Genomic DNA, 72089 nt, shown 5'->3' with positions numbered 1-72089 from the left:
TCGTCAATACGAACTGTTCTGTTTTGACAGATTCTGCCTTTTATTTCGCATTGCCTCTTTCGCTATGTTGGATGAATTTCTTTGATCCACTAATGTCCAGTAGCATTATGCAATGTCCAGAAGTGTTAAGAATGATTGTGTCACCTCTGAATATGTCAATTTATAATGTGCACTAACCCTCTAATGAGTTGTTTCGAGTTTGGTGTGGAGGAAGTTTTCAAGGATCAAGAGAGGAGTATGATGCAACATGATCAAGGAGAGTGAAAGCTCTAAGCTTGGGGATGCACCCGGTGGTTCACCCCTGCATATATCAAGAAGACTCAAGCGTCTAAGCTTGGGGATGCCCAAGGCATCCCCTTCTTCATCGACAACATTATCAGGTTCCTCCCCTGAAACTATATTTTTATTCCATCACATCTTATGTGCTTTTTCTTGGAGCGTCGGTTTGTTTTTGTTTTTTTGTTTTGTTTGAATAAAATGGATCCTAGCATTCACTTTATGGGAGAGAGACATGCTCCGCTGTAGCATATGGACAAGTATGTCCTTGGTTTCTACTCATAGTATTCATGGCGAAGTTTCTCCTTCGTTAAATTGTTATATGGTTGGAATTGGAAAATGATACATGTAGTAATTGCTATAAATGTCTTGGGTAATGTGATACTTGGCAATTGTTGTGCTCATGATTAAGCTCTTGCATCATATGCTTTGCACCCATTAATGAAGAAATACATAGAGCATGCTAAAATTTGGTTTGCATATTTGGTTTCTCTAAGGTCTAGATAATTTCTAGTATTGAGTTTGAACAACAAGGAAGACGGTGTAGAGTCTTATAATGTTTTCAATATGTCTTTTATGTGAGTTTTGCTGCACCGGTTCATCCTTGTGTTTGTTTCAAATAAGCCTTGCTAGCCTAAACCTTGTATCGAGAGGGAATACTTCTCATGCATCCAAAATACTTGAGCCAACCACTATGCCATTTGTGTCCACCATACCTACCTACTACATGGTATTTTCCGCCATTCCAAAGTAAATTGCTTGAGTGCTACCTTTAAAATTCCATCATTCACCTTTGCAATATATAGCTCATGGGACAGATAGCTTTAAACTATTGTGGTATTGAATATGTAATTATGCACTTTATCTCTTATTAAGTTGCTTGTTGTGCGATAACCATGTTTACTGGGGACGCCATCAACTACTCTTTGTTGAATTTCATGTGAGTTGCTATGCATGTTCGTCTTGTCTGAAGTAAGAGAGATCTACCACCATAGGGTTAAGCATGCATATGTTAGAGAAGAACATTGGGCCGCTAACTAAAGCCATGTTCCATGGTGGAAGTTTCAGTTTTGGACAACAATCCTCAAATCTCAAATGAGAAAATTATTAATTATTGTTATATGCTTATGCATAAAAGAGGAGTCCATTATCTGTTGTCTATGTTGTCCCGGTATGGATGTCTAAGTTGAAGAATAATCAATAGCGAGAAATCCAATGCGAGCTTTCTCCTTAGACCTTTGTACAGGCGGCATAGAGGTACCCCTTTGTGACACTTGGTAAAAACAATGCATTGTGATGATCCGGTAGTCCAAGCTAATTAGGACAAGGTGCGGGCACTATTAGTATACTATGCATGAGGCTTGCAACTTGTAAGATATAATTTACATGATACATAAGCTTTATTACTACCGTTGACAAAATTGTTTCATGTTTTCAAAATCAAAGCTCTAGCACAAATATAGCAATCGATGCTTTTCCTCTATGGAGGACCATTCTTTTACTTTCAATGTTGAGTCAGTTCACCTATTTCTCTCCACCTCAAGAAGCAAACACTTGTGTGAACTATGCATTGATTCCTACATACTTGCTTATTGCACTTATTATATTACTCTATGTTGACAATATCCATGAGATATACATGTTACAAGTTGAAAGCAACCGCTGAAACTTAATCTTCTTTTGTGTTGCTTCAATGCCTTTACTTTGAATTATTGCTTTATGAGTTAACTCTTATGCAAGACTTAATTGATGCTTGTCTTGAAGTGCTATTCATGAAAAGTCTTTGCTTTATGATTCACTTGTTTACTCATGTCATATACATTGTTTTGATCGCTGCATTCACTACATATGCTTTACAAATAGTATGATCAAGATTATGATGGCATGTCACTCCAGAAATTATCTGTGTTATCGTTTTACCTGCTCGGGACGAGCAGAACTAAGCTTGGGGATGCTGATACGTCTCCGACGTATCGATAATTTCTTATGTTCCATGCCACATTATTGATGTTATCTACATGTTTTATGCACACTTTATGTCATATTCGTGCATTTTCCGGAACTAACCTATTAACAAGATGCCGAAGTGCCGATTCTTTGTTTTCTGCTGTTTTTGGTTTTAGAAATCCTAGTAAGGAAATATTCTCGGAATTGGACGAAATCAAAGCCCAGGGGCCTATTTTCTCACGAAGCTTCCAGAAGTCCGAAGGAGAGACGAAGAGGGGCCACGGAGGGCCACACCCTAGGCGGCGCGGCCCCCCCCCTTGGCCGCGCGGCCCCGTGGTGTGGGGCCCCGTGCCGCCTCTTGACCTGCCCTTTCGCCTATAAAAAGTCTCCGTGACGAAACCCCCACACACGAGAACCACGATACGGAAAACCTTCCAGAGACGCCGCCGCCGCCGATCCCATCTCGGGGGATCCAGGAGATCGCCTCCGGCACCCTGCCGGAGAGGGGAATCATCTCCCGGAGGACTCTACGCCGCCATGGTCGCCTCCGGTGTGATGTGTGAGTAGTCTACCCCTGGACTATGGGTCCATAGCAGTAGCTAGATGGTTGTCTTCTCCCCATTGTGCTATCATTGTCGGATCTTGTGAGCTGCCTAACATGATCAAGATCATCTATCTGTAATTCTATATGTTGCATTTGTTGGGATCCGATGAATAGAGAATACTTGTTATGTTGATTATCAAAGCTATGCTTATGTGTTGTTTATGATCTTGCATGCTCTCCGTTATTAGTAGATGCTCTGGCCAAGTTGATGCTAGTAACTCCAAGAGGGAGTATTTATGCTCGATAGTGGGTTCATGCCTCTGTGAATCTGGAGGAGTGACAAGAACCACTAAGGTTATGGATGTGCTGTTGCCACTAGGGATAAAACATTAGTGCTATGTTCAAGGATGTAGTCACTAGTTACATTACGCGCAATACTTAATGCAATTGTCTGTTGTTAGCAACTTAATACTGGAGGGGGTTCGGATGATAACCTGAAGGTGGACTTTTTAGGCATAGATGCAGTTGGATGACGGTCTATGTACTTTGTCGTAATGCCCAATTAAATCTCACTATACTCATCATGATATGTATGTGCATGGTCATGCTCTCTTTATTTGTCAATTGCCCAACTGTAATTTGTTCACCCAACATGCTGTTCGTCTTATGGGAGAGACACCTCTAGTGAACTGTGGACCCCGGTCCAATTCTCTTTACTGAAATACAATCTACTGCAATACTGTTCTACTGTTTTCTGCAAACAATCATCTTCCACACAATACGGTTAATCCTTTGTTACAGCAAGCCGGTGAGATTGACAACCTCACTGTTTCGTTGGGGCAAAGTACTTTGGTTGTGTTGTGCAGGTTCCACGTTGGCGCCGGAATCTCTGGTGTTGCGCCGCACTACATCCCGCCGCCATCAACCTTCAACGTGCTTCTTGGCTCCTCCTGGTTCGATAAACCTTGGTTTCTTTCTGAGGGAAAACTTGCTGCTGTGCGCATCATACCTTCCTCTTGGGGTTCCCAACGAACGTGTGAGTTACACGCCATCAGCCGGCCACCACAAAGCCATAGCTTGGCCGCACCCCTCAAGTGGTCGGCCACCCCCTCTCCCAAACCCTAGCCGCCCCACCTCCTCCCTCTCTCCCGCAACGCTTGGCGAAGCTCCGCCGGAGATCTCCATCGCCACCGCCACCACGCCGTCGTGCTGCCGGATTCAAGGAGGAGCTACTACTTCCACTGCCCGCTGGAACGGGGAGAAGGACGTCATCTTCATCAACACCGAGCGTGTGACCGAGTACGGAGGTGCTGCCCGATCGTGGCACCGTGATCAAGATCTTCTACGCGCTTTTGCAAGCGGCAAGTGATCGTCTACCGCAGCAACAAGAGCCTCATCTTTTAGTCTTTGGAAATCTTCAAGGGTGAGTCTCGATCATTGATACGTCCAAAACGTATCTACTTTCCCGAACACTTTTGCTATTGTTTTGCCTCTAATTTGTGTATTTTGGATACAACTAACGCGGACTAACGCTGTTTTCAGTAGAACTGTTCTGGTGTCTCGTTTTTGTGCAGAAATCCAACTTTCGGGAAAATCCTCGGAATTTATGCAGAAGGCCCTATTTTCCCAGAATACTGACGGAGCCAGAAGGACAAGTCAGGTGGAGGCCCGAGGGCCCCACACCATAAGGCGGCGCGGCCTAGGGGGGGCCCGCGCGGCCCTGTGGTGTGGCCCCCTCGGCCAGCCTCCGACGCCCTCCTTCGGACTACTTATTGCCTTCGACCTAAAAACGCACGGGGAGAACTCGAAGTCGCCAGAAAGCCTCCATAACGCCGCCACATCGCGAAACTCCGTCTCGGGAGCCAGAAGTCTCCGTTCTGGCACTCCGCCGGGACGGGGAATTGGAGGAGATCATCGCCGCCATCACCACCGACGCCTCTCCATCAACCAGCAATGTTTCCCCCATCCATGTGTGAGTAATTCCCCCGCTGTAGGCTGAAGGGGATGGTAGGGATTGGATGAGATTGGTCATGTAATAGCATTAGATTGTTAGGGCATAGTGCCTAGTGTCCGTAATTGGTACTTTGATGATATTGTTGCAACTTGTTATGCTTAATGCTTGTCACTAGGGCCCGAGTGCCATGATCTCAGATCTGAACATGTTATTATTTCATCATGATATTCATTGTTTATGGTCTTACCTGCAAGTTGTATACACATGTCGCTGTCCGGAACCAATGGCCCCGAAGTGACAGAAATCGGGACAACCGGAGGGGATGGTAGTGACGTGAGGATCACATGTGTTCACGGAGTGTTAATGCTTTGCTCCGGTACTCTATTAAAAGGAGTACCTTAATATCCAGTAGATTCCCTTGAGGCCCGGCTGCCACCGGCTGGTAGGACAAAAGATGTTGTGCAAGTTTCTCATTGCGAGCACGTACGACTATAATTGGAACACATGCCTATTGATTGCTTTGTACTTCGACACCGTTTTATTATTATCTGCAAATGCCCTGCTATGATTGTTACATGAGTTTCTCTCATCCATGCAACGCCTGTCATCCATCCCTGTGCCTACAGTATTTTAATCCTGCTGTTTACTATAATTACTACTGCTGTCTTTGTTACTCTGCTGCTGTTATTCTATTACTGCTACTGTTATAAAACTGTTACTACTGATAAACTCTTGCGAGCAAGTCTGTTTCCAGGTGCAGCTGAATTGACAACTCCGCTGTTAAGGCTTCCAAGTATTCTTTGTCTCCCCTTGTGTCGAATCAATAAATTGGGTTTTACTACCCGCGAAGACTGCTGCGATCCCCTATACTTGTGGGTTATCAAGACTGTTTTCTGGCACCGTTGCCGGGGAGCATAGCTTTATTTGGAAGTTCACTTGGATTGATATTGTTCGCTGCAAATTCTCCATCATGGGTAAAACTCGCGATCCTAAAGTCGCCATATTACCATCCACTACAAGAAAAGGTACAACTCTGAGTACCTCTGCTACACTTGATTCACCATCTGTGATAAGTCAACTTGTTTCACCGCCGCAAGCTTCACTTTCTGGCACTTCTGCTGAATCTGAAAATTCTCATAATATTGATAATGTTTCTGCTGTGCTTGATGATAGTGGTTCATTGGGATCCTTTCTAGATGCTACAATTGCTAGGTCTAGACAAATTGAAAATACTGAAACTCCTGATGTTACTACACCTGTTAATTCACCTGAACTTGATTATTCTAGTGATGATCCTGATGAGGATTATGTGGAGCTTAATGATGATTTTATTAATAGATGCAATGCTACTGCTGATGCAAGAAAAATTAAAAAGTTTCTCGCACAATATACTGTTAGACATAAGTTATCTCCTGATCCTGAATTTGCCACATCTCCTATATGCATTAAGGATAAAGATTATGATTTTTCTCTTGATCTATCTCATATAGCTATTGTAGAGAAAATACCCTTTTGTGGTACTGAAAAAGAAAGTGCTGTAGAACACATGATTGAACTTTCTTCTATGAGTAGCTTGTTTTCTGATGATGACAAGATGCGTACCTACTTTGTCGCTAAATTTTTTCCTTTCTCATTAAAGGATGATGCTAAAACTTGGTATAATAATTTGCCTCCTGGTTCTATTAAAAGTCCAACTGATTTGCGTGATGTTTTCTTTCGAAAATACTTTCCTGCTAGTGCTCAACATATTGCTTTACAGAAAATTTATAGGTTTGACCAGGGAGATGAAGAGAAATTGCCTGAGGCTTGGAGAAGATTTTGTTCTCTTATCAGAGCTCGACCTGGACATGATTTAGAAAAGAATGATCTACTTGATATATTTTATAGTGGACTAACCGTTGCATCTAGAGCATATTTGGATAGTTGTGCTGGTTGTGTTTTCAGGAAAAGAACTCCAAACGAAGCTGAAGAATTATTGGCTAGAATAAGCCGGAATTATGATGATTGGACTACACCTGAACCAACTCCAACGTCAATATTGAAGAAGAGGGGTTTAATTGAATTGAATGATGAAGATATGAGGGAAGCTAAGAAGTCTCTCAAGGAAAAAGGTATTAAATCCGAAGATGTGAAGAATCTACCCCCAATAGAAGATATATGTGAGATAATTCCCCCTTCATCCATGATCGAGGTAAACTCCCTTCAACACTTTACTAGATAAGATATTCCGTATTCAAAACCTCCTGCTCAATGCTTAGATGAGTTTGATAATTATATTGTTAAGCAAGAAAATTTTAATATGAGAGTAGAGAATCATCTAATGGAAAATTCTCAAGCTATTAGTGAACTACATGATATTGTGGAGAGAACCTCCAATGATGTTAAGATGCTTGTTAGACATTTTCAAATGGTTCAAACTCAAATTGATCAACTCACTAAAGTTCAAAATGACTTGTTAAAAAATAATTCTAAAGAGAAACATGCTTATGAAGTAACAACTAGAGGTGGTGTCTCTACCCAGGATCCTCTATATCCTGAAGGGCATCCCAAAAGAATTGAACAAGATTCTCAACGAATTGAACCTAGTGCTCCTTCTAAGAAAAAGAAGAAGAAACATAAAAATGTTGTAGAATCCTCTGAACCTGTTAATGATCCTAATAGTATTTCTATTTCTGATGCTGAAACTGAAAGTGGTAATGAACATGATAATAATAATGGTAATGATAAGAATGATGTTTCTGATAAAGAAGAAGTTGAAGATGAACCTGAAAAGCATGCTAAAGATAAAAAGTATACTAAAGAAGATTTTATTGCTAAGAAACATGGTAATGAAAGAGAACCTTGGGTGCAAAAGCAAATGCCTTTTCCTGCTAAGAAACTAAAATCAAAGGAAGAAGAACACTATAATAAATTCTGTGATTGGATGAAACCTTTATTCTTGCAAATCCCTTTGACTGATGCTATTAAATTGCCTCCTTATTCAAAGTATATGAAAGATATTGTTACTAATAAAAGGAAAATCCCCAATGAGGAAATTTCCACCATGCTTGCTAATTACTCTTTCAATGGCAAAGTTCCAAAGAAGTTGGGCGACCCAGGTATACCTACTATTCCTTGTTCTATTAAGAATAATTATGTTAAAACTGCTCTATGTGACTTGGGAGCCGGTGTTAGTGTTATGCCTTTTTCTCTTTATAAGAGACTTTATTTAGATAAGTTGATACTTACTGATATATCTTTGCAAATGGCTGATAAATCTACTGCTATTCCTGTTGGTATATGTGAGGATGTTCCTGTTCAAGTTACTACTAACTGCTTGATATTAACTGATTTTGTTGTGTTGGAAATGCCTGAAGATGATAATATGTCTATTATTCTTGGGAGACCTTTTCTTAACACCGCAGGGGCTGTTATTGATTGCAACAAAGGGAAGGTTACTTTCAATGTTGATGATAAGGAACATACCGTTTATTTTCCCAAGAGGATTGAGAAAGCATGTGGAGTTAATACTATCTCTAATGTGAGAACTATCAAAGTTGGAACTATTGATTGTCCAATATATGAGCCTAAAGAAGAATATCAAACTCTTATGATTGGGTCCATATCAATACAATTCAAGATAACATGATTGATTTGAGGTTTATTTCTTCTTATGCTATGTAAAATTTATTTGGTGGCAAGACTTGATCAACCTTGTTAACAAATACTTTTTATATGCATAGAGGGGGTAAACAACATCTCTTTCTTCCTCTACTTGTTTTATTTGCTGTAGCACTTTTGATTTGAAAAGTTCCTTAGTTAATTAGAGATTTCAAAAAATTTCCTAGCCAGTAATAATAAACTTAATACCCAGAAATGTGCATTTTTCAAAGTTTTCAAAAATTCACAAAAATTATACTGTTGGTCCTATTTTTTGAAGAGGCACCTGGGAGCACCTGGGGATGACCAGTGGGGCACTCCAGGGGCCACCCCACCAGCCGGCGCGGCCAAGGAGGGGGGCGCACCACCCTGTGGTGTGGGCCCCTCCTTGCCCCACTTTGCCATCTCTTTCTCCCAGAATCTTCTCTCTCCCGAAAAACTCGAACCAGCTTTCTCTCACTCGCGTTTTTGCTCAAGAGCTCAGGATTTTTCGATCTCTTTGCTCAGCCCAGATTTCTGTCTGAAATTTGGCACATTTGCTCCTTGGTATGTTACTCCTCCAATGATCCAAGTAGAATTTTGTTTGGTTAAGTATATCTTGAATATTTTGCTGCTGTAGGTAACATGTTTAGTGAGCTTGCATGCTTGTTCTATGATGTAAAAACTAATTTTGATGCATGATTAGTACTCTAGCAAGTTCCTATAGTAGTTCCCCTTGATTATATGTCACCAAATCAAATTTTATAATGATTATTGAAAAATTTCAGAAAATGGAGTGGAATAGATATCAACTGAACCAACAAGAATTGGAGGTGCAACAAGTCATGAGAGTGAACCGCGAAGAGGGAGTATACCCCTCTTACTACCCGTGCGCAGATTTCATGAGAAGCGCAGGAATATTGGAAGATGTTTAGAGTCTAATTTCTCGTGCAGGGTTGAGTGATTTTGTTGATGGAGAACCAAGCCAATATGCAAAATTAACTATGTCTGTTGTGCATGACTTTAAGTTCAATTGGTCGCGATCTAACCCCACGGTTCAGTATAAGATTTATAATAAAGCTGTCAACTTGCCATTCAGTGATTTTTGTGCAGCAATTAGAGTACCGCAATGGGGATCGTGCGAAAAGATGAGGGGATCGCCGCAAGAGTTCTTGAATCTCTACAAGATGATTTGTCATGAAAGGAGCTTCTCAGAGGATAGTGGTAAAATCAGTAGTATTCAACTCCCAGCCATTCGTTACTTTGCTTATTTCATCACCAAGTGCGTTCTTGCTAGAAAGAATGGGAGTAAGTTATCTATCCCGGATTTAGCCTTCTTAGCTGCTGCATTACAAGGTGATAGGACTTATAACTTGGGTGCTTTGATAGCCTATAGACTTGCTACTAACCGTGAGAAGGGAGGAATTTGTGGAGGTCTCATCGCCTCTCGTTTATTAGCTATGCATGGGGTAGAACCTCACCATCTTGATATTCCGTTCTCCGTAGAGAAACTTGACATAGCCTCCATGATTAAACATGAATTTGTTTCTAATTCATCTAACTTGGGTAACCTGTTGTACAAGATGACTTTTTATAAGAAAACTTGGAGATTAACTAAGAAAACTGAAAAACTAGTAAAATTTCCTGCGCCTGTTCTATTTAACCTTGATTCCAGGAATGGTTGGTCAGTCACAGAAGGTGCGCTGAGTGCACACATAGAAGGTGGAGGCCACCATGCAAGAGACAACACGGAGGGCGAGGAACACCTCGACTCATCATCCGATGCAGCAAGTTCCTCGCATCAACATATTGGGCATATGGAGCCTCCACGCTTTTCTTCTGCACAGGAACCTTACTATGACTACGCCATGCATTATCCACCGGCAAGGAACAACGACCCTCGCTGGGGTTGAACTCCACTTAGGCCAAAATCCTAAGCTTGGGGGGAGGTATACCGGCATCACTCATTCTTTGCATATTATGATTGCTGGATACTTGTACATACTTGTTTAGTTTGTTTGAGTGGTTTTCTAATGAGAGGGAGATGATATTTGGGGAAGTGCTGATTGAAAACAGATTCTAGGCTGTCACCATAAAAATTCTCAAAAACAGCCAGAACGTTATTTTGCGAAGCCAATTTTTGAGCATGTTCCCCAGGTTGTTATCTAACTTTCATTAGTTGAACACTTTTCGATTTGAGCAGTGGAAGAATTTCTTAAAAATCGAGTACTGTACTGCTGTCAAGTTTGACGAATTTCTGCTGTTTTGTGTTTATGTGAGTCTTCTAGTTTGCTATTTCTTGTTTTTGCTTTGTTTCTTTCCTAAAACCCAAAAAGACCAAAAATATTTCTGTTGTTTCTCTTCACCATTTGTTTATTTTGGTTTCTTGCTTTTACTTTGTTTTATTTGCTATCGTTGGTTTGCTATAAGAAAATCCAAAAAGATTTTGCTATGTTTGCTTGTTTCCTTTTGTTCTTGTTTCTAATTCGAAAACACCAAAAATATTTGTTGTTCTTCTTTGGTTTGTAAAGTTCATTTTGAGTTCAATGGTCTTCGGTGGCTGGAGCGTGGTTTTCATTTCATATTATCCAAGCTACACAAGTGAAAGGCAATAATGACGATCTACGACAATTGGATTGTGGTGAGAGGCTGGTATGAACTCTATTTGTTTTCATTTTTGTACATATACTCATCCATGTGAGCATGCTTAATTGGTTCATGTGAGGTATATGTCATTTGAGAAAGTCTAGTAGTTCATGATCTCTCATATTTAGCTCCAATTTATTAATATGAGTAGCATGTCATGGATGTTTGCTTGCATTGTTTTATTCATAAGTAGGTATGACATTGTGGTATCCCCCTCTGAATAATTCATTTATATCGACTTGGCAGATGCTCACGCATGCATATGACTGAACAAAAGTCAACTAAGCCTCGATGATTTAATTTGCTTCAGAGTTCTTGTATCACTTTTATGCCTAAGTTAATTTATTTTGCCGCAAGCATGATTATGACAGTTACTGCTCTCTTGATTTGTCGCTCCCCAGTCTATTGGTAGCCTTCATTTGTACTGAGCGGGAACGCTGCTCGTGCTTCCAAACCCCTGAAAACCAAGTTGTTCCGAAGTGTCCACCATAAATACCTATGCATGGCATTTCAAACCATTCCAAGTAAATTCTCATGCGCTACCTTTAAAACCTTCAAAATGCTTCTCAATTTGTGTAATGTTTTATAGCTCATGAGGAAGTATGTGGTGTTTAACTTTCAACCTTGTCATTTACTCTTGACGGACTTTCATTATGGACTAGTGGCACATCCGCTTATCCAATAATTTTGCAAAAAGAGCTGGCAATGGGGTTCCCAGCCCCGATTAATCAAACTTCATTAATAATTCTCTTCACATGTTTTGCTCTGATTCATCAGTAAGCAACTTAATTTTGCAAATAGACACTCCTTCATGGTATGTGATTGATGGAAGGCACCCGAGGATTCGGTTAGCCATGGCTTGTGTAAGCAAAGGTTGGGGGGAGTGTCACCCATAATAAAACTAAAATACGTGTGTAAACAAAAGAGAAGAGGGATGATCTACCTTGCTGGTAGAGATAACGTCCTTCATGGGAGCCGCTCTTGAAAGTCTGGTTGGCGAGGTAGTTGGTGTACCCATTACCATTCGTTGACAACAACAAACACCTCTCAAAATAATTTTACTCTTGTTTTAAAAATGAAAAGCTCTAGCGCATGTTAATCCCTGCTTCCCTCTGTGAAGGGTCAATCTTTTACTTTTATGTTGTGTCTCCATCCTTTCTTTGAGCACTTTCTTGAGAGCACAACTGTCATTCTTAGTACAATATGCTTGTCTCAAAATATTATTGATTGTGGTATAACTTTGATGCTTTTATCTTTGACAATCTCTATTTCTAGTCTTTCTATGAACTTCAGAGGTGCCTGAGCATTTATGTTTTGCTGATCAAATACGGGCAAGCGAGATACCACTTTATCATACTCTTTTATGAACATTGCAATCCTGCTTATAGACATGATTCATGATGCTTATTATTAATTGTTGGTACCTCTCCATGATTGACATAGCTGTTAGATGATCTTATTTGCATGCATCTTATTATGAACTGCCTAAGTGTTAGCCATAGCATGAGAATATATACATCATATGAACAAATGTGTTCGTAAAAGTTCTTTTATCGCTCAGTTGTTAACTGAATTGCTTGAGGACAAGCAATAAGCTAAGCTTGGGGGGAGTTGATACGTCCAAAACGTATCTACTTTCCCGAACACTTTTGCTATTGTTTTGCCTCTAATTTGTGTATTTTGGATACAACTAACACGGACTAACGCTGTTTTCAGCAGAACTGTTCTGGTGTCTCGTTTTTGTGCAGAAATCCAACCTACGGGAAAATCCTCGGAATTTATGCAGAAGGCCCTATTTTCCTAGAATACTGACGGAGCCAGAAGGACAAGTCAGGTGGAGGCCCGAGGGCCCCACACCATAAGGCGGCGCGGCCTAGGGGGGGGCCCGCGCGGCCCTGTGGTGTGGCCCCCTCGGCCAGCCTCCGACGCCCTCCTTCGGACTACTTATTGCCTTCGACCTAAAAACGCACGGGGAGAAGTCGAAGTCGCCAGAAAGCCTCCAGAACGCCGCCACATCGCGAAACTCCGTCTCGGGAGCCAGAAGTCTCCGTTCTGGCACTCCACCGGGACGGGGAATTGGAGGAGATCATCGCCGCCATCACCACCGACGCCTCTCCATCAACCAGCAATGTTTCCCCCATCCATGTGTGAGTAATTCCCCCGCTGTAGGCTGAAGGGGATGGTAGGGATTGGATGAGATTGAAGGAGATATGCCCTAGAGGCAATAATAAAGTGGTTATTATTTATATCTTTATGTTTATGATAAATGTTTATATATCATGCTATAATTGTATTAACCGAAACATTAGTACATGTGTGATATGTAGACAAACAAGAAGTCCCTAGTATGCCTCTTAAACTAGCTTGTTGATTAATGGATGATTAGTTTCATAATCATGAACATTGGATGTTATTAATAACAAGGTTATATCATTATATGAATGATGTAATGGACACACCCAATTAAGCGTAGCATAAAGATCTCGTCATTAAGTTATTTGCTATAAGCTTTCGATACATAGTTACCTAGTCCTTATGACCATGAGATCATATAAATCACTTATGCCGGAAAGGTACTTTGATTACACCAAACACCACTGCGTAAATGGGTGGCTATAAAGGTGGGATTAAGTATCCGGAAAGTATGAGTTGAAGCATATGGATCAACAGTGGGATTTGTCCATCCCGATGATGGATAGATATACTCTGGGCCCTCTCGGTGGAATGTCGTCTAATGTCTTGCAAGCATATGAATAAGTTCATAAGAGACCACATACCACGGTACGAGTAAAGAGTACTTGTCAGAGACGAGGTTGAACAAGGTATAAAGTGATACCGAAGATCAAACCTCGGACAAGTAAAATATCGCGTGACAAAGGGAATTGGTATTATATGTGAATGGTTCATTCGATCACTAAAGTCATCGTTGAATATGTGGGAGCCATTATGGATCTCCAGATCCCGCTATTGGTTATTGGTCGGAGTGAGTACTCAACCATGTCCGCATAGTTCACGAACCGTAGGGTGACACACTTAAAGTTGGATGTTGAAATGGTAGATATTGAATATGGAATGGAGTTCGAATATTTGTTCGGAGTCCCGGATGAGATCCCGGACATCACGAGGAGTTCCGGAATGGTCCGGAGAATAAGATTCATATATAGGATGTCATTTTATGTGAATTAAAATGTCGCGGAAGGTTCTAGAAGGTTCTAGAAAAGTCCGGAAGAAACCACCAAGGAAGGTGGAGTCCACATGGGACTCCACCTCCATGGCCGACCAACCCTAGTGGGGGAGGAGTCCCAAGTGGACTCCCCCTTAGGGGGCCGGCCACCCCCCCATATGGGAGGTGGAAATCCCACCTTTGGTGGGAGTCCTAGCTTGGCTAGGTTTCCCCCTCTTATGGGAAGTTTTTGGTTCGGGTCTTATTCGAAGACTTGGAGACCAACTCTTGGGAATCCACCTATATAATGAGGGGCCAAGGGAGGGGGCCGGCCACCCGAAGACCACAAGCTGGCCGCCCCCCTTGAAGTGGCCGGCCACCCCCTCCCAAACCCTAGCCGCCCCCCTCTCCTCCATATCTCCCGCGTAGCTTAGCGAAGCTCCGCCGGACTTCTCCACCGCCACCGACACCACGCCGTCGTGCTGTCGGATTCAAGAGGAGCTACTACTTCCGCTGCCCGCTGGAACGGGGAGGTGGACGTCGTCTTCATCAACAACCGAACGTGTGACCGAGTACGGAGGTGCTGCCCGTTCGTGGCGCCGGAACCGATCGTGATCAAGATCTTCTACGTGCTTTTGCAAGCGGCAAGTGAACGTCTACCGCAGCAACAAGAGCCTCCTCTTGTAGGTTTTGGAATCTCTTCAAGGGTGAGACTCGATAATCCCCTCGTTGCTACCGTTTTCTAGATTGCATCTTGGCTTGGATTTCGTGTTCGCGGTAGGAAATTTTTTGTTTTCTATGCAACGTTATCCTACAGTGGTATCAGAGCCGTGTCTATGCATAGATGGTTGCACGAGTAGAACACAATGGTTTGTGGGCGTTGATGCTTTTGTTATCTTTAGTTGAGTACTTTGCATCTTTGTGGCATAGTGGGATGAAGCGGCTCGGGCCAACTTTACATGACCGCGTTCATGAGATTTGCTCCACGCTCGACATGCAACTTGTATTGCATAAGTGGCTTTGCGGGTGTCTGTCTCTCCTACTATAGTGAAGATTCAATTTATTCTTCTATTGACAACACTAGTATCACCGTTGTGGTTCATGTTCGTAGGTAGATTGGATCTTACTCGAAAACCCTAAACCACGTAAAATATGCAAACCAAATTAGAGAACGTCTAACTTGTTTTTGCAGGGTTTGGTGATGTGATATGGCCATAATGTGATGATGACTATGTATGAGATGATCATTATTGTATTGTGGCAACCGGCAGGAGCCTTATGGTTGTCTTTAAATTTCATGTTGAGTAGTATTTCAAAGTAGTTGTAATAGTTGCTACATGGAGGATAATCATGAAGACGGTGCCATTGACCTTGGTGCTTCGCCGACGATGATGGAGATCATGCCCGTTGATGATGGAGATCATGTCCGTGCTTTGGAGATGAAGATCAAAGGCGCAAAGACAAAAGGGCCATATCATATCACATATGAACTGCATGTGATGTTAATCCTTTTATGCATCTTATTTTGCTTAGATCGCGACGGTAGCATTATAAGATGATCCCTCTCACTAAAATCTCAAGATAATAAAGTGTTCATCCTTAGTAGCACCGTTGCCAAGACTTGTCGTTTCGAAGCATCTCGTGATGATCGGGTGTGATAGAATCAACAAGTACATACAACGGGTGCAAGCCAGTTTTGCACATGCGGATACTAAGGTGGCCTTGACGAGCCTAGCATGTACAGACATGGTCTCGGAACACGTGATACCGAAAGGTAGAGCATGAATCATATGATTGATATGATGAACACTTTGAATGTTCGCCATTGAAATCACACCTTGTCTCGTGATGATCGGACTTAGGTGCGGTGGATTTGGTTCGTGTGATCACTAAGACAATGCGAGGGATATTGTTTTGAGTGGGAGTTCACCTAGTTTTTAATTAAGTTGAATTAAAATTTGAACTCAATTTGTCATAAACTTAGTCTAAACTATTGCAAATATATGTTGTAGATATGGCGTCCTCAATCAATTTTAACCAGTTCCTAGAGAAAGAAAAGCTTAAGAGCAACGGTAGCAACTTCACCGACTGGTTCCGTCATGTGAGGATTTTCCTCAATGGCGGAAATCTGCAATATGTGCTTGATGCACCGCTAGGTGACCCTCCTGCAGAAACTGAAACCGATGAAGTAAAAGCTGTTTACGCAACTCGGAAAACTCGGTACTCTCAAGTTCAGTGTGCCATCTTATGCAGTCTAGAAGCCGATCTTCAAAAACGTTTTGAGCACCACGATCCACATGAGTTGATCAATGAGTTGAAGACTATATTTGAGACTCATGCGGCCGTGGAATGCTATGAAGCATCGAAACACTTCTTCAGCTGCATGATGGAAGAAGGCAGCTCCGTTAGTGAGCACATGCTCGCCATGACCGGGCATGCGAAGAAACTCAGTGACTTGGGAATAGTGATTCCTAATAGACTGGGGATTAATCGTGTCCTTCAATCACTGCCACCTAGTTACAAGAACTTTGTGATGAACTACAATATGCGTAACATGAACAAAGAGTTACCTGAACTCTTCACCATGCTAAAATCTGCTGAGATTGAGATCAAGAAAGAGCACCAAGTGTTGATGGTCAACAAGACCACCAGCTTCAAGAAACAGGGCAAGTCTAAAGGCAAGAACAGGAAGAGTGGCAAGAAAGCTGCCACGCCTCCTGTGAAACCTAAGACTGGCCCTAAGCCTGATGCTGAGTGCTATTACTGCAAGGAGAAGGGACACTGGAAGCGTAATTGCTCCAAGTATTTGGCGGATCTGAAGAGCGGCCTTGTCAAGAAGAAGAAAGAAGGTATATCTGATATACATGTTATAGATGTTTATCTTACTGGTTCTCGTACTAGTACCTGGGTATTTGATACTGGTTCGGTTGCTCATATTTGTAACTCGAAACAGGAACTAAAGAATAAACGAAGACTACTAAAGGATGAAGTGACCATGCGCGTTGGAAATGGATCCAAAGTCGATGTGATCGCTGTCGGCACACTTCCTCTACATCTACCTTCGGGATTAGTTTTAAGCCTAAATAATTGTTATTTTGTACCCGCGTTGAGCATGAACATTATATCTGGATCTTGTTTAATGCAAGACGGTTATTCATTCAAGTCTGAGAATAATGGTTGTTCTATTTTTATGAATAATATCTTTTATGGTCGAGCACCTGAAAAGAATGGCTTATTTCTGTTAGATCTCGATAGTAGTGATACACATATACATAACATTGATGCTAAGCGAATTAAATTGAATGATAATTTTACTTATATGTGGCAATCGCTGCCTTGGTCATATTGGAGTGAAACGCATGAAGAAACTCCATATCGATGGATTACTTGAATCACTTGACTTTGAGTCACTTGATAGATGCGAAGCATGTCTAATGGGAAAAATGACTAAGACTCCATTCTCTAGTATTATGGAGCGAGCTACTGACTTATTGGAAATCATACATACCGATGTGTGCGGACCAATGAGTGTAGCATCGCGCGGTGGTTATCGTTATGTTCTAACCTTCACAGATGATCTGAGTAGATATGGGTATATCTATTTCATGAAACATAAATCCGAGACTTTTGAGATGTTTAAGGAATTCCAAAGTGAAGTAGAAAATCAACGTAACAAGAAGATTAAATTTCTACGATCTGATCGCGGAGGTGAATATCTGAGTTATGAGTTTGGCATGCATTTAAAGAAATGCGGAATACTTTCACAATTGACACCGCCGGGAACACCACAACGAAACGGTGTGTCCGAACGTCGTAATCGAACTCTCTTAGATATGGTTCGTTCTATGATGTCTCTTACTGATTTGCCGTTATCATTTTGGAATTATGCATTAGAGACAGCCGCATTCACTTTAAATAGAGCACCATCAAAATCCGTAGAAACGACACCGTATGAATTATGGTTTAATAAGAAACCTAAGCTGTCGTTCCTGAAAGTTTGGGGTTGCGAAGCCTATGTAAAGAAGTTACAACCGGACAAGCTAGAACCCAAAGCGGAGAAATGCGTCTTCATAGGATACCCTAAGGAAACTATAGGGTACACTTTCTATCACAGATCCGAAGGCAAAATCTTTGTTGCTAAGAACGGAACCTTTCTTGAGAAAGAATTTCTCACTAAAGAAGTGACTGGAAGAAAAGTAGAACTCGATGAGATTGATGAATCTATACTCGTTGATCAGAGTAGCGCAGTACCGGAAGTTGTACCAAGATCCGCCTACACCGACAACAGAGGAAGCTAATGATAATGATCATGAAACTTCGAACGAGGAAACTACTGAACCTCGCAGATCGACAAGGGAACGTGCCACTCCTGATTGGTATGATCCTTGTCTAAATGTCATGATTGTGGATAACAATGATGAGGACCCTGTGACATATGAAGAAGCGATGATGAGCCCAGATTCCAACAAATGGCAAGAAGCCATGAAATCCGAAATGGGATCCATGTATGATAACAAAGTATGGACTTTGGTAGACTTACCTGATAGCCGAAAGGCTGTTGAGAATAAATGGATCTTCAAGAGAAAAACAGATGCTGATGGTAATATTACTGTCTATAAAGCTCGACTTGTCGCAAAGGGTTTCCGACAAATTCAAGGAGTTGACTACGATGAGACTTTCTCACCTGTAGCGAAGCTAAAATCTGTGAGGATTTTGTTAGCAATAGCTGCATTTTTCGATTATGAGATTTGGCAGATGGATGTCAAAACGGCGTTCCTTAATGGAGACATTGAGGAATAGTTGTATGTGGTACAACCCAAAGGTTTTGTCGATCCTAAAAATGCTGACAAAGTATGCAAACTTCAGCGTTCAATTTATGGACTGAAGCAAGCATCGAGAAGTTGGAACCGACGCTTTGATAAGGTGATCAAAGACTTCGGGTTTATACAGTGTCATGGAGAGGCCTGTATTTACAAGAAAGTGAGTGGGAGCTCTGTAGCATTCCTGATATTATATGTAGATGACATATTATTGATTGGGAATGATATAGAACTATTAAGCAGTGTAAAGGGTTATTTGAATAATAGTTTTTCAATGAAAGACCTTGGTGAAGCATCATATATATTAGGCATCAAGATTTATAGAGATAGATCAAGACGTCTAATAGGGCTATCACAGAGTACATACCTGGACAAGATTCTAAAGAAGTTTAGAATGGACGAAAGTAAGAAAGGATTCTTACCTATGTTACCAGGCAAGGTCTTGAGTAAGACTCAAGGTCCGGCTATGGCAGAAGAAAGAGAAAGGATGAGTCAGATCCCCTATGCCTCGGCAGTAGGCTCTATCATGTATGCCATACTATGTACAAGACCGGATATAGCACATGCTGTTAGTTTGACTAGCAGATATCAAAGTGATCCAGGAATGGAACACTAGACAGCGGTCAAGAATATCCTGAAGTACTTGAAAAGAACTAAGGATATGTTTCTTTGTTATGGAGGTGACCAAGAGCTCGTTGTAACAAGTTACACCGATGCAAGTTGGAACACTGATCCTGATGACTCTAAGTCACAATCTGGGTACGTGTTTATATTGAATGGTGCTGCAGTAAGCTGGGCAAGCTCAAAGCAGTGCACGGTGGCGAAATCCTCAACAGAATCGGAGTACATAGCAGCTTCAGAGGCTTCATCAGAAGCGGTATGGATGAAGAGGTTCATTATAGAGCTCGGTGTGGTTCCTAGTGCATTGGACCCACTAGTCATATATTGTGACAACATGGGTGCCATCGCCAATGCACAAGAACCAAGGTCACACAAGAGGCTGAAGCATATCAAGCTGCGTTACCACTCGATTCGCGAGTACATCGAAGATGGAGAAGTAAAGATTTGCAAAGTACACACTGATCTGAATGTAGCAGATCCGTTGACTAAAGCTCTCCCTAGGGCAAAGCATGACCAACACCAGAATGCCATGGGTGTTAGGTATATTACAATGTAATCTAGATTATTGACTCTAGTGCAAGTGGGAGACTGAAGGAGATATGCCCTAGAGGCAATAATAAAGTGGTTATTATTTATATCTTTATGTTTATGATAAATGTTTATATATCATGCTATAATTGTATTAACCGAAACATTAGTACATGTGTGATATGTAGACAAACAAGAAGTCCCTAGTATGCCTCTTAAACTAGCTTGTTGATTAATGGATGATTAGTTTCATAATCATGAACATTGGATGTTATTAATAACAAGGTTATATCATTATATGAATGATGTAATGGACACACCCAATTAAGCGTAGCATAAAGATCTCGTCATTAAGTTATTTGCTATAAGCTTTCGATACATAGTTACCTAGTCCTTATGACCATGAGATCATATAAATCACTTATACCGGAAAGGTACTTTGATTACACCAAACACCACTGCGTAAATGGGTGGCTATAAAGGTGGGATTAAGTATCCGGAAAGTATGAGTTGAAGCATATGGATCAACAGTGGGATTTGTCCATCCCGATGACGGATAGATATACTCTGGGCCCTCTCGGTGGAATGTCGTCTAATGTCTTGCAAACATATGAATAAGTTCATAAGAGACCACATACCACGGTACGAGTAAAGAGTACTTGTCAGGAGACGAGGTTGAACAAGGTATAAAGTGATACCGAAGATCAAACCTCGGACAAGTAAAATATCGCGTGACAAAGGGAATTGGTATTATATGTGAATGGTTCATTCGATCAGTCATCGTTGAATATGTGGGAGCCATTATGGATCTCCAGATCCCGCTATTGGTTATTGGTCGGAGTGAGTATTCAACCATGTCCGCATAGTTCACGAACCGTAGGGTGACACACTTAAAGTTGGATGTTGAAATGGTAGATATTGAATATGGAATGGAGTTCGAATATTTGTTCGGAGTCCCGGATGAGATCCCGGACATCACGAGGAGTTCCGGAATGGTCCGGAGAATAAGATTCATATATAGGATGTCATTTTATGTGAATTAAAATGTCGCGGAAGGTTCTAGAAGGTTCTAGAAAAGTCCGGAAGAAACCACCAAGGAAGGTGGAGTCCACATGGGACTCCACCTCCATGGCCGACCAACCCTAGTGGGGGAGGAGTCCCAAGTGGACTCCCCCTTAGGGGGCCGGCCACCCCCCCATATGGGAGGTGGAAATCCCACCTTTGGTGGGAGTCCTAGCTTGGCTAGGTTTCCCCCTCTTATGGGAAGTTTTTGGTTCGGGTCTTATTCGAAGACTTGGAGACCAACTCTTGGGAATCCACCTATATAATGAGGGGCCAAGGGAGGGGGCCGGCCACCTGAAGACCACAAGCTGGCCGCCCCCCTTGAAGTGGCCGGCCACCCCCTCCCAAACCCTAGCCGCCCCCCTCTCCTCCATATCTCCCGCGTAGCTTAGCGAAGCTCCGCCGGACTTCTCCACCGCCACCGACACCACGCCGTCGTGCTGTCGGATTCAAGAGGAGCTACTACTTCCGCTGCCCGCTGGAACGGGGAGGTGGACGTCGTCTTCATCAACAACCGAACGTGTGACCGAGTACGGAGGTGCTGCCCGTTCGTGGCGCCGGAACCGATCGTGATCAAGATCTTCTACGCGCTTTTGCAAGCGGCAAGTGAACGTCTACCGCAGCAACAAGAGCCTCCTCTTGTAGGTTTTGGAATCTCTTCAAGGGTGAGACTCGATAATCCCCTCGTTGCTACCGTTTTCTAGATTGCATCTTGGCTTGGATTTCGTGTTCGCGGTAGGAAATTTTTTGTTTTCTATGCAACGTTATCCTATAGAGATTGGTCATGTAATAGCATTAGATTGTTAGGGCATAGTGCCTAGTGTCTGTAATTGGTACTTTGCTGATATTGTTGCAACTTGTTATGCTTAATGCTTGTCACTAGGGCCCGAGTGCCATGATCTCAGATCTGAACATGTTATTATTTCATCATGATATTCATTGTTTATGGTCTTACCTGCAAGTTGTATACACATGTCGCTGTCCGGAACCAATGGCCCCGAAGTGACAGAAATCGGGACAACCGGAGGGGATGGTAGTGACGTGAGGATCACATGTGTTCACGGAGTGTTAATGCTTTGCTCCGGTACTCTATTAAAAGGAGTACCTTAATATCCAGTAGATTCCCTTGAGGCCCGGCTGCCACCGGCTGGTAGGACAAAAGATGTTGTGCAAGTTTCTCATTGCGAGCACGTACGACTATAATTGGAACACATGCCTATTGATTGCTTTGTACTTCGACACCGTTTTATTATTATCTGCAAATGCCCTGCTATGATTGTTACATGAGTTTCTCTCATCCATGCAACGCCCGTCATCCATCCCTGTGCCTACATTATTTTAATCCTGCTGTTTACTATAATTACTAGTTGAATGCCCGTGCTTCGCCACGGCTCAATAAACTGATACAACTAAAAAAATTAATTGTAAAACACAAAATTTATGCTTAATTAGTTATGCGTTAAATATGTGAAATGCCATATACAACTCATTTTGGTTGTATGATTGGTTACTACGGAAAAAATAACATGAAACTTCCCTAGAGCCTATATAGCACAAATATCAGTGTGGTTGCTACGGGTTCATTTTCTATTATGTGGATGAATCTGGCGTGAGATGAGGCTGACTCCATCTAAGCCAAGCGATCTGAAAGTTGTTGTTGATGACCAGCTTGGGGAGGACGATGGAGCTCAGCTTGTTGCAATGCCGCCTCTTCTTAGACGCCGAGTGTGAGTTGGTACTACGCGTCCGCTTGCGCGGGGGGGGGGGGGGGGGGGGGCAAGCGGCACGACGCAATTTTTTTTGGGTTTTGCATTGTTTCAATATAAACATAATTTACATAGGGAATAAAGGAAAATTTAAAAATATAATACTAAAATGTGCATGTAACGCCTGCTACCCTAGCCTACTCCTCGTCATCGTCGAGCACCACAAATTCGGGTATATAACACATAACCTTTAGAAGCACGTGTCAAATAACCTTTACAAACAAACTGATTTACACATGAATTATTTGGAGCTTCATTGTTGCCAACATTCCAAACAGCTCGCTTGGGCAGCACAACACCGGTACCTCCAGCCAGCTTCCCTATCCCTATTATTCTTTTTCATAAAAACACGTTTTATGCAAAGTTGGAACTTGTCAATTTTAGAGAAATTTCGCCTGGCAACAATCTCTGCTCACTTTCTCGAGTCCTTTGTTACCAACCCGCCATTGAGCAACCAAATGGTGCTCCTCACACTCATTGACCCTGTCAATCTATGTCAAATATCGAAAAAAGAAGATACACATGAACTCTCTAGACTTAATAGGTTACATGAGTTTTTGCTTTAAAATAGAAATAAATTTTATTACGTGAATTTTCTTTGTAATAAGATAGTTTGTTGAGGTTTCAAAAACAAAGATAGTTTGTTAAGAGGACGGATTTGTTCGGTAGAGACAAGGATATTTAACCTTCAGTCCTTCACTGTGTACAAATTAACATATATTCTTCATCGGAGATATTACAAAATATTAAGTGCATGATAGTTAGAACACCCTGTAAACATCCGATTTAAATATAAATGCTTCCTTTGAGCATACACAAACGCAGGGCATTCTGTTTCGTACCGGATCAAAGAGAATCCTCTGTACTTTAGAGCAAAGTATTAAACCTATGGCAACAAAGAAACCCAGAATGCTTACCAACACAAAAGGATGGTCATCTAAAAAAAGAGCACAAGGACGACACCACACCATGATTGCTCATCTCCATCTCTGTGCATTAGAGACACCACTGCACCATCATGCATTACACCTATAGTATCAGATTGAGCGGAAGAGTGATGAAGAGGGGAAACATGTAGAACAATATCCCTGTCTCTTGATCATATGCATGTTCAGAGCCACCTTCAAAACCATGTCCAACTCCATGTATTTTCACACCTGTAATCCATCGTTTGGCATCCATGCTGTGGAGAATAGTACCAAGCCATCGTCTGACAACTACAAAAGTTCAGATTTGTGGACACCCAAGAAAGCGAAGCTTCCTCCGGTACGCTGCGCATGCAGAGCCTGAGCCTCTGATTGTTCTTGGACAAACATCCTCGGAGTGACTGCTCATACTCTAGTGGGGGAGAGGACAACATAGGCTGACAGAGTGACAGGCACTACCCAGCACAAATAGCTTTCAGTCTGCGTTGGAGTCTTGGAGAGCATGGCCTTGAGCCCTTGACCGTGGCTGTGCTAGTTTTACCTCCGGCCACCTTCTTCACGGGCTGAACGCTGGAGCGTGCAGGAAAACCTCAGGGAGCAAGAACTCACCGCATATGAGAGCCAAAACATTTCCCACGATCTCGCTTCGGTTCCCCAACGACCATGGTGAGACTGTCAGATGCAAACAACAAGAAGCGAAGTAGGTGATGTGTGCATTCCTCAGTCGCCGTTGCTTCCACCCATCTTTGGACTCTGATCAGCCCCAAATACCTTGCGAAACACATAGGTATTGGTCTAGAAAAAAGGTATTGGTCTAGAACCTGAACAGAACGGAAACGCCTGCGCCCAACGCTCAAGTCTCGACATCGTCCCAGCCACCTTCGACTCTTCTCCTGTCTCCAAGTCATGTTGCCGACTTGCCGCTAACCTGTCCCCTGCTGCACCGCCTCACCGGAGCATGTCGTGGTACATACTTGCACTCGAGCAAGCGGAGCATGCCTGTTGCTCGCGCATCTTGTAGTACGGTATGCTGATGACTACCGCTTTGTTTGTCGCGCTGGCTAGCGCACCCACACTGCGAAGGAGAGTAGTCCAAGACCGACCTCATGGGCACCAGCGATCGTCGGCACGCAAGCGCAACGAAGCCCAGGCAGCGGCTGGGGAGGGTTTCATAGGTACAAGCGATTTGCGACGGAGACGGTGGGTTTGGGCAGCTGTGCAGAAAGATGTAGAGAGAGTTTTTTTTTTGAAACAAAGATACAAAGAGAGTTTGTTAAGCGGATTTCTTTAGAATCAGATAGGAAAATTGCCCGTGCGTTGCACCGGAAGAACATAAGAAGTTCCGTCGCGAAAAACATTTATTTTTTATTTATTTTATTTTTTCGCAATACCGAACTGATGAACCAATTAAATCCAATTAATGCAAACATAATTATTAATAATAGGGCATGACAACGCTCTCGAAGATGCCGGAGCTGACAGATCAACCTATTATTATTTCGATTCACTGCAAATATATGAACAATAATCTGTATACTATACTGTGTATTATACACAGGAGCGAAAATAGTAAATTATAGAGCTGTGAACAACAAACATGAATAATTAATTACTTGACGTAGGAAATCCGGTGCTTGGTTCGTTCACTCAGTGCAACGACAATGTGTTCAGGAAACAAGCTATGTACTTATTAAAGTTCAAGCCCTTGCTGAATCTTTGCTCTGTATTATTCTTCGTCCTTAGCTCCCTCTATGTTCAACAAAAGTTTGGTCTCATTTTTGCCAGAGCTCGTTGCTGCTAGCTCTGCTTTGCTTATAAGTTCGTTCCTGCTCTAATGCCGCTTCTCGTCGCTCTGTAGTCACCTCCTCCAAATTTCTGTAGTCGCTTATCTAGCGGTCGATGAATCCATTGTTGGGCGGATGCCATCAGCAAGTGAGGTAAGTTCTTCACTGTTCCTTACCACGCGGAAGTAGGCGTTCATGCCTCAGATATGTCGGTTTGAGGTACAATTTACCTTCATTTTCTGCCCAATCATGTCCGCTGGGCATGTCCACTCTGTTCTTCTGTTGATAAAATTGCTCTTGGCAGATCGACGACCCACAGCGAAGAACGGCTGGCGGGATTTGTACGGCCAGTGCCGACGATGGTGCAGCCTATGCAAGCTCCTCCTCCACAACCGTAGCACCTCCGACTCGTCGTACCTGACGATAGTCGGGCGGGCGATCGATCTCTAGCGGCGGTAGTCGGGCGACGCGATCGGCCACCAGGATCAATATAATGCGACGTGAATCAGTAGGCAAGATTGACTTCATCGGCAGCAGATGGCGAGGTTGACCGGACCGGCAACAGAGACCACAGGGCGGGACCGCCGGCTTGAAATAGATTGATTTGTGCTTTTTTCTTGTAGCCGGACGGATTTGACAGCTCGTGTGCTCGTGACGTACAGGCTTGTATTGAGCTGGATCCATCGTGTTGTGTGGTCGTGTTGTACACAGATTAGAGCCAGCACAAGCCAAGATAAAACCGGACGTAGGTAACTACGACTCTGGTTAGGAAGAGTCCGCGCCGGTAACGGTAAAGCGCGAGCAAGCTTATGACGACGGACGAAGGCCCCCTAACGGACGGACGAAGCTTACTTTGACGAACCAAACCACGGAAACGCTTTTCCCTTTATTATTAGAGGTATAGATAGAGTTTGTTAGATGCCAAGTCGTGTGGATAAGTCTTCCTTATATCTCTCCCGTTGAGGTTAGTTTGCAACAGAAAAAAACCACTCCGGGGGAGATGAGCGGATTATGGTATGCGGTTGGGATTACAAAGAGGTGAGAGCGTTTTAAGGAGAGGATCGAAGGGAGTGCAGGGTGGCATGTTGTTTGTAATTTTTTGACGTGGGGGGTATTATTGTCCATCCTGAAAATGTGACACCAGGCATTTACCAGTTTGCTCTTAATAGTAGAGACTACTGCTGTCTTTGTTACTCTGCTGCTGTTATTCTATTACTGCTACTGTTATAAAATTGTTACTACTGATAAACTCTTGCGAGCAAGTATGTTTCCAGGTGCAGCTGAATTGACAACTCCGCTTTTAAGGCTTCCAAGTATTCTTTGTCTCCCCTTGTGTCGAATCAATAAATTGGGTTTTACTACCCGCGAAGACTGCTGCGATCCCCTATACTTGTGGGTTATCAAGACTGTTTTCTGGCACCGTTGCCGGGGAGCATAGCTTTTATTTGGAAGTTCACTTGGATTGTATTGCATAAGTGGCTTTGCGGGTGTCTGTCTCTCCTACTATAGTGAAGATTCAATTTACTCTTCTATTGACAATACTAGTATCACCGTTGTGGTTCATGTTCATAGGTAGATTAGATCTCTCTCGAAAACCCTAAACCACGTAAAATATGCAAACCAAATTAGAGACGTCTAACTTATTTTTGCAGGGTTTGGTGATGTGATATGGCCATAATGTGATGATGAATATGTATGAGATGATCATTATTGTATTGTGGCAACCGGCAGGAGCCTTATGGTTGTCTTTAAATTTCATGTTGAGTAGTATTTCAAAGAAGTTGTAATAGTTGCTACATGGGAGAACAATCATGAAGACGGCGCCAATGACCTTGACGCTACGCCGATGATGATGGAGATCATGCCCTTTGATGATGGAGATCATGTCCGTGCTTTGGAGATGAAGATCAAAGGCGCAAAGACAAAAGGGCCATATCATATCACATATGAAATGCATGTGATGTTAATCCTTTTATGCATCTTATTTTGCTTAGATCGCGACGGTACCATTATAAGATGATCCCTCTCACTAAAATATCAAGATAATAAAGTGTTCATCCTTAGTAGCACCATTGCCAAGACTTGTTGTTTCGAAGCATCTCGTGATGATCGGGTGTGATAGAATCAACAAGTGCATACAATGGGTGCAAGCCAGTTTTGCACATGCGGATACTAAGGTTGCCTTGACGAGCCTAGCATGTACAGACATGGTCTCGGAACACGTGATACCGAAAGGTAGAGCATGAATCATATGATTGATATGATGAACACTTTGAATGTTCGCCATTGAAGTTACATCTTGTCTCGTGATGAATGGACTTGGTGTGGTGGATTTGGTTCGTGTGATCACTAAGACAATTCGAGGGATATTATTTTGAGTGGGAGTTCACCTAGATTTTTAATTATGTTGAATTAAAATTTGAACTCAATTTGTCATAAACTTAGTCTAAACTATTGCAAATATATGTTGTAGATATGGCGTCTCCAATCAGTTTTAACCAGTTCCTAGAGAAAGAAAAGCTTAAAAGCAACGGTAGCAACTTCACCGACTGGTTCCGTCATGTGAGGATTTTCCTCGCTGGCGGAAATCTGCAATATGTGCTTGATGCACCGCTAGGTGACCCTCCTGCAGAAACTGAAACCGATGAAGTAAAGAATGTTTACGCGACTCGGAAAACTCGGTACTCTCAAGTTCAGTGTGCCATCCTATGCAGTCTGGAACTCGATCTTCAAAAACGTTTTGAGCACCATGATCCACATGAGTTGATCAAAGAGTTGAAAACTATTTTTGAAACTCATGCGGCCGTGGAATGCTATGAAGCATCGAAACACTTCTTCAGTTGCATGATGGAAGAGGGTAGCTCCGTTAGTGAGCACATGCTCGTTATGACCGGGCATGCGAAGAAACTTAGTGACTTGGAAATAGTTATTCCTAACAGACTGGGGATTAATCGTATCCTTCAATCACTGCCACCTAGTTAGAAGAACTTTGTGATGAACTACAATATGCAGAACATGAACAAAGAGTTACCTGAACTCTTCTCCATGCTTAAAGCTGCTGAGATTGAGATCAAGAAAGAGCACCAAGTGTTGATGGTCAACAAGACCACCAGCTTCAAGAAACAGGGCAAGTCTAAAGGAAAATTCAAGAAGGGTGGTAAGAAAGCTGCCACGCCTCCTGTGAAACCTAAGACTGGCCCTAAGCCTGATGCTGAGTGCTATTACTGCAAGGAGAAGGGACACTGGAATCGTAATTGCTCCAAGTATTTGGCGGATCTGAAGAGCGGCCTTGTCAAGAAGAAGAAAGAAGGTATATCTGATATACATGTTATAGATGTTTATCTTACTGGTTCTCGTACTAGTACCTGGGTATTTGATACTGGTTCGGTTGCTCATATTTCTAACTCTAAACAGGAACTAAAGAATAAACGAAGACTATTAAAGGATGAAGTGACGATGCGCGTTGGAAATGGATCCAAAGTCGATGTGATCGCTGTCGGCACACTTCCTCTACATCTACCTTCGGGATTAGTTTTAAACCTCAATAATTGTTATTTTATACCCGCGTTGAGCATGAACATTATATCTGGATCTTGTTTAATGCAAGACGGTTATTCATTCAAGTCTGAGAATAATGGTTGTTCTATTTTTATGAATAATATCTTTTATGGTCAAGCACCTGAAAATAATGGTTTATTTCTGTTAGATCTCGATAGTAGTGATACACATATTCATAACATTGATGCTAAGCGAATTAAATTGAATGATAATTCTACTTATATGTGGCACTGTCGTCTTGGTCATATTGGAGTGAAACGCATGAAGAAACTCCATACCGATGGATTACTTGAATCACTTGACTTTGAGTCACTTGAAAGATGCGAAGCATGTCTAATGGGAAAAATGACTAAGACTCCATTCTCTGGTATTATGGAGCGAGCTACAGACTTATTGGAAATCATACATACCGATGTGTGTGGACCAATGAGTGTAGCCTCGCGCGGTGGTTATCGTTATGTTCTAACCTTCACAGATGATCTGAGTAGATATGGGTATATCTATTTCATGAAACATAAATCCGAAACTTTCGAGAAGTTTAAGGAATTCCAAAGTGAAGTAGAAAATCAACGTAACAAGAAGATTAAATTTCTACGATCTGATCATGGAGGTGAATATCTGAGTTATGAGTTTGGCATGCATTTAAAGAAATAAGGAATACTTTCACAATTGACACCGCCGGGAACACCACAACGAAACGGTGTGTCCGAACGTCGTAATCGAACTCTCTTAGATATGGTTCGTTCTATGATGTCTCTTACTAATTTGCCATTATCATTTTGGAGTTATGCATTAGAGACAGCCGCATTCACTTTAAATAGAGCACCATCAAAATCTGTTGAAACGACACCGTATGAATTATGGTTTAATAAGAAACCTAAGCTGTCGTTCCTTAAAGTTTGGGGTTGCAAAGCCTATGTAAAGAAGTTACAACCGGACAAGCTAGAACCCAAAGCGGAGAAATGCGTCTTCATAGGATACCCTAAGGAAACTATAGGGTACACTTTCTATCACAGATCCGAAGGCAAAATCTTTGTTGCGAAGAACGGAACCTTTCTTGAGAAAGAATTTCTCACTAAAGAAGTGACTGGAAGAAAAGTAGAACTCGATGAGATTGATGAATATTCACTAGTTGATCAGAGTAGCGCAGTACCGGAAGTTGTTCGTGTGCCGCCTACACCAACAACAGAGGAAGCTAATGATAATGATCATGAAACTTCAAACGAGATAGCTACTGAACCTCGCAGATCGACAAGGGAACGTGCCACTCCTGATTGGTATGATCCTTGTCTAAATGTCATGATTGTGGACAACAATGATGAGGACCCTGCGACGTATGAAGAAGCGATGATGAGCCCAGATTCCAACAAATGGCAAGAAGCCATGAAATCCGAAATGGGATCCATGTATGATAACAAAGTGTGGACTTTGGTAGACTTACCTGATAGCCGAAAGGCTATCGAGAATAAATGGATCTTCAAGAGAAAACCAGATACTGATGGTAATATTACTGTCTATAAAGCTCGACTTGTCGCAAAGGGTTTCCGACAAATTCAAGGTGTTGACTACGATGAGACTTTCTCACCTGTAGCGAAGCTAAAGTCTGTGAGGATTTTGTTAGCAATAGCTGCATTTTTCAATTATGAGATTTGGCAGATGGATGTCAAAACGGCGTTCCTTAATGGAGACATTGAGGAAGAGTTGTATATGGTACAACCCAAAGGTTTTGTCGATCCTAAAAATGCTAACAAGGTGTGCAAACTTCAGCGTTCAATTTATGGACTGAAACAAGCATCCAGAAGTTGGAACCGACGCTTTGATAAGGTGATCAAAGACTTCGGGTTTATACAGTGTCATGGAGAGGCCTGTATTTACAAGAAAGTGAGTGGGAGCTCTGTAGCATTCCTGATATTATATGTAGATGACATATTATTGATTGGGAATGATAGAGAACTATTAAGCAGTGTAAAAGATAATTTGAATAATAGTTTTTCAATGAAAGACCTTGGTGAAGCATCGTCTATATTAGGCATCAAGATTTATAGAGATAGATCAAGACGCCTAATAGGGCTATCACAAAGTACATACCTGGGCAAAATTCTAAAAAAGTTTAGAATGGACGAAAGTAAGAAAGGATTCTTACGTATGTTACCAGGCAAGGTCTTGAGTAAGACTCAAGGACCGGCTACGGCAGAAGAAAGAGAAAGGATGAGTCAGATCCCCTATGCCTCGGCAGTAGGCTCTATCATGTATGCCATGCTATGTACTAGACCGGATATAGCACATGCTGTTAGTTTGACTAGCAGATATCAAAGTGATCCAGGAATGGAACACTGGACAGCGGTCAAGAATATCCTGAAGTACTTGAAAAGAACTAAGGATATGTTTCTTTGTTATGGAGGTGACCAAGAGCTCGTTGTAACCAGTTACACCGATGCAAGTTGGAACACTGATCCTGATGACTCTAAGTCTCAGTCTGGGTACGTGTTTATATTGAATGGTGCTGCAGTAAGCTGGGCAAGCTCAAAGTAGTGCACGGTGGCGAAGTCTTCAACAGAATCGGAGTACATAGCGGCTTCAGAGGCTTCATCAGAAGCGGTATGGATGAAGAGGTTCATTGTAGAGCTCGGTGTGGTTCCTAGTGCATTGGACCCACTAGTCATCTACTGTGACAACATGGGTGCCATCGCCAATGCACAAGAACCAAGGTCACACAAGAGGCTGAAGCATATCAAGCTGCGTTATCATTCGATTCGCGAATACATCGAAGATGGAGAAGTAAAGATTTGCAAAGTACACACTGATCTGAATGTAGCAGATCCGTTGACTAAAGCTCTCCCTAGGGCAAAGCATGACCAACACCAGAATACCATGGGTATTAGGTACCTTACAATGTAATCTAGATTATTGACTCTAGTGCAAGTGGGACACTGTTGGAGATATGCCCAAGAGGCAATAATAAAAGTGGTTATTATATATCTTTGTGTTTATGATAAATGTTTATATACCATGCTATAGTTGTATTAACCGAAACATTGATACATGTGTGTTATGTAAACAACAATTAGTCCCTAGTAAGCCTCTTAACTAGCTTGTTGATTAATAGATGATTAGTTTCATAATCATGAACATTGGATGTTATTAATAACAAGGTTATATCATTATATGAATGATGTAATGGACACACCCAATTAAGCGTAGCATAAGATCACGTCATTAAGTTATTTGCTATAAGCTTTCGATACATAGTTACCTAGTCCTTTCGACCATGAGATCATGTAAATCACTTATACCGGAAAGGTACTTTGATTACATCAAACGCCACTGCGTAAATGGGTGGTTATAAAGGTGGGATTAAGTATCCGGAAAGTATGAGTTGAGGCATATGGATCAACAGTGGGATTTGTCCATCCCGATGACGGATAGATATACTCTGGGCCCTCTCGGTGGAATGTCGTCTAATAGCTTGCAAGCATATGAATAAGTTCATAAGAGACCACATACCACGGTACGAGTAAAGAGTACTTGTCAGGAAACGAGGTTGAACAAGGTATAGAGAGATACCGATGATCAAACCTCGGACAAGTAAAATATCGCGTGACAAAGGGAATTGGTATCGTATGTGAATGGTTCATTCGATCACTAAAGTCATCGTTGAATATGTGGGAGCCATTATGGATCTCCAGATCCCGCTATTGGTTATTGGTCGGAGAGAGTTCTCAACCATGTCTACATAGTTCGCGAACCGTAGGGTGACACACTTAAGGTTTGATGTTGTAATAGTAGAACTTGAATATGGAATGGAGTTCGAAGTATTGTTCGAAGTCTCGGATGGGATCCAGGACATCACGAGGAGTTCCGGAATGGTCCGGAGAATAAGATTCATATATAGGAAGTCATATTCCAAGTTTGGAAATGATCCGGTGCATTTATGGAAGGTTCTAGAAGGTTCTAGAAAAGTCCGGAAGAAATCACTTTGGAAGGCGGAGTCCCGAAGGGACTCCACCCCCCATGGCCGGCCAACCCTAGTGGGGGAGTCCAAGGTGGACTCCACCAAGGTGGCGGGCCACCCCCCCCCCCCCCCCCACATGGAAGGGTGGGAATCCCACTTGGGTGGGAGTCCCACCTTGGGTAGGTTTCCCTACTACATGGAAGGTTTTGGGTTGGGGTCTTATTCGAAGACTTGTAGTCCAACACTTGGGGTTCCACCTATATAATGAGGGGCATAGGGGAGGGGGCCGGCCACCACAAAGCCATAGCTTGGCCGCACCCCTCAAGTGGCCGGCCACCCCCTCTCCCAAACCCTAGCCGCCCCACCTCCTCCCTCTCTCCCGCAACGCTTAGCGAAGCTCCGCCGGAGATCTCCATCGCCACCGCCACCACGCCGTCGTGCTGCCGGATTCAAGGAGGAGCTACTACTTCCGCTGCCCGCTGGAACGGGGCGAAGGACGTCGTCTTCATCAACACCGAACGTGTGACTGAGTACGGAGGTGCTGCCCGATCGTGGCACCGTGATCAAGATCTTCTACGCGCTTTTGCAAGCGGCAAGTGATCGTCTACCGCAGCAACAAGAGCCTCATCTTGTAGGCTTTGGAAATCTTCAAGGGTGAGTCTCGATCATCTCCTCATTGCTCCCGGCTTCTAGATTGCATCTTGTCTTGGATTGCGTTCTCGCGGTAGGAAATTTTTGTTTTCTATGCAACGTATCCCTGCAATATGGTGCTGTTTACTCATATATGTTGCTGTTTTGGTGCTATATGGTGCTGTTTACTCATATATGTTGCTGTTTTGGTGTTGTTTACTCACATATATGTTGTTGTTTTGTTCATATAAAGTGCTATTTTCTCACATATGTTGTTGCTTGTTGTTTTTAGATGAGCACAAGTCAGAGTAGTGATGAAAGTGATAGCGATGATGCCATCGAGTCCGCACTTATGGAATCAAGAAGGCGTCGACGGCTACGGAATGCACAAGTGATGTACCATGTTCTTGAACATTCCGAGAAGCATCTTACGAAGAAAAGGAGGGTAGAACCAAGATGCACCGGACAACAATGGGTATTTAATAACTTGGGCACCTCGAAGGATTGTTATGACATGTTTAGGATGCATAGGCCATGTTTTGATTCTTTGCATGAAACTTTGGTTAAAAAATATAGTCTCAAGGGGTCAAACCGCATGTGTTCCGAGGAGGCACTTGGAATGTTTCTGTGGACTCTTGGTAGTCCACAATCCGTGACTCAAGTTCAAAACCGATTCAAGAGATCTAGGGAGACAATAAATAGGAAGTTTGCGGAGGTTCTATATTGTGTGAATCAGTTAGCGGGAGATATCATCAAGCCTATTGATCAACAGTTCCCAATAGTGCATGAGAGGCTACAGGATTCTAGATTCACACCTCATTTTAATGGTGTAATTGGTGCAATTGATGGGACACACATACCAGTTATTGTGCCAGCGGTTGATATAGTCAACCATGTTGGTCGCCTTGGATATCCAACATAGAATGTTATGGTTGTTTGTGATTTTGACTTGAGGTTTACCTCTATTGTTGCGGGATGGCCAGGTTCCATACACGACACAAGGATATTCAAAGATACCTTGCTTAAGTTTGAAGCAAATTGTCCTCATCCTCCTCCAGGTATATGTTTGGCTTGTGCACTCTTCGTTCCGTCATATTGGTGTCATATATGCTAGCACTAACTTGTGTGTCATTCAGGAAGATACTATCTAGTTGATTCGGGTTATCCCAATCAAGATGGTTATCTTTCACCATATAAAGGAACCAAGTACCATCTACCTGAGTTTCGACTAGCTGGACCGCCATCTGGGAAGCAAGAAATATTCAACCATCCTCATCCATCTCTTCGAAATGCTATTGAGAGAGCATTTGGGGTATTGAAACAGAAATGGCGTATCTTACATAGTATATCAAGTTATCCAATAGAGAAGCAGACAGAGATTATCATTGCATGTCTAGCACTGCATAACTTTGATCTACACTTCTATAGATGCGATATTGATGAGAACTACATGCCTCCGGGGCATGTTAATTAGTTCCACATCCGGAGGCAATGTAGGCGACAATTTAGGAGGGGATCATGTTACCATGAACAACACTCGTGACAACATAGCTAATGCTTTGTTCGCAGCAAGTGGAGGTGTCTAGACATTAGAACACTTCTATCTCTTTTGGGTACATGTGAAGAAGTGAAAAACTTGTTGCTCTTTTGGGTTGATGAGACGTGTCTTGTAATATAAATGTCACAACACTCTCGTATTATCTTGAATATATGTAATGTTTTATATTTAATAAGAACAAGTCTCGTAAAACAGTCAGAAATAGTTGGTTCGTGTCAAATCGGCATTTAAACTACTTCTTCAGAATTCAGGGGCATTTCAGAGATTTCATCCTTCATCACAGCTGCAGCAGCTATTAACAACACTCCTGCCAAACATCAAATCTCTGCTTCTCACAGCTGCTTTTCCACAGCTCAACAGCTACAGCTGCTTCTCAAAAGCTGCAGCTCAAACAAACAGACCCTTACTAGTGGTGGAACAACCCACCTTATAAGGTGGTCTAACTTCCTCCCAACTTTCCATGTGGGACTAAATTTCCCACCTCTCGCCACTCCCTAGTAAGCCGCCACTCACTTGGGCTCAAACTCAAAAGGCTGCCACTATGTGGGCTTTGAGATTTATAGGGAAAATTGATACTCCCTCCGGTTCATATTAATTGACTCTATATGGATGTATCTAGACACATTTTAGTTCTAGATACATCCATATTGAAGTAAATTAATATGGATCGGAGGGAGTATCTAATTTGGGCCACTAAAAATGGGCCCAATATTTCAACACCTCGCCGTCGTCGCGGGCAGCAGGGTTTAGCAATTATGAAATTATACTGTCAATTATACTTCTTGCTCATCAACAAAAGGCATAAATATTTAGCAATCCAAAGTTCTGGAAAATAAGGTAATCAAATAACAATATAATCACTGAGAAATACATTTAATAAAGAATTTCCAAGCATGTATTGGCTTCACGCGGAGAGAATGCACGTGGTGGCATGAGGCCGAAGTTGCTGTAGCGCCGAGCACTGCGAATGTGAGCTATGTCCGAGCACCGCTTTCTCACCTCGTCGTTCTCGTGGGCAGCGGGGCTTTCGCGCGTGGATGCCCCGTGACCCGCAAGTCCGCCCCCCGACTCCCATTGAAGACCTCCTCGATGATATCATGCAGTAGGGGTACCGAATCTGCAGGTCTGCCCTTCGAGTGTTACATATAGCGGTCGCGCGAGGATGTTTTCGATCGCATATAAAAAATAAGGGTTGCGCGCGTTTACGCGTTCTCTTCTAGATTCAAAAAAAATGGCTGAAACATGTATAGTTGCATCGACATGACTTCTAGATTATACACCATTGAACATGCACCATGGTAATAGATGCTACATAGACATCATTGAAAAACTAAACAACCCCAATACCCTCATTTACCTTCAAGTCCATAGATATAGGTTTGTCCTATGATATAAAAGATGGAAAAATAGTTCATCAAATAGAAAACGGAAGAAATACAACTTTTTTTGAGAATTGAAAGAAATACAACTTGAGTGCCATAATTTTTTTTGAGTGCCATAATTAAGGAGAAGATAAGATTTAGTGGGCCTAGCCATCAACAACCATATGTGCAGATTTAACAAGGCCCAACGGATTTGGAAGCGAAACGGCCCCCCGTAATCCGTAACCGCCATCCATCCTCCCCATTTCCCGTTTCCCTCCACACTCCCCAACAGCTGCACTTCGTCTTCTCCGCTCGTCTCCTCACGCACACTCCCGGTCACCGTCTCCTCCCCCGAATCCAAACCCACGGCCCACGTCCATGGCCGCCATGCCCGCAGGCCTCCTCCTCCTCCTCCTCCTCGCCCTCCCCTTCCTCGCCGCGGCCCAGTCCCGCCCTTTCGGAGGTAACTAAGCAGCGCCGGAGAACCCCCAATCAATTTTGGGCTGGGCGGGGGAACTGAAATCCGTGAGATCTGGTTCCTGTTTCCTCACCCCTCTGATCCGATTCAGGTTTGTTCGACGCAGGGGCGCCGCCGGGGTACGCGCGGTACGTGACGGACGCGTCGGAGACGGCGGCGGAGGAGGAGTACGACTACATCGTGGTGGGGGGCGGCGCCGCGGGGTGCCCGCTGGCCGCCACGCTCGCGGGGCCCGGGGGCGGCCGCGTGCTGCTGCTCGAGCGCGGCGGCGCGCCCGCCGAGTTCCCCGCGCTCGCCACGGCCGGCGGCTTCGTCAGGACGCTCGCGCTCGCCGACCCCTCCCCCGAGTCCGACGCGCCCGCGCAGGGGTTCAGCTCCGAGGACGGCGTCGCCAACGTGCGCGCGCGGGTGCTCGGCGGTGGGACGGCCATCAATGCCGGGTTCTACTCCCGCGCGCACCCGGGCTGGTTTTACGGACACGGAGAGGTACCTTTCCCCGATCTTTCTCTACATTTTGTTCGTGCCATTTCTGGGAACTTTTAGTTTACACAAACAGGGTAGACCAGTTACACAGCTGTGAATTCTGTCATACAGAGATCCCATATTGCTAAGTTGTGATAGTTATTTTGTTTGTCAATTATCGCTGACTCAGGGTGCTGAGGTGCCGGACTGGGACATGCATTTGGTGAATGCATCCTACGAGTGGGTGGAGCAAGAGCTCACATTCCAGCCGGAGGTGCATGGGTGGCAGGCGGCGGTGCGGGCCGCGCTGCTGGAAGCTAACGTGACGCCGTGGAACGGATTCACCGTGGACCATGTCACTGGAACTAAGATTGGTGCCACCACCTTCGATGCATCGGGCCGACGCCACAGTGCGGCGGACCTCCTTGCATTCGCCCGTCCTGGCCGTCTCCGTGTTGCTGTCCGTGCTACGGTTACGCGTGTCATCATTAACCCTATTGATCCAGGTGAGTGATGCCTCATTCAACTTCTTGCTTGCTTAGTTGTTTGCCCTATTGCTGCATAACTGCATTAGTACCATAGACTTATGTCTGGAACAAATCAATTACTTGTCATAATTCACAGCTGCATTAGAAACTGATGTCTGGGATACTTGTTTCAGTTACGGTTACAGTTTGTTTGATCATGCCAATAGTTTGAGTGCTGGATTTCTAGAAAGAAGCCATTCGCTGTAAACGTAGCATGAGTGTAACACGCTTTTAATATCATTTGTTCCGTTTCTGTTTTAAACTAGTGTGAGCAGTAGCATGTGAAACTTACAATTAGCTCAGAAATGGGTGCATAGCCATAACTAATAAGTCCATTAAGCATAATGAAGATTAATACTTAGAATAAATATGAAAAATGAGATTATGAACACACAAATTTGCAGAAATTTCAAAAAAGTTAATATATAGATGTCTAATAAAAAACATTCTGCATTTGTTTTGATATATAGATGGTCTAAATAAGACATATTTGACCAAATGCTTTCTAGAAAGTTGTGTGTATATGAATGGAGATAGTAAAAACTTAGGGCACATATAATCTTCGGCAAGTTGGAATTACTAAGCCTGAGTTGTATTGCATTCAATTAGAAAATTTAGCACTTAGTTAATGCACGTAATTTTTGCAGTGACTATGAACTAATTGAAGTAATTTATCATGAATTAAGTGGCACTATATTGAAAAAACATAGCAGTTATTTCATGCACCGAAATTCATCTAGGAGCCTAGTTGGAGAAAGTAATCATGAATTTCAAATACTAAAGTATCACAAACTATTGAAGACAATGCACATACACATTTAATTTTGCCTTCAATACTTTCAAATTTAAATTTCTAGCTTAATATCTATCAAGGCATCACTCAGTTACTTAATATAAACGATTATACAGTACCAAAATTTCCTCCACAATGTAAAACACAGCTGTCGATATTGGGCACCACAATCACTGATTTTGTCAATTTCAGCCATGAGTCAATATAGTTGACAGTGATGCAACTTTTCATATATTAGATATCAGAGAAATCATTGCTCCCACTATTCATTGAAACTGTGGCTGCAATACTGCCACGTCCAATACTGTAGGTTCCTATTTTGGACATGTATTTCCTTTAATATATTACACACGCACACTCTGCCCAGCTAGCCAACCTTGTGCAGTTGTGCTAGTGTAATACCCTTACCAATTCCATTCGAGCTTACATGAGACTGAGAGAGTAGAAAAGGTTTTTGTTTATATGTGCTGCGTTTGTGATTAAATTGCTTTAGAAGCTAGCTAATTGAAGATCCTTGTTCGTTTCACAAACAAATTATTTACTTTTAGACTCGTGTGTATAACCGTGTAGTCGCCCACAACTGGTAGTTCTGCATGCTTGAAAATCTGTTCACAAAGCAACATTAATAGTCCTCTGATTTAGTCTAGTTCAAAATTAACTGCCATCTCTTGTGTTTTTGTCATGACAATTGCTCCTGTTAGGATATGCCAAAGTGACATTGGTGTTTTTTTTCTCTTTGCTTTGCCCCCTAAATATTTTCGTCAAGCTCCATCACTGCCTCCTGTTACCTTCAGTTTAATCCGAGTCATCCTAATCTTAGGGCTTAGCAGTGCCAAAACTTTTCTCCCCAATGTCTATCTAAAGTGATCCATCTGACACAACCTTAAGTCCTGGTAACAGCAACCCACCAGTTCTTGAGCGTTTGCAAAAGTTTCCTCCAAACTATTCTGCATAGAGCTCCAACAAGCATTCTGATAGTGCATTATTTCTTATTTTCCAAACATTCCACATAATAGCAGAAGTTAGCATGTTAATGAGTTAGTTCTTTGAATTATCGATTGGAAATGAGCAATATATTAAATACCAGTCCCACATGCTGACCTCACATTTCAGAAATGTCAGACCTGATCTAACTACTAACATTTTTTTTCGAAATGGGGAAAAATCACCCCAGCTTCTGCATCCAAGGGATGCACACGGCTTTTTTATTAGATTATTCACAACACCTTACAAGAGCAATACAAAAGATCAAACTCGAAGCCACCTCGCTAAACCTACAGAGGGATGAAGGGGGTGACAAAACACCAACTCACATCATCCAAAAAACTAAATGCCTTCCCAAGCCGCCCAATAGCAGGTGAGAAGCACATCCAGTCAAGCAGACTCTCAGCGCACGCCAACGCACACGCCACAGAAGTTGCTACCGCCGTCTTCCTCGACCCCATCTTCAAGAGGGATCATCGCATTAACCTTGCAAGGCCTGCCGTCGATGCCACCATGACGCAAGACGGCTCCACCATCCTGCACGCATACATCATCCTGCATCTGTCGTCGATACGCCGCAACACCATTCCACTGAGACTCAGCGCCATCGATGTGGTAGATGAATACCACTCCACCAACATCCGCCAACATCCAGCAGCTGCTCGAAAAACGATAGCGTCGCCATCGTCCGATCCGGGAGACCCAGATCTAGGGTTTCCCTGGAGCAGCACGAGTGGGTAGATGCAGGCTGCGACGACGATGCCTTCAAGAAGGTTACGACGTGTGACGCTGCCATCGCCCGCCAAGACCGCAGTCGGAGCACGGTTTTCACCGGCAGCCGCGCATCCCCAACTCGCCGAGTGTAGTGCCGAGGAAATCAAAGATGATGCCTTCGACAAGGTAACGACGCCAATCGACGCCGCCATCATCGGCGAAGACCGATCGAAGCACGGTTTTAACCGGCTGCCACAACACCCCCAACTCGACATCGACTGGATCTTCACCGCCAGAGATCGATGTGGGATCCCGAGATCCTCCACCCCAGATCCCAAAAAGGCCGTCCACCTCACTTTTTGTGAAACTTCCACTACAAGCTAAAACTTTTGTGGATATTTTAGTGTTCACTTCATTTATGTTTGCTCAAATTTCCCTGAAAAACAGAAGCTTAATGGTGGAATGTACCTGTACTAGTCTACTAGATTAACTCCTTTCCATATTAGCGACCATAAGAATTATCCCGAACCAATGGTTTTCATATACCAGCTTATAAATGTTAGTTCCAAAATGTGCAAGTATGAGTAAACTTTGACTTTTTCTGTATTTATCCAGCCGATCGCCGTGGAAGGTCACGACCAGCAGTAGGAGCAGTTGGCGTTGTGTACCAAGACCGTCTTCTCCAGCAGCACCATGCCCTGTTGCGTCCAGGTGGGGAGGTGATACTTTCTGCAGGTGCCCTAGGAAGTCCCCAGTTGCTGCTTCTGAGTGGCATTGGCCCTGCTAGCGATCTTGCATCCCTTGGCATCGCTGTTTCTGCTGATGCCCCTGATGTTGGGAAGCATATGTTTGACAACCCTCGTAACGGCATCTCCATCATCCCATCAGTCCCTATTGATCACTCGCTTATCCAAGTGGTTGGCATCCCTTCTGCTAATGGGACTGCCTCCTACCTTGAGGCCGCGTCATACATCGTCCCCCTTGCTCCCATGCTGCGCCCTGGTCCTTTTATGAGCCCATCTTCTCCACTCTATGTTACTATGGCAACTATCATGGAAAAGGTTCCTGGCCCACTGTCTGAGGGTTCACTCTGGCTATCATCACCCAATCCGCTGGAGACCCCCTCTGTGCGGTTCAACTACTTCAGCCGTCCCGAGGACTTGGCGCAGTGTGTCGTGGGCGTGCGCCGTGTGGCACAAGTGCTCCGGAGCAGGACAATGGACATATTTCGTTCACCATTAGGATCTTCGAGCCAAGGTAGGAGAGGGCCTCTTAGGAGGGACTTCAGAATTGTGGGGGCAACACTGCCACTTGACTGGAGTACAAACGACACGTCCGTGGCAGATTTCTGCAAGCGGACCGTGACAACGCTGTGGCATTATCATGGGGGGTGTGTGGTTGGAAGGGTGGTTGACAAGGATTTCCGAGTTACTAGTGCGCGTTCTCTTCGCGTGGTGGATGGATCAACATTCAGCGTGACACCTGGGACAAATCCTCAAGCCACGATCATGATGATGGGCAGGTATGAATTTGGACAGCTCTTCTGCCACTTAATTTACAGGAGAATGAATTGTCTGTATTGTGTTCAGTATTAGATCGTTCCAAGCAATATTATACTACTAACTGAGACATTTATTGACATGGTTGCCTTGCTTATTGATACCTAACAGGTATGTGGGGTTGAAGATGATTGGGGATCGGCACAGCAGAAGGCTAGTGAACAACACATCATCATAACCAACACACTCCCGATGCTTCTGAACATCTAATAACACCAAGTATTTCAGTGACATCGTACAAAGTGCGCCGTATTGCTCTTCCATACATCCAGTGCATAACATACTGCCACTGCTACCTTTTTGTTAGTGATACAAAACGTCTAGGGGTAATAATGATCTGTATATACTACTGTACAGTGATAAGCATGAATGAGGAAAGGAAAGCACGAGTTGCCTAGTTATTACGTTTTTGCAAAGCGAATGGTACAGGACAGGTGATTGCCGCATTTGCTGATTATTTATTGAGAGTATACGGGGATGGCCGGATATGATACGCATACAACTGTGCTTGAGTGTATTGGTGATGGGATGCTGCTGTTGTTTAACCTGAATAATGCGTTTTTCCCAACCTTGGGCTACCAAATTCATAACTTTCTGGACAGAGAGACGTGCATCAAACCTGGTATGCAGTCTACTATCAAGATTCAGTGGATTTTACTTACTTAAGCTTGGTTGCTCTGAGTTCATTTATGCTTGTAACTTTCAACTGCTTAATCCAGAACCTTTTGGGTAGGGAACCATCAGGCGTGTCATTTCAGGCTTTCTAAGATATCATGCACTTTTTGGTGAGGTTCTTTTCTTTTTATGGTTGAAAAAAACACCTTATGTTTGTTGTGTCAGTGCAAGTTCAACAAACACCTCTGACCTTTTTCTCTTTTCTGAGGAGACCAAATAGCTCTGATTTTCTTTTCTTGAGTAACAGCCCGCTACTTTAATTAGTGATTCAACACACGAAAAGGAATACAAGGAGCTAGTGTCAGGTGGATCTTGAAACCACACATACCGCCCAGGAGCTCACGAGGTAGCAAAACCTAGCTAGGCTATGAGCTTCAGTGCCCGAACTTCTTAGCATCAAACATTCTGGGCCTTCAGGCTCTGTACCACATTTAGGCAATCCAAAGCGTCTTCCTGACATGGCTGAGTAAGTTGATCCATGAAGATATGGAGCAGTCCTAACTGTCATCAATAGGGCCGCAACGGCCATTCAAGCTGACGAGACGGCGCCTCTGCTGCACCCATCCCGCAACGCCGTGTGAGCACGGAATAGAGGCAAGCAAGCCTCCTGCGCTACAAAAAACAGGTCCATCTCCACTAGCTGCCGCACCTCCGACTGTAGGGACTCCAGGTGCATGAGTGCATCCATGACAACTTCCTGCATGTGCAAAACCTCACCAAAACCTCATCAATGACCTGTTTGGTTGGTAACACTGGGTTTTCTCGTATGCGTGGAAAAGTTGTACGTGGAGGAACGCTCGATTCGGTTGTTTCTTGCGATGTAGCATCGTCTTGCGCTCACTGGGGCAAAAATGCGCCGCATTGATGCGAGGAAGGGACGGCGGGAGCCCGCGCGCACCAGGGAAAATACGGCGGAGTAATTCGCTCACCTCCCTCCGACATTCCCCCTATTTACACCTCACTGATGACCCACAAGTATAGGGGGTGTATCGTACTATCTTCGATAAGTAAGAATGTCGATCCCAACGAGGAGCAGAAGGTGTTGACAAGCAGTTTCGATGAAGGATTCACTGTAAATGCTCACAGACAAGTATTCAGGGGGTTTTGATGTAACAGATGAATAAAGTACGAGTAAGTAAAGTGCGAGAGTAATAATTGCAGCGAGTGGCCAATCCTTTTTAGCACAAAGGACAAGCCGGTTTGTTTACTTATAATGACCAAACGTTCTTGAGGACACACGGGAATTTAGTCTAGTGCTTTCGCTACATACAGCTGATTAATCTTCATTGTTTTGATAAGTGTTGTGTGGGTGAACCTATGCTAATATACCGCCCTTCCTAGGACTAATACATACTTGTGATTATACCCCTTGCAAGCATCCGCAACTACAAGAAAGTAATTAAGATAAATCTAACCACAGCCTTAAACTCTGAGATCCTGCTATCCCTCCTGCATCGATATACCAACGGGGGCTCAGGTTTCTGTCACTCCGGCAACCCCGCAATTGGCCAACGAGTACAAGATGCATTCCCCTAGGCCCATAAAGGTGAAGTGTCGTGTAGTCGACGTTCACACGACACCACTAGAAGAATAACACCACAAGTTAAATATCATAACATTGAATATTACTCAACCATACTTCACTACTAACATTTAGACTTCACCCATGTCCTCAAGAACTAAACGAACTACTCACGAGACATCATATGGAACATGATCAGAGGTGATATGATGATGAATAACAATCTGAACATAAACCTTGGTTCAATGGTTTCACTCAATAGCATCAATAACAAGTAGAAATCAACACCGGGAGAGTTTCCCCTATCAAACAATCAAGATCCAACCCGAATTGTTACAGCGGTGACGAGGTGCAGCGGTGGAGATGGCGGTGATGATGATGGAGATGATGACGATGGTGATGGAGATGATGTCCAGCTCGATGACGGTGACGATGGCGTCGATTTCCCCCTCCGGGAGGGAATTTCCCCGGCGGATTCCTGCCCGCCGGAGAGCTCTTTTCTCTCTGGTGTTCTCCGCCCCGCAGAGGCGGCTGTGACTCTTCGCGACTATCCTCTGGGGCTTAGGTTTTCGGGACGAAGACGTACGCGAAGAAAAGGAGGCGAGAGAGGGCTGTGGGCCCCCTCCTCACAGGGCGGCGCGGCCAGGCCTTGGGCCGCGCCGGCCTATGAGGTGGGCCCACCTCGGGTCCCCTCGGCACCCCCTTCTGGCTCCTTTCGTCATCTAGAAAAATAGGATTTTTCGTGTAATTTCCGTCAACTGTTGATCTTCCGAAATATTGCATTCTGACGGTGCTTTTTCCAGCAGAATCCTGGCTCCGGTGCGCGATCCCCAAATAATCATGAAACATGCAAAATAGATGAAATAACATAAGTATCATTTCCAAATATGAAATATATCAATGAATAACAGCAAATTATGATATAAAATAGTGATGCAAATTGGACGTATCAACTCCCCCCAAGCTTAGACTTCGCTTGTCCCCAAGCGAAACTGAACTCGGTAAACAGGACCACATGTTTATGGAGTGAAGAGTCGATAAATCAAATACGGACAAGAAGCATCATATTCATTCACACAAGACATTCTAGTGAACAACTTCCTCATATAACTCAACTTGAAACAAGTATAAGGTAATCACAAATAAAGGTGCATAAGAAATCATAGTTGGTGATGGCAAACTTTGTTCTTGGTCAGAGAACAGTTAACAGATTATACTTATCTATGGAGCAGCGCTTTCATATTAAAGCTTATGGTAAACTTGCATACTCAATCATAGTAATCATTGATAACTTTCAAAGCTATATTCATTCAGATAAAACTTGTACTAAACAAGGAAGAGTAAAAGACATGATGAAGTAAATCACAATATAATGGTTTGATCACAACAACTCAAATGCTTGCTTAAGATGGAGAGGAATAGGTTTACTAACTCAACATAAAGTAAGAGACAGACCCTTCGCAGAGGGAAGCAGGGATTAAATCATGTGCTAGAGCTTTTTCAGTTTTGAAATCATATAAAGAGAATAAAAGTAATATTTTGAGAAGTGTTTGTTGTTGTCAACGACTGGTAGCGGGTACTCTAACCCCCTTGCCAGACAAACTCTCGAAGAGCGGCTCCCATTAAGACATTTTCATTTTGGGTGGCACCCCTTCCAACCTTACTTCACAAACCATGGCTAACCGAATCCTCGGGTGCCTGCCAACAATCTCATACCATGAAGGAGTGCCTTTTTATTTTAGTTTTATTTAGATGACACTCCTCCCAACCTTTGCTTTCTCAAGCCATGGCTAACCGAATCCTCGGGTGCCGTCCAACAATCACATACCATGGAGGAGTGTCTATTTGTAGTATCATGAAAGTTAATTAATCGGGGCTGGGAACCCCATTGCCAGCTCTTTTTGCAAAATTATTGGATAAGTGGATGAAGCCACTAGTCCATTGGTGAAAGTTGCCCAACAAGATTGAAAGATAAAACACCACATACTTCCTCATGAGCCATAAAACATTGACACAAATAATAGATGATAAATTTTGAATTGTTTAAAGGTAGCACACGAAGTATTTACTTGGGATGGCAGGAAATACCATGAAGTAGGTAGATATGGTGGACACAAATGGCATAGGTTTGGGTTGAGGTTTGGATGCACGAGAAGCATTCCCTCTCGGTCTGAGGTCTTTGGCTAGCAAGGTTAATTAGCAAGCACAAAAGTTGAGGGAAACAAACGAATATACATGTGATAGAAACAATCATGCATCTTTCTTGTAAGCACAAACAATTTTAACTTCAGAATAATAAGCTATGAGCTAACAAGAAAGGAAGACAATGAAACAACCATATATATTTCTCTTTTCTACTTAAACCTCAAGGTGTTGTTGCTATTGACCAATGCTAAGTTTGCCAAAACCAAATAGATTTACTCAATGCTCCCAAAGTGGTACCAATACTAAAATCAAGATCAATCATATAATAGAAATTGCAAACTAAAATAAGGTGTGCAATATGTAAATGATAAGACTTCTCATTAATATTTCATAACGATACCTCACACCAAGGGATACATAGACAACCAACTAAAGGAGAGATACTTCCACACTGCAACCCATCTTATATGATAACTTCCCTACTCATGATATGACACTACTTGATAGTAAAAAGTAAAAGGGTAGTGATGATGTGATACCGCGGCACTCCCCCAAGCTTGGAACAAACCAAGGGGATGCCAATACCTATGATGAATTACTCCTTTGGCGATGGTGGTGATGAATTCCCATCATCAGACTTCCAAGGAAGAGGCTCTCCATCAACAAACGACATCTTGGTCTCGGGAATCCTGAAACTAGCAGCATAGCTTATGTGTTTAAACCTGTTTTCATACTCACAGTTCTGATTCTGAACGTCATAGAGTTGAGCTTGGAGTTTGTTGGTGGTGTCGTGAAGTGAGAGGATGTCGCCCCATAGCTTTGCAGTTTCCTTCTCGTGTTCAACAATGAGTTCAGACACAATCTTGTGGAAGATATCCACCTCACGCTCAGCCATCTTCTTGTAGTTGAAGACTTCTTGTTATAGTTTCTCCATCCTGTCCTCCAAGCTTCCTTCTCCTTTAGGACCCTGGACATCTTTGATCTGTAGCTCCCCATCAACGAGCAGCAACTCCTTGGGATGCATCCTCAGCTCGTTCATGTACAAGTTGTCAAAGTCCTTGCAAGAGTTGTCCTTCGGAGTTTCTGACAAAGACATGATACCTCTAGATCCGAAGCAAATCCTGGCAGAAACAACTCGAAACAAAACACGTCGAGAAAACGATATACGGACCTCCAGGGGTCCGGGGGATTATATAGCAGGAATTTTTATGACAAACGGAAAGTACCAGGTCGAACCAGAGTCGGAAAGGGGCGACGAGGCGGCCAGCTCATAGGGCGGCGCGGGCCAAGGCCTGGCCGCGCCGGCCTATGGGGGCACGCCCTCGTGCGTCTCCTCCACTCCGTTTCGATCTCGTAATTTTTCATATTTTCCAAAAACAGCAAAAACATTGTTCGGAAAGTGAATCGCGAACTTTTTATTACCTGTACTGTTACCTATTCAAAGTCGAGTTCTGGAGGGCTGTCAATTTGACCTTTGATGAAAGCCTCTGGTGTTTCCACTCGAATAACATCAACATCTACATTATAAGAATCACCTGAGATATAATTCTTGAGTCTTTGTCCATTCACCACTTGTGTGGCATTGCCTTGGAGGGAACTAATTTTAATTGCTCCTGAACGATACACCTCCTCAACAACATATGGTCCTTCCCATTTCGAGAGTAATTTCCCTGCAAAGAATCTGAGACGAGACCGATACAATAGGACTTTATCCCCAATATTAAACTCTCTTTTGATAATCCTTCTATCATGCCATTTCTTAACTTTCTCTTTAAAGAGTTTAGCATTTTCGTAAGCTTCACTTCTCCATTCATCTAGAGAACTTAATTGCAACAACCTCTTATCACCGGCTAGTTTAGGATCTTTGTTTAGTTCTCTAACAGCCCAATAAACTTTGTGCTCTAGTTCTAAAGGTAAATGACAAGCTTTTCCATAAACCATTTTATAAGGTGACATTCCCATGGGGTTTTTATATGCAGTTCTATAAGCCCATAGTGCTTCCTTCAATTTACTAGCCCAATTCTTTCTAGTTTTATTAACAGTCTTTTGCAAGATAGATTTAATTTCTCTATTTGATAGTTCTACTTGCCCACTAGTTTGAGGATGATAAGCGGAAGCAATTCTATGATTAATACCATATTTAGCAAGAGTTTTTCTAAAACCACCATGAATAAAATGAGAACCTCCATCTGTCATAATATATCTAGGTACTCCAAATCTAGGAAAAATAATATCTAAAAGCATTTTTAAAGAAGTCTCACCATCAGCACTTTTTGTAGGTATAGCTTCCACCCATTTAGTAACATAATCAACAGCAACAAGTATATGAGTGTTACCTTCTGAAGAAGGGAAAGGACCCATGAAGTCAAATCCCCAACAATCGAATGGTTCAATAACAAGAGTATAATTCATAGGCATTTCATTGCGTCTGGAGATATTACCAACCCTTTGACATTCATCACAAGATAAAATAAACTTCCTTGCATCTTTGAAGAGAGTTGGCCAATAAAAACCTGATTGTAGAACCTTTTGCGCGGTTCTATCTCCGGAGTGATGTCCTCCATAAGCACTCCCATGATATTTACTCAATATCTCTTGTTGCTCATATTCGGGAACACATCTTCGCAGAATACCATCCACTCCTTCTTTATATAAGTGTGGGTCATCCCAAAAATAATGCCTCAAGTCATAAAAGTGTAGGATAACGTTGCATAGAAAACAAAAATTTTCCTACGGCGAACACGCAATCCAAGCCAAGATGCAATCTAGAAGACGGTAGCAACGAGGGGGTATCGAGTCTCACCCTTGAAGAGATTCCAAAGCCTACAAGATGAGGCTCTTGTTGCTGCGGTAGACGATCACTTGCCGCTTGCAAAAGCGCGTAGAAGATCTTGATCACGATCGGTTCCGGCGCCACGAACGGGCAGCACCTCCGTACTCGGTCACACGTTCGGTTGTTGATGAAGACGACGTCCACCTCCCGTTCCAGCGGGCAGCGGAAGTAGTAGCTCCTCTTGAATCCGACAGCACGACGGCGTGGTGTCGGTGGCGGTGAAGAAGTCCGACGGAGCTTCGCTAAGCTACACGGGCTATATGGAGGAGAGGGGGGCGGCTAGGGTTTGGGAGGGGGTGGCCGGCCACTTCAAGGGGGGCGGCCAGCTTGTGGTCTTGGGGTGGCCGGCCCCCTCCCTTGGCCCCTCATTATATAGGTGGATCCCCAAGTGTTGGTGTCCAAGTCTTCGAATAAGACCCGAACCAAAAACCTTCCATAAGAGGGGAAACCTAGCCCAACTAGGACTCCCACCAAAAGGTGGGATTTCCACCTCCCATGTGGGGGGTGGCCGGCCCCCTAAGGGGGAGTCCACTTGGGACTCCTCCCCACCTAGGGCTGGCCGGCCATGGAGGTGGAGTCCCATGTGGACTCCACCTTCCTTGGTGGTTTCTTCCGGACTTTTCTAGAACCTTCTAGAACCTTCCATAGAACCTTCCGCGACATTTTATTTCACATAAAATGACATCCTATATATGAATCTTATTCTCCGGACCATTCCGGAACTCCTCGTGATGTCCGGGATCTCATCCGGGACTCCGAACAAATATTCGAACTCCATTCCATATTCAAGTACTACCATTTCAACATCCAACTTTAAGTGTGTCACCCTACGGTTCGTGAACTATGCGGACATGGTTGAGTACTCACTCCGACCAATAACCAATAGCGGGATCTGGAGATCCATAATGGCTCCCACATATTCAACGATGACTTTAGTGATCGAATGAACCATTTACATATAATACCAATTCCCTTTGTCTCGCGATATTTTACTTGTCCGAGGTTTGATCTTCGGTATCATTCTATACCTTGTTCAACCTCGTCTCCTGACAAGTACTCTTTACTCGTACCGTGGTATGTGGTCTCTTATGAACTCATTCATATGCTTGCAAGACATTAGACGACATTCCACCGAGAGGGCCCAGAGTATATCTATCCGTCATCGGGATGGACAAATCCCACTGTTGATCCATATGCCTCAACTCATACTTTCCGGATACTTAATCCCACATTTATAGCCACCCATTTACGCAGTGGTGTTTGGTGTAATCAAAGTACCTTTCCGGTATAAGTGATTTATATGATCTCATGGTCATAAGGACTAGGTAACTATGTATCGAAAGCTTATAGCAAATAACTTAATGACGAGATCTTATGCTACGCTTAATTGGGTGTGTCCATTACATCATTCATATAATGATATAACCTTGTTATTAATAACATCCAATGTTCATGATTATGAAACTAATCATCCATTAATCAACAAGCTAGTTTAAGAGGCATACTAGGGACTTCTTGTTTGTCTACATATCACACATGTACTAATGTTTCGGTTAATACAATTCTAGCATGATATATAAACATTTATCATAAACATAAAGATATAAATAATAACCACTTTATTATTGCCTCTAGGGCATATCTCCTTGATCTCCCACTTGCACTAGAGTCAATAATCTAGATTACATTGTAATATACCTAACACCCATGGCATTCTGGTGTTGGTCATGCTTTGCCCTAGGGAGAGCTTTAGTCAACGGATCTGCTACATTCAGATCAGTGTGTACTTTGCAAATCTTTACTTCTCCATCTTCGATGTACTCGCGAATCGAGTGGTAACGCAGCTTGATATGCTTCACCTCTTGTGTGACCTTGGCTCTTGTGCATTGGCGATGGCACCCATGTTATCACGGTAAATGATTAATGGGTCCAATGCACTAGGAACCACACCGAGCTCTACAATGAACCTCTTCATCCATACCGCTTCCGATGAAGCCTCCGAAGCCGCTTATGTACTCGATTCTGTTGAAGACTTCGCCACCGTGCACCGCTTCGAGCTTGCCTAGCTTATCTGCGGCACCATTCAATATAAACACGTACCTGCATTGTGACTTAGAGTCATCGGGATCGGTGTTCCAACTTGCATCGGTGTAACCGTTTACAACGTGCTCTTGGTCACCTCCATAAGAAAGAAACATCTCCTTAGGTCTGTTGTGGAACTGCAGGAGATTCTTGACCGCTGTCCGGTGGTGCTTTCCTGGAGCACTTTGATATCTGCTAGTCAAACTAACGGCATGTGCTATATCCGGTCTAGTACATAGCATGGCATACATGATAGATCCTATCGCGAGGCATAGGGGATATTACTCATCCTTTCTCTTTCTTCTCGTAGCCGGTCCTTGAGTCTTACTCAATACCTTGCACAGTAACATAGGTAAGAACCCTTTCTTACTTTCGTCCATTCTAAACTTCTTTAGAATCTTGTCCAGATATGTACTCTGTGATAGCCCTATTAGGCGTCTTGATCTATCTCTATAAATCTTGATGCCTAATATATACGATGCTTCACCAAGGTCTTTCATTGAAAAACTATTATTCAAATAACCTTTAACACTGCTTAATAGTTCTATATCATTCCCGATCAATAATATGTCATCTACATATAATACCAGGAATGCTACAGAGCTCCCACTCACTTTCTTGTAAATACAGGCCTCTCCATGACACTGTATAAACCCGAAGTCTTTGATCACCTTATCAAAATGTCGGTTCCAACTTCTTGATGCTTGCTTCAGTCCATAGATTGAACGCTGAAGTTTGCATACTTTGTCAGCATTTTTAGGATCGACAAAACCTTTGGGTTGTACCATATACAACTCTTCCTCAATGTCTCCATTAAGGAATGCTGTTTTGACATCCATCTGCCAAATCTCATAATCGAAAAATGCAGCTATTGCTAACAAAATCCTCACAGATTTTAGCTTCGCTACAGGTGAGAATGTCTCATCGTAGTCAACTCCTTGAATTTGTCGGAAACCCTTTGCGACAAGTCGAGCTTTATAGACAGTAATATTACCATCAGCATCTGTTTTTCTCTTGAAGATCCATTTATTTTCGACAGCCTTTCGGCTATCAGGTAAGTCTACCAAAGTCCATACTTTGTTATCATACATGGATCCCATTTCGGATTTCATGGCTTCTTGCCATTTGTTGGAATCTGGGCTCATCATCGCTTCTTCATACGTCGCAGGGTCCTCATCATTGTTATCCACAATCATGACATTTAGACAAGGATCATACCAATCAGGAGTGGCACGTTCCCTTGTCGATCTGCGAGGTTCAGTAGTTTCCTCGTTCGAAGTTTCATGATCATTATCATTAGCTTCCTCTGTTGCCGGTGTAGGCGGTACAGGTACAACTTCCGATCGCGCTACTGCGATCAACGAGTATAGATTCATCAATCTCATCAAGTTCTACTTTTCTTCCAGTCACTTCTTTAGTGAGAAATTCTTTCTCAAGAAAGGTTCCGTTCTTAGCAACAAAGATTTTGCCTTCGGATCTGTGATAGAAAGTGTACCCTATAGTTTCCTTAGGGTATCCTATGAAGACGCATTTCTCCGCTTTGGGTTCTAGCTTGTCCGGTTGTAACTTCTTTACATAGGCTTCGCAACCCCAAACTTTCAAGAACGACAGCTTAGGTTTCTTATTAAACCATAATTCATACGGTATCGTTTCTACGGATTTTGATGGTGCTCTATTTAAAGTGAATGCAGCTGTCTCTAATGCATAACTCCAAAATGATAACGGCAAATTAGTAAGAGACATCATACTACGAACCATATCTAAAAGAGTTCGATTACGACGTTCGAACACACCGTTACGTTGAGGTGTTCCCGGCGGTGTCAATTGTGAAAGTATTCCGCATTTCTTTAAATGCATGCCAAACTCATAACTCAGATATTCACCTCCACGATCAGATCGTAGAAATTTGATCTTCTTGTTACGTTGATTTTCTACTTCACTTTGAAATTCCTTAAACTTCTCGAAAGTTTCAGATTTATGTTTCATGAAATAGATATACCCATATCTACTCAGATCATCTGTGAAGGTTAGAACATAACGATACCACCGCGCGATGCTACGCTCATTGGTCCACATACATCGGTATGTATGATTTCCAATAAGTCAGTAGCTCACTCCATCATACCAGAAAATGGAGTCTTTGTCATTTTTCCCATTAGACATGCTTCGCATCTATCAAGTGACTCAAAGTCAAGTGATTCAAGTAATCCATCAGTATGGAGTTTCTTCATGCGTTTCACTCACTACAAGATATGTGACATTCTATGACGCTCATTCCATGACGTTTCAGTCAAAAAACGTCACAGTTTCTGAAATTTTGACTATTCCCTGACGTTTTTTCACTGTATCGTCACGGAATGAGCGTCATAGAATGTCACATTTGTTGTAGTGACTCCAATATGACCAAGACAACAGTGCCACATATAAGTAGAATTATCATTCAATTTAATTCGCTTAGCATCAATGTTATGTATATGCGTATCATTACTATCGAGATCTAACAGAAATAAGCCATTCTTTTGTGGTGCTCGACCATAAAAGATATTATTCATAAAAATAGAACAACCATTATTCTCAGACTTGAATGAATAACCGTCTTGCATTAAACAAGATCCAGATATAATGTTCATGCTCAACGCGGGTACAAAATAACAATTATTTAGGCTTAAAACTAATCCCGAAGGTAGATGTAGAGGAAGTGTGCCGACAGCGATCACATCGACTTTGGATCCATTTCCAACGCGCATCGTCACTTCATCTTTCAGTAGTCTTCATTTATTCTTTAGTTCCTGTTTCGAGTTACAGATATGAGCAACCGAACCAGTATCAAATACCCAGGTACTAGAACGAGAACCAGTGAGATAAACATCTATAACATGTATATCAGATATACCTTCTTTCTTCTTCTTGACAAGGCCGCTCTTCAGATCAGCCAGATACTTGGAGCAATTACGCTTCCAGTGTCCCTTCTCCTTGCAGTAATAGCACTCAGCATCAGGCTTAGGGCCGTTCTTAGGTTTCATAGGAGGCGTGGCAGCTTTCTTGCCACCCTTCTTGAATTTTCCCTTAGACTTGCCCTGTTTCTTGAAACTGGTGGTCTTGTTGACCATCAACACTTGGTGCTCTTTCTTGATCTCAATCTCTGCAGCTTTTAGCATGCCAAAGAGTTCAGGTAACTCCTTGTTCATGTTCTGCATATTGTAGTTCATCACAAAGTTCTTGTAACTTGGTGGCAGTGATTGAAGGACACGATTAATCCCCAGTCTATTAGGAATCACAATTCCCAAGTCACTGAGTTTCTTCGCATGCCCGGTCATGGCGAGCATGTGCTCACTAACGGAGCTGCCTTCTTCCATCATACAGCTGAAGAAATGTTTCGATGCTTCATAGCATTCCACGGCCGCATGAGTCTCGAATATAGCTTTCAGCTCATTCATCAACTCATGAGGATCATGGTGCTCAAAACGTTTTTGAAGATCGGATTCCAGGCTGCACAGGATGGCACACTGAACTTGAGAGTACCGAGTTTTCCGAGTCGCGTAAACAGCTTTTACTTCATCGGTTTCATCTTCTGCAGGAGGGTCACCTAGCGGTGCATCAAGCACAAATTGCAGATTTCCGCCAGAGAGGAAGATCCTCACATGACGGAACCAGTCGGTGAAGTTGCTACCGTTGCTCTTAAGTTTCTCTTTCTCTAGGAACTGATTAAAATTGATTGGGGACGCCATCTCTACAACATATATTTGCAATAGTTTAGACTAAGTTTATGACAAATTGAGTTCAAATTTTAATTCAACATAATTAAAAATCTAGGTGAACTCCCACTTAAAACAATATCCCTCGCATTGTCTTAGTGATCACACGAACCAAATCTACCGCATCGATGTCCGATCATCACGAGACAAGGTGTGATTTCAATGGCGAACACTCAAAGTGTTCATCATATCAACCATATGATTCATGCTCTACCTTTCGGTATCACGTGTTCCGAGACCATGTCTGTACATGCTAGGCTCGTCAAGGCCACCTTAGTATCCGCATGTGCAAAACTATCTTGCACCCGTTGTATGCACTTGTTGATTCTATCACACCCGATCATCACGAGATGCTTCGAAACGACAAGTCTTGGCAACGGTGCTACTAAGGATGAACACTTTATTATCTTGAGATTTTAGTGAGGGATCATCTTATAATGCTACCGTCGCGATCTAAGCAAAATAAGATGCATAAAAAGGATTAACATCACATGCAGTTCATATGTGATATGATATGGCCCTTTTGTCTTTGCGCCTTTGATCTTCATCTCCAAAGCACGGACATGATCTCCATCATCTTCGGGCATGATCTCCATCATCGTCGGCGTAGCGTCAAGGTCAATGACGCCGTCTTCATGATTGTCCTCCATGTAGCAACTATTACAACTACTTTGAAATACTACTCAACATGAAATTTAAAGACAACCATAAGGCTCCTGCCGGTTGCCACAATACAATAATGATCATCTCATACATATTCATCATCACATTATGGCCATATCACATCACCAAACCCTGCAAAAACAAGTTAGACGTATCTAATTTGGTTTGCATATTTTACGTGGTTTAGGGTTTTCGAGAGAGATCTAATCTACCTACGAACATGAACCACAACGTTGATACTAATGTTTTCAATAGAAGAGTAAATTGAATCTTTACTATAGTAGGAGAGACAGACACCCGCAAAGCCTCTTATGCAATACAAGTTGCATGTCGAACGAGGAACAAGTCTCATGAACGCGGTCATGTAAAGTTAGTCCGAGCCGCTTCATCCCACTATGCCATAAAGATGCAAAGTACTCAAACTAAAGATAACAAGAGCATCAATGCCCACAAACCATTGTGTTCTACTCGTGCAACCATCTATGCATAGACACGGCTCTGATACCACTGTAGGATAACGTTGCATAGAAAACAAAAATTTTCCTACGGCGAACACGCAATCCAAGCCAAGATGCAATCTAGAAGACGGTAGCAACGAGGGGGTATCGAGTCTCACCCTTGAAGAGATTCCAAAGCCTACAAGATGAGGCTCTTGTTGCTGCGGTAGACGATCACTTGCCGCTTGCAAAAGCGCGTAGAAGATCTTGATCACGATCGGTTCCGGCGCCACGAACGGGCAGCACCTCCGTACTCGGTCACACGTTCGGTTGTTGATGAAGACGACGTCCACCTCCCGTTCCAGCGGGCAGTGGAAGTAGTAGCTCCTCTTGAATCCGACAGCACGACGGCGTGGTGTCGGTGGTGGTGAAGAAGTCCGACGGAGCTTCGCTAAGCTACACGGGCTATATGGAGGAGAGGGGGGCGGCTAGGGTTTGGGAGGGGGTGGCCGGCCACTTCAAGGGGGGTGGCCAGCTTGTGGTCTTGGGGTGGCCGGCCCCCTCCCTTGGCCCCTCATTATATAGGTGGATCCCCAAGTGTTGGTGTCCAAGTCTTCGAATAAGACCCGAACCAAAAACCTTCCATAAGAGGGGAAACCTAGCCCAACTAGGACTCCCACCAAAAGGTGGGATTTCTGCGGTGACCCAGCGTACCACTGCATGGTGTAGTACACAAGTCGTTGACATAACACAAGTGAAACACCGTTCCACCCATATTACATCTCTCAGAGTGGTACAACAGAAACATTTGCGAGTCCAAGGTATGTCTATAGAAGTACACACGAACAGTTTACATAAGATCCACACAACCTCCTACTTTACAGTGAGGTAAAACTTCAAATAAAGCTCCAGAAGAACGACTCGTAATCTATCTTATTGCTAACTCAAGTTCAAGAGCTACTTGGCTTGCTATAGAAATCTAGCTACTTAGGTGCTAGGATTAGGGAAAGATTCCCTTCTATTACTAGTCTAGGTTTCCATTATAACTGATGCAGGAGTTGACTCCATTGACTTCTTTGATTGGATTCTTCATCTTGTTGCAGTTGACTCTTTTGTCTTCGAGTTCCACGGTAGTTTCTCCTTCGGTGCATTGCTCTAAGAAGGGGGTTCAAACGAGATAGAATGAGTACGAGCGTACTCAGCAAGTTCATATTAGGAAATATGTGTATCATGCACTAGCTACAGCCATAGACCAGAAAGTCATAGGCCAATGCAAGTTTTCATAAACATTTCTTCAAAAGGTTTATTTTATTCTGAAAACTATGCCCGTCAGTCTTCACAGGTTGACTAGAACTTCGTGGAGTTCCTTTCCTGCCGCGTTCGCAGTTCCCTTCCCGGAACAGGGAGTGACAGTCACAATTCTTGATACCCTCTGCAGAGGTGCGTTACTTTACCCCACAAGAGATCTTAACCATGTTGCTACCGAGAGTATGTCCTCAACTCGTCCACACTTCCTTTGGTGTGAGGCCCAGTATAAGATCCAAGCCAATCACTGCCTTCTCCGCGACTGCAAACCCACCCTTTTGTCCACCCGCACACCTCCAGTAGACTTCCCCCGATAATACGGCTTTACTCATGGTGTACTTTGGACAATCCTTCATAGATCGGAAGAGATTAACATCACCAATGGATGGGGATTTAAAAGGATTTCCCAACCTATTGCGGCGAGTGCCTCGACCCCACCGTCTCTCCGATCCGTTGGCGTGCGTAAGGGAAAAGATCGCTGACTTCCCCAGAGCCATTATAGATCTTATGGATAACGCGATATGTACGGCGCTAGAATCACTGGACGGCATTGGTAATTAATCCTAGGGTGATATAACCCATTGCAATGGAACCTCCACCATATCAACACATACCATGGTTCCATTGCCCACCACATAGTCATATTCATAATTGTAAAATAATATTTGCTTTTCAATGCATGAGTGATAAGTATAGTACTTTGCATATAGTTTGATAAAAATAATCAAATGACATGAGCAAGCGATGAACTTGCCTTTCTTGACTGCAAGATTATGCAGGCAAAAGCTTCGATACGTGATAACTCCAAATTCTGAAATACCATCATCGTCCGTAAGGACAATGTTTAAAGAACGAGCAAAGATGCTATAATGCATAGTATGAGATGCAATCGTCTCCGAGCGTAACCTAACCTCGATGATTTAGGATGTATGAGTTGTAAAGATTTCTTTAGGGTTGGTTGCACTTTTAGAATGGTTCTCAAACAAGGTTCTTATTAGGGTTTGGTTATATTAGCATCATAATCAAGTGATATAAGACATCATAACAATCATACACCTAAAGAATAGTAGTGGAATAATATGTGAAGAACAGGTTGTCAATTTTAAGTTTTACAGGACAGGGTTGAGGATTACTTATATGATACCTCAAAAGACTACCTTTAGAAGAACAGCTTGATGCAGATTTAATAAGTATTTTAAATAAGAACTTTGGTTCTATATACAACAGTATTGGTAGGTTTATTACTATGGTTGATTATGGCATCATATCAAAGAATAGTTATTAAGATGGTTCTATAAGTAGCTATTAGGGTTTACTATGGTTTAGGTTTACTATGATTTCATAACTACTTAACTAAATCATCTCCAATGGTTGCCAAGCTAAGTGGTTTATCATTTACTAAGTAAGGTTGAGTGGGATAGGAACATGTGTGGTGAATTATTACACAAGGTTGATACTAGGGTTCATCTTATGGTTCTACTAGGGTTTGATGGTTGAGGTTGATTCTAATGGTATGGTATATAGGATTGATGATCAATGGTGCTAACAAGTGGTAACAGGCTAGGGTTTATACCTAAGTGACATTAGTGGATCATATAGGTTTTAATTAAGAATAGGAACATGAAATGATAATCTCATGTGACTTGGTTTTATGCTAGTGGATTCTAAGCATGCATTCAATTGGTTACTTATCAAGGTTCTACAAGTAAAGTTGAAGTGGCTATGTTCACATGGGCTAAACCCCTAGGGTTTTAGGATTTCAACTATTTAGGATGAACACATAAAATAATGGGATCAATGTCTTACTCAAATTGAAACTAGGGTTTCTAAGTTATGGTACAACTCCTAAAATGATGATTGACAATATAGGTGTGGTAACTAATTACTTTGAATCATAATTAGTAATGGTTTAACATTTTATTAATTTTCCACAAGAATTAATAATTAGGCAATTCTTATTTAGGTTTAATTTAGAATCAGGGTTTAATAATTGTTATTAGGGTTTAAAATATTTAACTTGTTAACTAAAGATGTTTGAGTAAATAAGTTTTGATTTACCAAAATAATATTGGCTTATAATATTTTCTTGAGTTATTACTATTTAAAGGAAATAGAAAATAGTAATTTGCAATTAGGGTTTATGAATTACCACTAATAACTAAGTTAATGCAAATATGGTAAATAAAATTAATCCTAACATTTTACTTAGTTATTGAATAGTTAAAATTTAATTTTTACACTTAACAATTTATTGAATTCAAATTGTATTTTAAATAATTGAAATGGCATAATTAATAAGGTTAAAAATAAGTGAATTTTTATTTTGGCACACATTTTTGTTTTATATTTTATTTGAATAGAGTTTATTTTTGTGAGCATTTTGATATATTATTCATAATTTTCTGAGTTGAAATGAATTTTATACAATTTTGCAAAGTTTTAACTATTTACTGGAATTTGAAATTAACTAAAAAGGCTAAACATACCGATTCGGTTACACACCCAGAGACAGACATGTGGGGTCTAGGCCACGTCGGATGCCACTAAGGCAACGACTGGTCAAAGTGGACTGGGGCTGTTGACCGCACCGGCGTTTAACCGCCGGCGGCCAGGGCACGGTGGCGCCGTCGATTTACGGCCTCCCGAGATGCGCGGATAGGCTTATTCGAACGAGGACTGCGAGACAAAGCTACTGGTGGTGTTGGTTTGTGCGGGGACTCACCGGAGCTTCGCCGGCGACCATGTCCCGCGGCGGTGCTCTCCGGCGAAGTGGCTAAACGGAGCTACAGAGCATGCTAGGATGATCTAAAGGGCTCAGGAGATGCGCATGCTCACCCTGGTGCTTCCCAGATGGTCACCGATGTCGATTGCCGCCGGAGTTGAGGTTGATTCCACCATTGCCGGCGATGTACTGAGAAAGGGAATCATCGAATTCGCGATGCCTCGACCTCCCCTTGATGCTGGGCTCCTCCCAGATGATCTACACACCAAGGCGCACCTCCTCGACCATGCGTCGGAGGCTGAGGTGGCTCCTACCGCCGTGTTCTTGATTGACGCCGGTGACGGAGAATGGAAGAATGCGGTAGATTGAGGATAACTGAGAGAACGAGAAGCGGTGGAGTGGTTCTAGGGTTTCACTGCGAAGCTCCAGACATACTTATAGAGCTCGGCGGGGCTTCTATCGTAACTTCACCGGTGGCAGTGGCTCAGATGTGTTGACGACGGTGAGGTGCAAACGGGCGCGAATCTTGGTGAGGAGTGGATGAGACGGACGCGAGGATGATAGGGAGTAGTTCTGGAAGCTTCTGTGGCGTCCGGGCATCCTTATCGGCTTCGAGGACGTGGCCGCCGTTCCTCGCTGCGCTGTCGACGCCGTGGAGGAAGACGACGCCCTCGTCTTGTTTTGTGCCAGCGACGAAACGGTAAGTGTCCGTGGGCTGGACTGGGCTGTCGAGTTGGGCTCCGGCTGGGTTGCTGCGTGGGCTGCTGCGGTCCACCAGGTAAGTCCTTCTCTCTTCTATTTCTTTTTCATTTTCTGTTTTTATTTACTGTTTTTGAATTTTGTTATTTGAATTCAAATCTGATTTCTATTTTGTTTTGCAGGTTCTAAACTATTTGAATATCAACATAAATTGATAATAATGCTTACTATATGATTTTGTTGTTTAAATAAACATTGAATCTTTTATTGGATTGATATGTTGTGGGGTTTAATTAACATAGAAATAGGTTTAGGTTTTTATCTCAATTCCTTTTTCATTTAGGAACAAAATCTGTTTAAATGGTTTGAAATGTATAACCTGTGCATAATGAACACATGATTAGGTTGAGCTAGTACTTAACAATATGATTTGTTCCCATGTTTATAATTATGGCTAGGGTTTTAAGTTAAATGGTATTAAGAATGGGATTGGTTCATGATTTCATGTGAATAATGGTTCTTAGGGTTTAAGAAAATAGTTTGATAAACTTTACAATCACCAAATGACATTTAGGCATTAAGTATCTATGGCTTGATTTATAGTTTGGATTCATGGTACACAAGTTAGGGTCTATCATTTTATGTGAATGGATTCTATTTGAAAGGTTTAGAGCTTTAGTGGTGCTTTACTAATTGAAGTATAAAAATAGGCATGAGGCATGGCAGGGTTATAATTATAATCCAAAGTAATCCATGGGTTGGAATTCACATGTAGTTTAGGGTTTAAGTAGTGGTCACCAATGTGATACACAACTAGGATTAGAATATGAGCATAAGCTTTGGTTATGTTTCACTAATGGAACATGGCTCTCATCTACAAGATTAAAGGTTGGTTTAAACAAGTAGGATGTAATACTACTCTAAAATTCTCTAGGATAGACATGGCTATGGTTAGCATCTATAATCTCTCTCACTTCTAAATGTCTTGTAATAGCCTAAGGTCCTACTCAAGATACGATGATATGATCCTCTAAATATATGGTTTGCCTAGGGATTCTACCTTGCAATATTATGTAGCTTGTTCTTCAGGAAATCTGATAAACCTGCATCTTGTGGTATGCCTCCACCTCCTAGCTTCTTCATCTTGATTCTTGCTAATTCACATGGAAGGTCTCAAGTGTTTGGTTTCCTTGTATCATGCTACAAGGTGATGAAATGGATGAAGGGTGTGGCTCTATTTATAGGCTTGGGCAAGCTCTAGTATCATGACACATAGGTGGTGACTCTTGATTTGATTTGATGAGTAAGGTGCTTGGTTGTCATGCCCTCATCCATAGCAATCCTTTGAGCACGAGGTGGCAAAGCTTGGAAAGCAAGTCATGTAGATATTTTCATCCCATGTGGCATAGAGATTATCCTCTCATATGATTTATTTTTGGATAGCCAAGTGGCATTTGCTACTAAATATCTTGTGGATGGTTTTATTATTGTTGATGAGTCACTATATTATCTTTGATTGGATTTATATTATAATATTGGTGAAAAGGTGAAAGTTGAAGGTTATTCCTCAAATTTGGATAGTTGTTGTTTGATTTCACCAAGGCATGGTCATATGAGTTTCAAAGTACTCATAGTTAATTTTATTCAAATAGTTTGAACTATAATTCGTAATGTAAATGGATTTAGTTTTATGATATTCCATATACTTAATAAGTTATGATTTAAATAAGAATGTGTGGCTTTTATGCACTTTAGACCCTGTGGTTTACCTTATTTATAAGTGAATTAAATTACACACTAAGGTAGTTGCTAACTTTTAAGTGTTGTGTAATAGTTCTGGTTCCTTTTTGATCCAACCTATGGATCAAATTATGTCTACCCAAAATAAGGGTTTAGCAAAGATCACAGTGAAGTTTATAGCGCTTGACTTGATGATCTACTTCAGTTCCAGCAAGTCAAGTGAAACTTCAGTTACTGTGGTAAGTTTTATTTGAAGCGCGAAAATTCCCCGGATTTTCTATGCATGAATGCAATGCACACTTTGGTGTTCTCTCATTTTATTGCCTCTAAACCTGGGATATTACAGCCTCTCCCCCTTAAACTGAACTTCGTCCCGAAGTTCGAACGCTCTCATGTTTCGGAATGTTGAAATGTCTTGAACAGATCACCATCCTTCAACTCCATGGTGATCACACTAGATATAGTGGAATATATCCCTTGTCCAGATCCTTCCTGGAGTCTTCTGATGTCTGGCACTGATACTTTCTTCTATTCTATGATTTCTTCCAACACTCTAAGCTTATAGGCTTACTATCCAAAGATTCTTGGATTAGGACATCTTATTGTGTTAATGGACTTGACTAATGGTTGTGGTGACATCATCCTATTTGGGTACTCAAAGCTTGGTTCTACCAGCTGCGGTAATCCAGCTGCGGTGTAATATGACACTACGATTTACCAGCTGTGATACTCAAACCTTAATTCTAAAAGATTCATTTAAAGCAGGGTATTGTTCTCCCTTACTACCCTAACGAAAGTAATGGTACTTCGTAAAGTGTTTACAATAGGCATGGTCCTGGTTGTTTAGTCATACGAATGGATTAGACTCATTTAGTCCATCCCATCATGGCTTCTAGTTTATACTAGTTATCTTCCTTTTGGTTTCTTTAGGTTCCATGAAAGGAATCTTTCTAATAATCATTAGTTTTGGTCTGGTCAAATTCCTTCGTATATTATTTTCTTAGGCTTTGATTGTTCTCCGATATCTTCTTCCTCCAACTTCATTATCGAAGACTTACTTAAGTTCTCTTGGTTTCGAGTAATTACAATTACCCACTCAAGTTAAGGTCTAACCCTTACTTCCTCGAGATATGAACCTTGGCTTATGGTCTGACATCCTCCTGAGAGTACTTTTATATGGGTACTTCCCAACAACCTTATAAAAATAAGATTGGACTTCCTCTCAGTTCAGACCTTTTTCTCCATCTATCACACTACCAATAATATCTTAATACTTCTCCTTAGCCTTCCTCTCCCCCTTGGAGTTTACTAATGATCTTCAAACTTCCTTTCTTCTAATCATTAAACTCCAAGGTTAGGTAGTTGGTTTAAGTCTGGTTTATATGTTGTACTTTTCTAAAGTCTCCCGAAGAATTCTTGGTGGTGTATCCACACAGTTGTGGGTATCCATTATGAATCCTCCGACTAAATATTTACTAACTACGAGATACCAGCTGTGAAATACTAGCTGCGGAATCCCTCTTTCTTTTAGGTTAAAGAAATGTTCAGGCTACGGGCTGTCTGGTACCAGCTGCAAACTACCTAGTACCAGATGTGGCTTATTGGATACCAGCTGTGGCTATGTTATGGTTTTAGGCAATATCTACCTACCAGCTGTGGCTACTTACATAGTTTTAGTTAAGATATACCTAACTTTCACTGCTTTCTCTTCATGATTATCCTATATCAGTTGCGGTCTTATTATACCAGCTACGACTTCACTTGTCTATTTTCCTTCTTCTAGGGTTTGTTTTGCAAGATAACCACTTGTTGACACTATAAAAATAGTATTGTAAGTGACTTCACTTGCATTCTCTTCTTCCAGAATGAATACAGCTCTACTTCTACTACTCCATATTCACTATTTTTCTCACTTCCGTGATACTTCCATGTTGAAGTACTCCTTGATTAAGGATAGAAGTGAGTTTGATTGGTCCTTCCATCAGATTGTTGTGGTTACTTCCCACAATTTTACTTGCTTCTACAAGTGAACCTTCATCTTGTCTTCCAAAATCTTCATAATTCATCACTTCCTCACACGAATACCTTTACCCTCTAGACCTATAACATCAAGTAAGAGCTTGATATTGCAACATGCATTTGCATATCAAAGTCAAACTTCATGTATGGATCTAGTCAATCAATGAAGATTCAAGAAAATCCAAGAAAAATCCAGCTTTGTGCTTATAATACACATCCTTATATGCCTGAATATAATAATTGGGTAAGACATCCCAAACATCAGGCTCAGATGTGTAGTATATAACACCACATAAGATAGGTTTAGGTTGTGATACTTAGCACGAATACGTGAATTTCTACTATTTGTCTCAACATTTATCTTAATTGCACATTTGCAATGAGACAAACTTGAAACAAAATGGCCTGGGATAGTTGGAGTTAACCTAGTTTTCTTTGGAAGTACTAACAAAATAGGATACCATATATATGTGCTATTGAGGACTACTTCCTATAATACAATTAGTTCTAACATGTCTACTCTAAACACATGATTGTTTAGAATATACAACCTATAACTCTAGGATTTCTCTATGTGATATGCTCTAAATAAGCCTTCTTTAAATTAAGGACTATGATTCTAACATACTTGGTACAGTTTCCAGGATTTTAAGGCCTAAGCTTTCGAACTATTCCCTAAATCCTACTCCTTATCATCCTTTTGTTATCGTACTTATGATGTTCTACTCCATCATACCATGTTTCCCAAGTGAATCATATATGAGTTCCTAGTTTATTATTGAAAGTAGACTCATGTAACTCCTATCACTCTTCCTTACCTCCTATGATTGACTCATCATAGACATATACTACCTTATATAACTTATCTCCTTTATTTAACATCAGTCATTTGACATTATTAATGACTCTTACTTAACTATAACTTGTATTGGTATACTTCTTCCAATAGGATATCTTCCTTATGGTTGTATCCTCTCTTTGGACTACCATGTGTTGTATACCAACTGTGGTCTACTACCACCCATTATCTTAAGCTTCAATGGTGTTCTAATTATTTGGAATGAAGCAAGATAACTAACTACCTTTACTTAAGAAAGATAGATAAGAAGAATTGACTCAAGTGTGTCAGGATTATTCTCAAGTGAATACCCATCTCAAGTCAAAAGAATAATTGGTTTGACTAAGACAACTTCCTATAGGCACTACCAAACCTATAGGTCTCCTTTAAACGGTTTTAATCCTAAGGTCAAAGCATTTGCTCTGATACCAGCTGCGGTGACCCAGCGTACCACTGCATGGTGTAGTACACAAGTCGTTGACATAACACAAGTGAAACACCGTTCCACCCATATTACATCTCTCAGAGTGGTACAACAGAAACATTTGCGAGTCCAAGGTATGTCTATAGAAGTACACACGAACAGTTTACATAAGATCCTCACAACCTCCTACTTTACAGTGAGGTAAAACTTCAAATAAAGCTCCAGAAGAACGACTCGTAATCTATCTTATTGCTAACTCAAGTTCAAGAGCTACTTGGCTTGCTATAGAAATCTAGCTACTTAGGTGCTAGGATTAGGGAAAGATTCCCTTCTATTACTAGTCTAGGTTTCCATTATAACTGATGCAGGAGTTGACTCCATTGACTTCTTTGATTGGATTCTTCATCTTGTTGCAGTTGACTCTTTTGTCTTCGAGTTCCACGGTAGTTTCTCCTTCGGTGCATTGCTCTAAGAAGGGGGTTCAAACGAGATAGAATGAGTACGAGCGTACTCAGCAAGTTCATATTAGGAAATATGTGTATCATGCACTAGCTACAGCCATAGACCAGAAAGTCATAGGCCAATGCAAGTTTTCATAAACATTTCTTCAAAAGGTTTATTTTATTCTGAAAACTATGCCCGTCAGTCTTCACGGAGTTGACTAGAACTTCGTGGAGTTCCTTTCTGCCGCGTTCGCGATTCCTTCCCGAACAGGAGTGACAGTCACAATTCTTGATACCCTCTGCAGAGGTGCGTTACTTTACCCCACAAGAGATCTTAACCATGTTGCCGGCTGAGAGTATGTCCTCAACTCGTCCACACTTCCTTTGGTGTGAGGCCCAGTATAAGATCCAAGCCAATCACTGCCTTCTCCGCGACTGCAAACCCACCCTTTTGTCCACCCGCACACCTCCAGTAGACTTTCCCCCGATAATACGGCTTTACTCATGGTGTACTTTGGACAATCCTTCATAGATCGGAAGAGATTAACATCACCAATGGATGGGGATTTAAAAGGATTTCCCAACCTATTGCGGCAGTGCCTCCAGCACCCCACCGTCTCTCCGATCCGTTGGCGTGCAGAAGGGAAAAGATACAGCTGACTTCCCCAGAGCCATTATAGATCTTATGGATAACGCGATATGTACGGCGCTAGAATCACTGGACGGCATTGGTAATTAATCCTAGGGTGATATAACCCATTGCAATGGAACCTCCACCATATCAACACATACCATGGTTCCATTGCCCACCACATAGTCATATTCATAATTGTAAAATAATATTTGCTTTTCAATGCATGAGTGATAAGTATAGTACTTTGCATATAGTTTGATAAAAATAATCAAATGACATGAGCAAGCGATGAACTTGCCTTTCTTGACTGCAAGATTATGCAGGCAAAAGCTTCGATACGTGATAACTCCAAATTCTGAAATACCATCATCGTCCGGTAAGGACAATGTTTAAAGAACGAGCAAAGATGCTATAATGCATAGTATGAGATGCAATCGTCCCGAGCGTAACCTAACCTCGATGATTTAGGATGTATGAGTTGTAAAGATTTCTTTAGGGTTGGTTGCACTTTTAGAATGGTTCTCAAACAAGGTTCTTATTAGGGTTTGGTTATATTAGCATCATAATCAAGTGATATAAGACATCATAACAATCATACACCTAAAGAATAGTAGTGGAATAATATGTGAAGAACAGTTGTCAATTTTAAGTTTTACAGGACATGGTTGATGATTACTTATATTATACCTCAAAAGAATAACTTTTGAAGAACATGTTGATTAAGATTTAATAAGTATTTTAAATAAGAACTTTGGTTCTATATACAACGAGTATTGGTAGGTTTATTACTATGGTTGATTATGGCATCATATCAAAGAATAGTTATTAAGATGGTTCTATAAGTAGCTATTAGGGTTTACTATGGTTTAGGTTTACTATGATTTCATAACTACTTAACTAAATCATCTCCAATGGTTGCCAAGCTAAGTGGTTTATCATTTACTAAGTAAGGTTGAGTGGGATAGGAACATGTGTGGTGAATTATTACACAAGGTTGATACTAGGGTTCATCTTATGGTTCTACTAGGGTTTGATGGTTGAGGTTGATTCTAATGGTATGGTATATAGGATTGATGATCAATGGTGCTAACAAGTGGTAACAGGCTAGGGTTTATACCTAAGTGACATTAGTGGATCATATAGGTTTTAATTAAGAATAGGAACATGAAATGATAATCTCATGTGACTTGGTTTTATGCTAGTGGATTCTAAGCATGCATTCAATTGGTTACTTATCAAGGTTCTACAAGTAAAGTTGAAGTGGCTATGTTCACATGGGCTAAACCCCTAGGGTTTTAGGATTTCAACTATTTAGGATGAACACATAAAATAATGGGATCAATGTCTTACTCAAATTGAAACTAGGGTTTCTAAGTTATGGTACAACTCCTAAAATGATGATTGACAATATAGGTGTGGTAACTAATTACTTTGAATCATAATTAGTAATGGTTTAACATTTTATTAATTTTCCACAAGAATTAATAATTAGGCAATTCTTATTTAGGTTTAATTTAGAATCAGGGTTTAATAATTGTTATTAGGGTTTAAAATATTTAACTTGTTAACTAAAGATGTTTGAGTAAATAAGTTTTGATTTACCAAAATAATATTGGCTTATAATATTTTCTTGAGTTATTACTATTTAAAGGAAATAGAAAATAGTAATTTGCAATTAGGGTTTATGAATTACCACTAATAACTAAGTTAATGCAAATATGGTAAATAAAATTAATCCTAACATTTTACTTAGTTATTGAATAGTTAAAATTTAATTTTTACACTTAACAATTTATTGAATTCAAATTGTATTTTAAATAATTGAAATGGCATAATTAATAAGGTTAAAAATAAGTGAATTTTTATTTTGGCACACATTTTTGTTTTATATTTTATTTGAATAGAGTTTATTTTTGTGAGCATTTTGATATATTATTCATAATTTTCTGAGTTGAAATGAATTTTATACAATTTTGCAAAGTTTTAACTATTTACTGGAATTTGAAATTAACTAAAAAGGCTAAACATACCGATTCGGTTACACACCCAGAGACAGACATGTGGGGTCTAGGCCACGTCGGATGCCACTAAGGCAACGACTGGTCAAAGTGGACTGGGGCTGTTGACCGCACCGGCGTTTAACCGCCGGCGGCCAGGGCACGGTGGCGCCGTCGATTTACGGCCTCCCGAGATGCGCGGATAGGCTTATTCGAACGAGGACTGCGAGACAAAGCTACTGGTGGTGTTGGTTTGTGCGGGGACTCACCGGAGCTTCGCCGGCGACCATGTCCCGCGGCGGTGCTCTCCGGCGAAGTGGCTAAACGGAGCTACAGAGCATGCTAGGATGATCTAAAGGGCTCAGGAGATGCGCATGCTCACCCTGGTGCTTCCCAGATGGTCACCGATGTCGATTGCCGCCGGAGTTGAGGTTGATTCCACCATTGCCGGCGATGTACTGAGAAAGGGAATCATCGAATTCGCGATGCCTCGACCTCCCCTTGATGCTGGGCTCCTCCCAGATGATCTACACACCAAGGCGCACCTCCTCGACCATGCGTCGGAGGCTGAGGTGGCTCCTACCGCCGTGTTCTTGATTGACGCCGGTGACGGAGAATGGAAGAATGCGGTAGATTGAGGATAACTGAGAGAACGAGAAGCGGTGGAGTGGTTCTAGGGTTTCACTGCGAAGCTCCAGACATACTTATAGAGCTCGGCGGGGCTTCTATCGTAACTTCACCGGCGGCAGTGGCTCAGATGTGTTGACGACGGTGAGGTGCAAACGGGCGCGAATCTTGGCGAGGAGTGGATGAGACGGACGCGAGGATGATAGGGAGTAGTTCTGGAAGCTTCTGTGGCATCCGGGCATCCTTATCGGCTTCGAGGACGTGGCCGCCGTTCCTCGCTGCGCTGTCGACGCCGTGGAGGAAGACGACGCCCTCGTCTTGTTTTGTGCCAGCGACGAAACGGTAAGTGTCCGTGGGCTGGACTGGGCTGTCGAGTTGGGCTCCGGCTGGGTTGCTGCGTGGGCTGCTGCGGTCCACCAGGTAAGTCCTTCTCTCTTCTATTTCTTTTTCATTTTCTGTTTTTATTTACTGTTTTTGAATTTTGTTATTTGAATTCAAATCTGATTTCTATTTTGTTTTGCAGGTTCTAAACTATTTGAATATCAACATAAATTGATAATAATGCTTACTGTATGATTTTGTTGTTTAAATAAACATTGAATCTTTTATTGGATTGATATGTTGTGGGGTTTAATTAACATAGAAATAGGTTTAGGTTTTTATCTCAATTCCTTTTTCATTTAGGAACAAAATCTGTTTAAATGGTTTGAAATGTATAACCTGTGCATAATGAACACATGATTAGGTTGAGCTAGTACTTAACAATATGATTTGTTCCCATGTTTATAATTATGGCTAGGGTTTTAAGTTAAATGGTATTAAGAATGGGATTGGTTCATGATTTCATGTGAATAATGGTTCTTAGGGTTTAAGAAAATAGTTTGATAAACTTTACAATCACCAAATGACATTTAGGCATTAAGTATCTATGGCTTGATTTATAGTTTGGATTCATGGTACACAAGTTAGGGTCTATCATTTTATGTGAATGGATTCTATTTGAAAGGTTTAGAGCTTTAGTGGTGCTTTACTAATTGAAGTATAAAAATAGGCATGAGGCATGGCAGGGTTATAATTATAATCCAAAGTAATCCATGGGTTGGAATTCACATGTAGTTTAGGGTTTAAGTAGTGGTCACCAATGTGATACACAACTAGGATTAGAATATGAGCATAAGCTTTGGTTATGTTTCACTAATGGAACATGGCTCTCATCTACAAGATTAAAGGTTGGTTTAAACAAGTAGGATGTAATACTACTCTAAAATTCTCTAGGATAGACATGGCTATGGTTAGCATCTATAATCTCTCTCACTTCTAAATGTCTTGTAATAGCCTAAGGTCCTACTCAAGATACGATGATATGATCCTCTAAATATATGGTTTGCCTAGGGATTCTACCTTGCAATATTATGTAGCTTGTTCTTCAGAAATCTGATAAACCTGCATCTTGTGGTATGCCTCCACCTCCTAGCTTCTTCATCTTGATTCTTGCTAATTCACATGGAAGGTCTCAAGTGTTTGGTTTCCTTGTATCATGCTACAAGGTGATGAAATGGATGAAGGGTGTGGCTCTATTTATAGGCTTGGGCAAGCTCTAGTATCATGACACATAGGTGGTGACTCTTGATTTGATTTGATGAGTAAGGTGCTTGGTTGTCATGCCCTCATCCATAGCAATCCTTTGAGCACGAGGTGGCAAAGCTTGGAAAGCAAGTCATGTAGATATTTTCATCCCATGTGGCATAGAGATTATCCTCTCATATGATTTATTTTTGGATAGCCAAGTGGCATTTGCTACTAAATATCTTGTGGATGGTTTTATTATTGTTGATGAGTCACTATATTATCTTTGATTGGATTTATATTATAATATTGGTGAAAAGGTGAAAGTTGAAGGTTATTCCTCAAATTTGGATAGTTGTTGTTTGATTTCACCAAGGCATGGTCATATGAGTTTCAAAGTACTCATAGTTAATTTTATTCAAATAGTTTGAACTATAATTCGTAATGTAAATGGATTTAGTTTTATGATATTCCATATACTTAATAAGTTATGATTTAAATAAGAATGTGTGGCTTTTATGCACTTTAGACCCTGTGGTTTACCTTATTTATAAGTGAATTAAATTACACACTAAGGTAGTTGCTAACTTTTAAGTGTTGTGTAATAGTTCTGGTTCCTTTTTGATCCAACCTATGGATCAAATTATGTCTACCCAAAATAAGGGTTTAGCAAAGATCACAGTGAAGTTTATAGCGCTTGACTTGATGATCTACTTCAGTTCCAGCAAG

At 42.1% G+C, this 72089-nt stretch overlaps 1 protein-coding gene and 1 pseudogene across 1 annotated transcript; both read left to right on the top strand.

The window, feature by feature from the left end:
* Positions 1-34087: 34087 nt before the first annotated feature.
* On the top strand, positions 34088-35269 carry LOC139834027 (uncharacterized; annotated as a pseudogene).
* Positions 35270-36992: 1723 nt separating this feature from the next.
* On the top strand, positions 36993-42635 carry LOC127311746 ((R)-mandelonitrile lyase-like). Its single transcript, XM_051342208.2, has 5 exons — positions 36993-37180; positions 37287-37681; positions 37848-38163; positions 41291-42197; positions 42346-42635. Exons 1-5 carry the CDS (start codon positions 37096-37098, stop codon positions 42410-42412), a joined length of 1770 nt encoding a protein of 589 aa, XP_051198168.1. The 5' UTR covers positions 36993-37095; the 3' UTR covers positions 42413-42635.
* Positions 42636-72089: the final 29454 nt, after the last annotated feature.

Source organism: Lolium perenne, chromosome 7 (genome assembly GCF_019359855.2).
Source record: "Lolium perenne isolate Kyuss_39 chromosome 7, Kyuss_2.0, whole genome shotgun sequence".
Lineage (NCBI taxonomy): Eukaryota > Viridiplantae > Streptophyta > Magnoliopsida > Poales > Poaceae > Lolium > Lolium perenne.
Note: the sequence above shows the minus strand (reverse complement) of the source record. Positions and strands in the feature narration are given on the sequence as shown.

What these genes read in the sequence shown, in the direction of transcription:
- LOC127311746 (XM_051342208.2), top strand. Translation starts at nt 37,096, where the DNA reads ATGGCCGCCATGCCCGCAGGCCTCCTCCTCCTCCTCCTCCTCGCCCTC. An exon ending in GGTTTTACGGACACGGAGAG is followed by an intron (nt 37,682 to 37,847) that starts GTACCTTTCCCC and finishes TCGCTGACTCAG; the next exon opens with GGTGCTGAGGTGCCGGACTG. An exon ending in ACGATCATGATGATGGGCAG is followed by an intron (nt 42,198 to 42,345) that starts GTATGAATTTGG and finishes GATACCTAACAG; the next exon opens with GTATGTGGGGTTGAAGATGA.